Here is a 72089-nt window from a genome sequence, read left to right on the forward strand (position 1 = left end):
GGGTGCCTTTGCTCTCCCCCCGCCCCCCCCCCCCCTGCCGTGTTTAGCTTTCCAGGGGGCTGATTGCCCAGGGTGCTTTCCTCATAAAGAAGATCCTGTGCTCTGCTCGATCATCTGTGTGACGGCAAAAAGCGATTCTCCCAGCTTTGCAGTCCCCGTCCGTTGCCTTTTTTAGACTACTAAATTCAGACAAAGCCTGCTCCATCAGGGCATCATCTATGTTTAGCAGGAAGAGGTCCAGACTACTTTTGCCAGGTGTACCCCATCCTTACCCCGATAGCCTGAGACACTCACATTCATTAGACCATGTCTGATGGACCGTGAAACACGCACCTGCAAAATCTTGCCATTGTCATGTTTAAATTTGTTCTCAATTTTTCAACGGCTTTGTGCGATTCTGCACCTCTCCATTGGTATCTTGGTTACATGCATGCCCCTACTTTTTTGTTTATCCTCCAGAAAGAGGCACACATTTCTTTGAGGAGCTGTCCTCTGCCCAACTGTGCCAGGTCAACTCTGCCCACGAGATGTTATCGAATCAGAGGTTTACGATCGGCCCAACTGTGCAAAGTTGCTTAACTCCAAGTCACCCCATTTCACCTGCGGCTCTCCAGACCACTGTAGATCTGTCCCACAGAACATTGTATTGCATTTTCTCTTTTTTATATCCTACACATAGGACCTTCTAAACACCCATGCCACATTTTCACCCCGGCCCGGCGCCGGTGGTTCTGCGCAAGGTGGGAATCAGAGACAGTATGTGCCCTCCTACAATCTCCCCCTCCCCCTTATTTTATATATCTTCTGTAGCAATGTCTCCATCACCCATCTCCTGTTTACCTTGTTCACTTCCCTCTGCCACCATTGTTGCTGGGCCTGTCCAGAATGAATCCATTCCAAAATCTGCTGTATTTTTTTTCCTACCCTAGCCAATGCCATTTTCATCACTGCACGGAATTGAAATATCATCAATGGGTGTCCATCCTCTTGCCATAGGAAGCTTCTGGGACCCCCTGGCCTGAACATCAACAAATGTCTTAACAGGCAGATGGGGCAGCAGAGCTCCAGTGTAATGCATTGTAAGTGGACCCATTGCCCTCTATCTTCCTGATAAGTTTTGGATCTTCTATACTTTACTTTAAAACCTTCAAGCTCTCAACGGTATCAACGAACAAGAGGTCCCCAAAGCCATCTGCTTTTTTGCCTGACACAACCAGCTCGCTTATTGTAAAGGCCCCAAAAAATGACAATGCAAAAGCTGTCCTGAAGAGCAGACCTTCAAAACCCCTGAGCAGACAAACTGTAGTTTCTCCGTCATCCTCCCCAAATGTGAAAATAATATTGACTGTTGTACTCCATGTAGCCTGCCCCCACCCTCTATGGCTGCCCTGATTGTGTGTGCTTTGGTCAGATCCAGACCCTTCCCCAACATAGTAAAGAAGGCCACCGCTGCGAGGCACGAAGATGCCCATCCATTAGATTTCCCTGCTGTGCATGTTTTTGGTATGAATTCCCTAACATCCCTATCTTCTGTGATGCCTGCCGGCTTGACCAGAATATGAAAGTGTCATGCTGAGCCGTGTAATGCCTCATCGTACCTGCCGACAAGGAGTTCCTCAACAGCATTCCTAGTACTTCTTCGCTATCTCCCAAAACCATTCGGGGAAAGCGTTCATCTCTTCGTCCACCCGTGGGGCCAGCTCCCTGAATTTCCACCACTATCAATGCGAGTGTTGGAAATGTTGTTCTTTAAACCAGGCATTTCCCTAGCCCTAACTTTTGAGTTGTTCTTCAACCAAGTCAGAAGTAGAAATCTCAGCAAGGCCAGCACAACAGGACAACAGCCACGGTTAACCACTTTTACGACCACCTGATGGTTGCATCACTTCAATATCTTCCTATTGCTAAACCTCCCCTTCAAATCTGGAAACTCACTGCTTTTGGTAAAAAACACCAAATGAAGGCCCTGAAACCAACCCCAGTGGAGGCATCTGTGAATAGCTCTAACTGCCTGCTATACTGCCAATCCTCCCCCCATATTGACACCCAGTTGAACTGCCTTAGGAAATAGTCCCAGATAGCCAGGCCTTTTTTCACCCCCACTCCTAGCCTCACATGATGAAGCTTCAATGACAGGCCTGTCGTTTTGAGCACCAGTCTCCTCCTGAAAAACCTATCTGCTGGAATTACTCTCCCAGCGAACTTAAGATGCCCCATCAACTTTTGCAATTCTACTAGAGTTGCCTTCTCCCTCCCCTTCATTTCTGACATGGTCCCTCATAACCGTTTCCACCTTGACTATTGGCAGCCTACACGTCTCGGTTGATCCCTGGGAATATCAGGGATGTTGTGGGGCCAACCATTCTGTCTTCTGCCAATGGGATGACCTACTCCTGCATGGGTCCAAATGGCCATCCTGTTCTGAGTGCACTTTCCTTGCTAATCTTCTGCTCCACTATCTCAGGCAATTTGTTGGCTGACCTAAAGTTGTGGGACATTTTATCTGCATAAGAGCCGTGGTAAGGGATGGGAAAACCTGAAGTAAAACCGAATGATAGTATACTCGCTACATTGTGGTATGTGTTAAGCAGGGTACGCAAAACCTCTGCTTTGACCAGTATTGGCATCATGTTAAATGCCCTAGTTTCCCCATACTTCTCTCTGTTTGGTTGTCTACTTCTGTTTCAGCTCACAGTGTGTGACCATATGGTGCCCCCCACACCAGTGCAAGCGTGCTTGGATCTGAAATCCCCCCCCCCCCCAAGGGCAATTCCTTTTCTCCAAATTTCAGCAGGTTGTATTTCTTCCTGGTGCCGCCTCTCTGGGCCCCAAAAAAACCCTCTGCTACGAAAGGGCCATCTCCCTCTCTCAACATTGGCCAGGTAGCACTTCCCACAGAAGTTCTAATGTGCCCTGGTATATGGCTGTTGCTCACCCACAGCTGCTGCTCCTGAAACGGTTCTGCTGCACCGTTTTGTGTATGTACACCAAAATGTCTTTGTCATCCCAATTCATATTGAGGAACATCTGCATCCTTAGTCTGAAGTCCTCATCATACTGTAACCAGGCTTCTTCCCTGTATTGTTCCTGTACCTCATGAATTCACTGCTCGTAGGAGATTAGTTTGGCAGCCTTTCCTGGGTATGTCTTGACCATTATGGATGTGTTTCTGCAGAAGCTATGGAGCCAGTTTTTTAAATTGCTCTCCTGCCCAACCCCCCTCCTGCTCTCATACCAAACCTCATAGTTCTTGCCTTCATTGATCAAGCTTGAGCTGAACTGCTCGAGCAGGGAAACAAATCTATGAACTCCTTACTCCAAATGCGCTCCATAATTGCTAAAGGCACATGCCACACCAAGCCTGCCACCTTGTGAACATTGGTGTGGTACATGGGCTTGTAGGGTTTTTTGTCCTAGAGCTATTACCTAACTTGGCAGTATGTTAGTATCATGGTAAATTGGCAGTAAATTGGCAATATCTTAGTATGGTGGGAAATTAGTGGTGAGCATATTCATAGCACTGCCCTATATGATGAGACAAACCTTCCCCCTTTTATAATTATGCTCTATTTTAGGGTTGACCATAAGCATGTATACCTGAACCTTATACATTTATCAGGATCATAATATTACAACATATTGTGCTGATGACGTGTATACAACATCAACCAACCGTGTTGAACCGTTCTGTGCAGCTCCAAGCATGCACAGCTGAACACATTTGCACAAACACACCGGTTTTCTGGCTAGCTTTTATGATTTTTCTACTTTTGTTCTCTGCTTTACCTCCGGCAGTAAATACTTTACCACTAAAGTGTATGCACTAAAGGACTCCCTAATTACCACCCTCATCTAGAGAATACTCACGAGAGACATAAGAAAATCTTACACCAATTCCATTCTTACCATTTTTATGAAGATGTTAAAATCATGTCACTTACAATAAAAGCTTAATTCATTTCACAACAATACAGTTGCCAATTCTACCAATGCATCAACACTGCCGTGGTTACCTAGAAGAAGAAATATAAACATGCATTGCAGTACATGGAAAACATTTGTAACATTATCTTCTGTCCTTTGTCATTGAGCATGTGTAAAAGAAAACATGGAACATTTTGTTTGAAAAATAACCCCCTGTACTAACTCATGGGAAACACAGTCAATCGTCCACACTCCTCATGTTTTACAACTACTTACATTGAATTATGAGGTTTCTGCGCTTTGACTGGAAAGCTACCATTCTGTCGTGGGTTATCTGTACTGAAGTGTTACACCTTCCACACTGCTTTCTTGCACACCCGAAAAACGGCATTGTAGTCCCGGCAGTCTTCAATGCTGGGTCAGCACAGCCTTCACTCTGATCTCTCTCTTTCGGCAGCCAGCAGCAAGAAGAACCCGTGCCCTTTCTCTCACCTCTATTTATCTCCCCTGCCTGTCATTCAAGACTAAATCTGCCTCTTTCTGACATTTTCAGTAACTTCCAGAATTCTGACCTCTCTGTCCAATCCCTAATGAGAGCTTATATGTATCTCTTCTTGCTTCCTGCACGAACAAAGAACTCTCTGAATGGAGGAAAAAAACCAGCCCATTCATCATTTGCAGCACATTTCCTTCTGCACAACGAAAAGCAAGAAAAATAAAACAGAATCTTCCATCTGTGCTCACTTATATTGCATTGCAATGTTAATCAGGAGGACAAATTAGTTAATAAGGATACTTAGTTAATTAACCTGAGTTTGTTCTTCAATGCAACATTACACAGATGGCAAATCATATATAACATGAGTCATTTCATACATGTGCTCAGTGCATTTTGAATCTGCTGTCTTTTTGCAATACTTTTTTTTTACCATTGAAAGCCTAGTGCACTGCCATAATGAACTCAATGCCTTCACCTGCACTACATAATCCGCTATCCCTATTTGTATTCATTTATACTAACCCCACTGAAAGTACTGTCATGTAATCACTAATTTGCTGTTCCCATCTGTACTTATTTTACGGACTGCTTTTGAAATTACTGCCATAGCCTCTTACATTCTGCTCCTAACCCCCACTACTGATGCAAGGTTGTTAACTTGCACAATGTGCCCTGAGGACATGATGCCCCCAACCAGTCTCCATGCATTCTCGAATGCACATTATTTTGTCATTGACCCCACATTTGCATCATGTGCCTGTGCTCCCAGGCCCACCATCACACTTACCCCATCATGTTTTCCTGCATGCACTCCATATGAAATCTGAAGGTATGACCTGAAGCCCCTCCAAGCTCCTACCCACTTGAGTCCCAACATTATTTGTGCATGCATTCACATTGTGCACACTTATACTGTCACTGTTTTTATGTGAGGCATCTTTCACATATCGCATTACCAGTCTGTTAATGTGCACACCTAGATTATCAGCCACTACTGTTGAGGTCGCAGGTGACTGTTAGTCTATAGCTCTCTCAGTCGTTCTGGCAGGGTCTTCCTGTACAACATTCGTCACCTTCATGGGAACTTTCTTCTTTGACCGGTGGTGGCACTTTACTTGAAGCAACCCATTCTTTCCTTCGCGGTATAGGAGATGCTTGTTTGATAGTGGGTCCCTCCCCCAGGCTTGCTTTCCTGGCACCTGCATGCCTGGTATGTAGTCTTCCACCACTTCTTCCACCTCTATGACATCTACCGGTCCCGCTCTATTATTGGTGTCCTTGTCCTTCACCATCACCTGCTCAATTAGGCAGTCCAAGGCTTTCCTTTTTGTTGTTGCCCTGATGCTCGTTAGCGGCTCATTCATCTCTATGGACCCCTCAGACGAATCCACTATGGTGCCCTCCGGTGCTGTCCCTGTTCGCTACGTCAGGCGAGTCCCCCCGCCACTCCTCAAAGCCCCTGATGATCAGTCAATACCGCTATATATCTTCTGCTGGTGGGTGACCTCAGATCACAAGTGCCTGCTCACCTGCTGCTCCTTCTGCCATGCGCAATCTCTATGTGTAAGCCAGCTCGCCCGCCCCTCCTTCTACCATGTGTGAGCACCTTTCCTCCTTCCCTCACAGTGTGCAAGGACAGAACGTGTGAGCTGCAATCGGTGTGAATAGATACAAATGTACATCAGCTGCAGGAAAAGTGGCTGTGATCAATTGCCCTCAGACAAGGGTGTGAAAGCCCCGTTTTATTTGTTTTTTATTTAATATTAAAATTATGCAGGTAACTCCATCTCTGAAAGGGTAATCTGCTGATCAGATTCCCCTGTCATAAAATCCATGCCAAAAGCATAGTGTGTATCTGTGTCCTACTACATCAGTATCATGATTTGCAGTGCATGCTCTACCAGTGACATAGAGCAGGTTCAGGTCATCAGTGCCCTCTTGACAGCTGCAAGATCAGTCAAGTCTCTGTAGTGCAGGGGCTGCATTCAACGTTGCCTAGTTACTGAGTCAGCCCTGATTGGCTGATCGTCCCATTTCTTCGGCTACGCGAAACCAGAAGGCGTTAGCCGGCCTCCCCAACTAAGGCCACCCACATAAGGCTATCTTCTGCCTTAGCCTGCCTTCGCCGGCATGAGCCAGTGAGAATGCTCGTTTGCCCAGCCACAAACGCACCGGTAAGAAACCCCCTCCAACGTTCCATCTTGACGATGCGTCCAAACTAATAGCGCATCAACAGCCACCTGATTTCTAACTCCTGCCTGCTTACCGCATGCCTGCCTGTGTTATTGCTTTAGTCGTGCTCCCGTCCATCGTGAGCTACCTGCATGCTAGGGTAGAGGAGTATCCTCACCCGTACGCACTAGATTTGCACCTTTGACGGCACGCCCGAGTCATGTCACTACTGCCAATGCTCTACTAGTCCACATGCTCTTGCAAAGGTTTTACAGGGCCACAACCACAATCGACTGAACCCTGAATTTGACTAGCGGTGAATTGTGATTGCCTTAGACCGATCTGCAACTCAAATAGACACTTCCTGTAACTGATTGCAGTCATACAAAAGCCTGTTCCTGCCTGTACTGATGCCGTTAAACTCAGTCGGCGCCATCCAGGGATCACCATATTTAACCTATATTGATCTACCATGTACTGATGTATCTATGCTTAGTTGTGCCTAGCCCTAGGAGAGCCCTCGCTGGTCTTTTGCATTTAGCCTATGCTAACCTCCTAATTGCTGATGTATCTATGCTTAGTTGTGCCTAGCCCTAGGAGAGCCCTCGCTGGTCTATCGCATTTAGCCTACGCTACCCACCTAATTGCTGATGTATCTATGCTTAGTTGTGCCTAGCCTTAGGTGAGCCCTCGCTGGTCTATTGCATTTAGCCCACGCTAACCTCCTAATTGCTGATGTATCTATGCTTAGTTGTGCCTAGCCCTAGGTGAGCCCTCGCTGGTCTATTGCATTTAGCCTACGCTAACCTCCTAATTGCTGATGTATCTATGCTTAGTTGTGCCTAGCCCTAGGTGAGCCCTCGCTGGTCTATTGCATTCAGCCTACGCTAACCTCCTAATTGCTGATGTATCTATGCTTAGTTGTGCCTAGCCCTAGGTTAGCCCTAACTGCTGATGTATCTGTGTTTAGCTGCTCCTAGCCCTAGGTGAGCCCTCGCTGGACTACTGCATTCAGCCTACTCTAACTTCCTAATGCACCTGTGCTCAATAGTCTATTCACTGACGCACCTGTGCCTGGTCACTCCTAGCTCTGCATAGTCATTTGCTGCTACACCGCCTTTATCGCACATACTACACTCTGCCAATATCACCACACCGTGACTCGTTATGTTGCTCTATCGGCTACCTCACTGCACTCTGGACCATAGTTACTCTCCTGAGTGGTCCTGTGCTAAGTGCCTTACTACTGCCACATTTAACTTATACGACTAAGGTGGCTCACACCTCTACCATGCCTCCTGACCTGACCCCTGTTTCGGAGCCATCAGTCCATTACCCCACTACACCTACTGCACTCCCTTCACCAAGTTCTACCCAAATGCTCAACCTACTGCACGACACTAATCCCTACCTCAACTACCCCGCCTTATGGCTACAACACTTTGCCACTAAACCCACACCTAACCAACCTTGCCCGCTATATCTGAGAAATATCAGACTTAGATCCAGATTCCTGTACTTACCTAAACGTCAACTCACCACCCACACCAACCAATCCAACACCAGCCAATCCCAGCTTGCGCAGACTCCACCCGACAGACCTAAGTCACCGCCCAAAAATAAGGTGAGGGGTGCACTTATCAATGCCAGATCCCTCACCGCCCATGCCCTGGATATCGCTGATCTCATTACCACACAAAATCTCGACTTCATCGCCATTACGGAAACGTGGCTTCACGCAGCCTCTGGCCCTTTACTGGCACTTGCCATTCCTAACGGATACTCCATTATCAGAAATGACCGCAACTCCAACCTCTCCAGAGGTGGCGGAGTCGTATTCATCCACAAAGATGACATCAACATAAGACCGATCCCTAACACACAACTCTGCTCTGCGGAGTCAATTTCAGTCAAACTCTCTCTTTCCCACAACAGCACAGCTACCTTGCACCTCATTTATAGACCTCCGGGTCCACTTGGTACCTTTTCTAATGACATCTCTACCACCTTGGCAGACAATACTAAACCTAACTCCCAAGTTCTGCTCCTGGGTGACCTCAACCTCGGATTACTAGACCCTAATGATTCTCATGCTATTGAGATCGCCAGCAATATCTCAAACCTAGGTTTCTCTCATCGCATCCTCGAACCTACCCATTCCAAAAGGAGGACGCTTGATTGGATTGCTCACTTAAACTGTAACACGCACATCATCTCTAATGACCCGTGCGCCTGGTCCGACCGCCACATAATCATTTTTGACATACCTACCATAGATTCCCACATCAAACCCATCATTGTGCCATCCATTCCTACCAGAAACAAAAAGGATATCACCAAGGCCAAACTTATACCCTTGATCCTGCCCACTCTCAATAATCCTGCCCTTTCATCAGACGACCCAACGGTCATGGTGGACATCTTCAATCAAACCATGCTCAAAGCTATTAACACTATAGCACCCTTCAAAACTAGGAAACCAAAACAGCGTGCACATCTCAACTCTTGGTTCACGCCTTACCTTAGAACACTCCGCAAAGCAAAGTGGAGCGCTGAAGCACTTTGGAAAAGCCTACCTAGCGAGACAAACAAAGACAACCTCTTTTTAGCAACCCTTAATTACAAGGAGGCAATCCTACTAGCCAAAAAAGAGACCTACAATCAACGCATCTTTCAGGCGGAATCCAACACCAAAGAGCTATTCAAAATTCTTAAGGAATTAGAAAACCCTTCCTCCACCCCGGATAACTGAAATAAAGACAGCACCTGGTGCGAAAACATTAAAAAAGCCCTCCTTAATAAAATATTCACATTACAGGCCAAAATTAATATTAAACAAAACTGCCTACAAAATAGCAACTTGCCTTCCACTAAACCTAGAAACCCACCATTCACACACACCCCTTTTAGCTTCACCCCTCTCATCACCAACGAGGTGGAAAGCATCATCAGCAAAATGAAACCTTCCAATTGTCAAGGTGACTCTTGTCCCGCACCTATCATCAAGGAATCTGCACATGAGCTCGCACCTTTCATCACTGAATTTATCAATTCCTCATTCCACTCGGGCATTGTTCCCGATAATCTTAAAGACGCCTGGGTCATCCCTCTGCTGAAAAAACCTAAACTGGAACCTAGTTTCCCCACCAATTACAGACCAATCACCACGGTCCCCTTCTTGTTGAAAATTCTGGACAGGGCTGCGTACTTACAAATTCAAAAATATTTAGACAACATGGGACTGAAACAGCACTTCTAGATTTGAAAACCCAAATTGAGGACCTAAAAGATAATGGCAAATTAGCCCTACTATTACTCCTAGACCTATCAGCAGCTTTTGACCTGGTCAACCATGAAATCCTCTGTCGCCACTTGAAGTCTGCCGTCCACTTCTCCACTAAAGCTACCAAATGGATCAGCTCCTTCTTGGACAACAGACAAATGAGGGTAGTCTCCCCCACAGCGGTTGCAGAACCTTCCCCGGTCCCTTGTGGGGCACCCCAGGGCTCATGCACCTCACCTACTTTATATAATGTCTTCACTAAACCACTGTTTGATGTCCTTGATTATCTGGGTGTCACCTACACCAATTACGCCGATGACACCCAGATACTCATCCCAATCACAGGAGACTACTTAGCGGATACAAAAGCCTTGAATTACATTTATCAAGTCATCCAAGCTTGGATGGCCCAGCATGAGCCTTGTCTTAACGACGATAAGACGGAGCTCCTCATCCTGGGATCCCAACAACGACTGAACAGACGTGACACCGCTTTCAAGAAGTTCATTATTGATGGTAACACTATCAAAGTCTCATCTGACACCAAAACGTTAGGAATTTACCTTGACTCCACCCTATCCCTCAACAGACAAACCAATTCAGTTGTCTCGGCTTCTGCCCACACATGTAAGCTTATCACAGCTTGTCGCCCCTTCCTTACCACACAGAACTGTACGATCCTAGCCAGGACACTGGTTATGTCCAAACTAGATTATTGTAATGCCCTACATCTTGGGACCAGCCAACATAACCTGAACACGCTTCAGGTTACACAGAATAATGCAATCAGAGCTGCCCTCAACATCTCCAGATCCGCTCACATCTCTGAGACTAGGAGAAGTTTACACTGGCTATCAGTGACACAAAGAATTGCGCTGAAATCGCTCACGCTCACATACAAATGCCTGAGCAACCAGGCCCCTACCTACCTCGCCACGCGCTTCTCGCACTACACTCCTACCCGTCTACTCAGATCTGCTCAAGCACACGCTCTGACCATCCCCAGATACAAACTGCAGAAAGCTGGGGGAAGCAGCTTCCCGGTCCTTGCCTCCAAACTCTGGAACTCCATTCCCGCAACTATTAGATCCATACACTCCCCTACCATTTTCAAACAAAGAACCAAATTATGGTTGGTCTCTAATGTTGTCTAAACGACCAATGTATTACAGGCTCATATTCTACCTCTGCTTGTATATCTCCTCGCTACCTGTTAATATTGCAATGTGCACTTTGCATTAACAACTTATACTCTGTGACTGTAAATAATCCTGTACATTATACTGTTTCTATGCCATGTTGTAACTTGTACTGTAAATTTACACCCTGTACTGTAAATTTACACCCTGTGCCAAGATATGCGCCCGGTTGCCCTTGGGCCTGGCTGCGCTATATAAATAAATAAAATACAAATACAACTAATCCAGAATAGGGGTGCAAGACTTATCCTTGGACTCAAGCCCATGGACCACATCTCTCCAGCCCTAAAATCTCACCACTGGCTCCTGGTGACTGCAAGGATCAACAAGACCCATTGCATCATCCACAAGGCTGTCTGGGGCCTGGAACCTCTCTACATCCACAAAAAGAAGTTCAGTTCCTAAAAGGTGCCAAACACACACATGGGTATCCTGTCTGACAGTTAAGTAATACTATGATAGTCAAAAATACACATTTTATTGGTCATACAACGTCAATTATTAAAGAAATCATCATAAAAAAGATCATATCACATTAAACAATCAATCAACCTTAAAACAACACAAGTGAATCAACCTAAGTGGTTTTAATCGTACATTCAACCCTGGGTCAAACACGTGTAACCTAATCACACTGAGATCCCTTTGCCTTAGATGTTTTTTTGGCTATTTCATATTTTGAATTTGTAGATTCCCAACTTGAACAAGTTTCTGTCCCATTAGCACAAAAATGTAGGACATTCTTCAGGGGTGTGAAGTATCTTGTGTCGATTCTATTCAAGATGAAACTGTATTACCAAACCTCCGTCTTCTGGTAAAGACGATGTATCCTGTTAATAAAAAGGAGGCACTATATTACTCCCTCATATCACAATACTAGTCCATTGCTTAAACTAGCTGTGTAACCCTTATCCCCATAAGGGTGAAAACCATGCTGTTAATTACATACCTCTCTAACTCGAGGGTTCAATATCCGGGAGTCTTCTCTAACCTTGATTGGTTAGTTTAATGGCAAATTCCCATTGCTTTAGAAATTGTTGCCTTGTTTCCTCTATCTTCTGTCCAAATGTACAACACATATTGACATTAAACTCATGTTAACATGGTGTAATATATTCTCATATCCTCATTTCGTAAACAAGATCTTACCATATTGTAATAAACATATGAGCAAAATTGGCCTAAAATGTCACTCCATTAAATCATGGTATGTTCCAACTTCTCCAAAAAGCTGACTTCTCCAAGAACCTGACTGATCCCTGAAAGATACAATTGTAGAAACAACTAACCTAAACAAGTTGTACACTTATTCATTTTTAGGCTATTGTGCTGATGTATCTTAAACATCCACTTACTTGTATAACACTATTAGGGAGTCGGTCTCAAAGGCGCCCAATCTCTAGGGCTAATTTCCACTTTCAAGCCAGGCACTCCCCAAATGGAGTTGCCCTCTTCACTCTTGGTAGCTGTGAAATAACAAAACCCCCATGAAGCAACTAGTCTTTTAACCATGGGGAGTTAGGGCATGTAGATGCAATTATTATATCAAAGTACTCACTAAATAAATTCCAAAATGACTGGTAGCTCGGCCCGGGGTGTACCACTGGTCAGATCTGATTTAAAATCAGTATCCCGGGATCGCCACTCTCGCGGGAGACGTCATGATGTCATCACGCCACCTGACAACGTCTACGAATCGTCGCGCGATGACATCATCACGTGGACGCACGGGCACGGGTGAAATTGTGGGTAATGCAGTTAGGGACACAACCCGAAACAACCCATATGTGCCTCTATCTGTTATTTAGCAAGTCATCATCTTTATTGAGTGCTGTCTCCCTTCAAAGCATCACCTCCGTGTTCCAGAAACGGAGCTCCACTAATTTTAAAAGGATATCCATCTCCTTAGAGTACACTTTTTTCATAAGTGATTTTATGGACTTTATCATAGCTGGTTCGGTTTACCCATGTGTGAATATTTTCACAAGTGATTACGTAACACTATGAATACACAACAATGGTTATCACTCCTACTTCTCTAAACCAACCATTTGACAAATACCTCGTTTGTGCATATTAGAAGTAAGCCTGACATTGCATCTACATCCAGAGCATCACATAGATTTGGAAACTAAACCAAATTGGCAGACATATTAATATATTGTAAACCAAATAAGCAGACATATGGGTATATTCTCAATGCCTGCATGCATGTTGTGTTGTTAAGCAGATCTCACTCTCAGTTGCAATTCAATTGTTCCAATAAACAATCTGTAGGATATTAGTTGGGTATTCTGGCGATTACATAGTTACATTTATCCAAAGGTCCTGCTTTGCACAACTGTGATCGAGTCAAACAAGTTGCCTAGGCATTATGCCATTCCACCCCTTCATTCAAACCGTGGATATGGCTTTTAGACAAAAAAAAAATGTCTGTTCTAATTGAAGTAGCTTTTTGTTAATCAATTCCTGTGACTCCCCTTTTATTTGTTTCAGGATCACCCATTCAAATTCATTACCAGTATGTTTCTTTTCCATAAAATGTTTCACCATGGGTGCTTGTTCAATTCCATTCCTGATGCAACTTCTATGACCGATCATCCTTGTTTTACCTTTTCTGTTTGTTTTTCCTATGTAAATACGTTGACAGGGACATTTGATTAAGTAAATTACATTACTCGTTTCGCAATTTGTATGCTCTGTAATTTTCCACATTTTGCCAAAACCCAAATCTACAGTCATGGTTTTTCTAGTTTGCGTACACATTGTACAATTGCCACAGGGATAGTGTCCTGATACTGGGGGGAGACCCCGTAGATTAGTCTGTTGACATACTCTATTCCTGTTCTTCACATCATTTCACATGACTAGGTTCCGCACAGTAGTGCTCTTTTTGAAAGCTACAATAGGGCTCCCGATTTCTTTGGTCATGATTTTCTTCCAATTTTTGTGGATAATATTCTTGTTCTTATACGAGAGATTACTGAATGTGTTTACAAAAACCAATGGTGTCTCTTTTGTTTTTTCATCTCTACGTATTTGTTGATCCAAAAGAGCTTCTCGGTTATTGTTAAATGCTCTCTTAGCGGCTCTTTTGACTAGAGGGGTGGGATATCCTCTATGGACCAATTTATCAATAAGAATATTGGCTCCATTTTCATAGGAAACATTGGTACTACTATTTTTCTTCAGCCGAAGAAATTGCCCGAAGTGCAAATTGTTTTTCACTTGTTGTGCATGGTGGCTGTTATAGTGCAGTAAGGCATTTCTATCAGTTTCCTTGGTGTAAGGTTTAACCAGCAACACCCTTTTATCTTGATATACACAGATATCTAGATAATGTATCTGTTCATTACTGATATTACTCGTAAACTTTAGGTATCTGTTCTGTTGGTTCAACCATTGTACAAACCGCTGGGATTCCTCTTCACTCCCTTTCCAAATGACAAAAACGTCATCTATATAATGTAGCCAACATAAAATATTCTCTTGGAATGGATTTAGGTTAGTATACACTACTGTTTCCTCAAACATATTGGCTTACAAATTAGCCACATTTGGGGCCATTGCCGCCCCCATGGCCGTCCCCTCAATCTGTTTATAGAACTGACCCATAAACTGAAAAATGTTTTTTGTGAGGGCCATTTCTGTACACCATTTTATGAACGAGTTGGAGACTGGATGTTGATCTTCTCTGTTCAGTAAAGTCTCTTCTACCACCTTTAATGTTGCCAATTGAGGTATATTGGTGTACAGTACTTGTCTGTCCAAACACATTAACAAGTTGACCTTAGGGTCAAAATTATTGCCCTGAATCCTGTTAATGGCATCCATGGTGTCCTTTATATAACTTTTCATATTAGGAATAAAAGGTCTCAAATAGAAGTCCACAAACTTAGAGAGGGGTTCTAGGAGAGAGTTTACCCCTGACACGATGGGTCTACCCGGGGGGTTTTCCAAATTTTTGTGAATTTTAGGGAGAATGTAAAATACAGGTATTCTCCCATTTTCTCTGATTAAGTACTCACCCTCCTGTTTGCTGATCATGTCTTGTTCAACCGCTTTAGTAACCTTGTCTTTGATTTTACTAATAAGATCATTACTAGGGTATTTATCTAGCTTTTGATAGTGATTAGTATCAGAGAGAAGATTTAGACACTCCTTAATATAGTCACTTCTATTCAAAACCACTATTGCGCCCCCTTTGTCAGCTTGACGAATGACGATTTCTCATTCTCCCCCAAATTTTTCAAAACATATTGTTCTGATCTACTCAGGTTAGAATGATGTGGTATTCCTTGTGATTCTAAGATGTTAATTTCCTCCATCACTTTCTTTTCGAAGACTTTAGATTCAGGAGAGTGAGAATTAAAGGGAGCACAAAAAATGGAGGGGTTCCTAAGGCCACTGCAGTTTTCACCTTTTTCAAAGGGGGTGTCTTTAAAAAATTCTCTTAGATGTACTTGCGCATAAATTGGTTGAATTCCACCCTGAATTCAAACTCCCCATGGTTAAAAGACTAGTTGCTTCATGGGGGTTTTGTTATTTCACAGCTACCAAGAATGAAGAGGACAACTCCATTTGGGGAGTGCCTGGCTTGAAAGTGGAAATTAGCCCTAGAGATTGGGCGCCTTTGAGATCGACTCCCTAATAGTGTTATACAAGTAAGTGGATGTTTAAGATACATCAGCACAATTGCCTAAAAATGAATAAGTGTACAAATCGTTTAGGTTAGTTGTTTCTACAATTGTATTTTTCAGGGATCAGTCAGCTTCTTGGAGAAGTCAGCTTTTTGGAGAAGTTGGAACATACCATGATTTAATGGAGTGACATTTTAGGCCAATTTTGGTCATATGTTTATAACAATATGGTAAGATCTTGTTTACGAAATGAGGATATGAGACTATATTACACCATGTTAACATGAGTTTAATGCCAATATGTGTTGTACATTAGGACAGAAGATAGAGGAAACAAGGCAACAATTTCTAAAGCAATGGAAATTTGACATTAAACTGACCAATCAAGGTTAGAGAAGACTCCAGGATATTGAACCCTCGAGTTAGAGAGGTATGTAATTAACAGCATGGTTTTCACCCTTATGGGGATAAGGGTTACACAGCTAGTTTAAGCAATGGACTAGTATTGTGATATGAGGGAGTAATATAGTGCCTCCTTTTTATTAACAGGGTACATCGTCTTTACAAGAAGGCGGAGGTTTGGTAATACAGTTTCATCTTGAATAGAATCGACACAAGATACTTCACACCCCTGAAGAATGTCCTACATTTTTGTGCTAATGGGACAGAAACTTGTACAAGTTGGGAATCTACAAATTCAAAATACGAAATAGCCAAAAAAACATCTAAGGCAAAGGGATCTCAGTGTGATTAGGTTACACGTGTTTGACCCAGGATTGAATGTACAATTAAAACCCACTTAGGTTGATTCACTTGTGTTGTTTTAAGGTTGATTGATTGTTTTATGTGATATGATCTGTTTTTATGATGATTTTTTAATAATTGACGTTGTATGACTAATAAAATTTGTATTTTTGACTATCATGGTATTACTTAACTGTCAGACAGGATACCCATGTGTGTGTTTGGCACCTTTTGGGAACTGAACTTCTTTTTGTAGATATCAGACATTGCTCCACGGAGTAAGAAGTTTGTGAATCCCCACCTGTGGTTTATGGCCATTTTGAGAATAGTGACCTCTCTACATCCAGCATTCTCTCACAAAATACCACCCTGCTAAAGTTAGTTTGTCCTCTAGATCCAACTCTCTGCTGGTCAGACATTTCTCCAAGCAGGGAGTGGGAGGTAGATTCCTTTCCTCTGGAGGTTCCTCCCTCTACAATGGCCTCCCTGCACCCCTCAGAATTGAGCTGGATCATCTTAAGCTCCGGGAAACTTCTCAAGACTTTCCTTTTCTCCTCTTCCTGCCCTCTTCTCCTCCCATGCTAGCATCCCTCTGCTGCTGTGACTGGGGCCTGGTCCCTTTTGAGTCATACAGGAGGCAGACCACCCCCTACCAGTCCCCCACATCACCCCTTTCAGCACTTGCCCTTCCCTGAACTAGCCCTAACCGTGTGCACCCTGTCCATCACACTTATCTCCCTCACTTTCCCCTGGCACTTGCCTTCACCCCCAGCACTTGCTCACCCCACTTTGGGCTCCCCACTCCTGCACTTCACCCGCCTCCTCTGCACTTGTCAATTAGTCTTGCACTTGTATGGTAGGATTGTTACATGGCCAATATAACCATCGTAGTTTTTCTTTTTTCCTATGCCCCCACCTCTATTTTTTCGTGTGGCACCTGGAAACACTAGTGCATAGGCGCCATACAAATTTCCAATAATTAAATAAAAATAAGATATGCACCCATTTTCCAAAAACTGCAAAACTCTGTGGATTTTGTCTGGGTGGCACATTAAACTGTACATATAAACCCTACATGAGTTAGGGTATGGTGACCAGCATCTCTCATTGTTAGCCCAGTCACATTAAATTAATATCACATGTGTGTCAGCCCTGTGGGCCCAGTTCAGCTGTGGAAGGGTTAGGTGTATTTGTTCAAGACAAGGCTCCCCTGTCCATTGGAAGGACTGTAGCCTTGCGGTATTGCCTTTATTTGTTCCTTCGTGAGGGTGGGAAATACTGTATCCCCAGGGACAGTCACTCCACAGGAAGCTGGTCTGGGAACAGGAAGCAAAGGGCATGCCCATTAACAAAGGGCTATGCCTCACACCAGAGTGCTTCATTTCTAATGGCCTTTGATTATATTGAGAAAGGTAGGGCGTGCGGTATGTGTAGCCAGGGAGACATCTGAACAGTTGAAGAAGACTTCCAGCATCTTGTTCCTCTCAGCCCCTCTCTATCCTTCATGTCCCCTCCTCTTCCTCTAGAGAAAAGTACTTTGTGTATGATGTCAGAAGGGTAATTCCATGCCTTCCAAGAGCTGGGATTGGACCCCTAAAGCAGGCTAGCTTTAGTCCAATCAACTGTTCACTTTTGCCATTAAAAGAATGGATCTCACAGCTTTTATTTGAATTTTCATAGTATCATCTTTTGCACTCCAAACCTTCAAGAAGATTTCATTTGGACCCTACTGGGAGAGCAGTCCTTTCCAGTACCCTCCAGTTGTGAGGTGAAGGCAAGTGTTCCAAGGCAGAGGCAAGGTCTTTCCCCATTGGGGGTAAACCTGCTGCTGGAACAAGAGCTGCCTCTCGGACAGCCACGGTCATTAAGGACCCATCTTGACCCTGAGTTCCTAGCGAGGCAATCTTAGAAGTGACATGCTTCTAGAGCAAGAACTGCCGCTCTGCAAGCCACAGTGGTTCCCAGTACTTGAACGTGTTGAAGGACCCCTGCAGTTGTGTGCTAGTATCCCCGTTGTTTGGGAGCACAAGAAAAGGTCTCCTATTCCTAAACCCCTAGATTAGGACCTAAAGCACTGTGAGAGCCAAGGGAGCTGGGATCCTTGTGTTTTCACCATTGAACTCATTGTAGTCATGTTTCAAGATCCTTTTGACACATTTGAACCACCAGGACCCTCCGGTTCTGCCGTTTGCACTCTCCTGAACTTTGCCCAGCACCAAGAAATCTTGTTTGGCTCTGCCGGACTACCAAGAACTGTAAAAGGATATTTTTGACTGCTAACTGCACCTGGGTCCATTTGTGGGCCCTAGAGAATGGATACATAATTGTAATCCATTTTGCAACCTCAAGAAATATCCTTTTTGAACATTGTGGTCCTTTATTTGCCTTTTCCCCCCTTATTCATTGCCAAGAGTCCTGCATCTTTTCTATCTTATATCTTTGACGAACAATCAAACAATACAAATAAAAAAAAATCTGTGTTCTTTCTACAGGGGTGGGTTTTTAGAGTGTTTTCTAATTAGTTATTGTAAATGGTGTGTTTGATTAAAGTATTTATTTTTATAGAACCTTGATTAGATATTCCTTTATTTTGGACTGTTATACTTCACTGTTTGGGTTGCTAGTGCACTACATTCATACCCTTCTTGAGAGTATAGCCTTTCCTCAGCCCACGTTACCACAAAAGGCGAAGGAGGTATATCTCTTAACTGCACCGGGTTTAATTTTGTGATGGTGTTGCCTCTTGGTCTGTGGAAGTGTGAGGGCCGAGAGAGCTAATTAGCCTCTATTAATCAGTGTACTCCTGCAGGTCAGAAGTCAATTAGTCACACTCGTGGTTTAATCTATGGATTTGTGGCATAATCTATGGATGTGGAGTTTAATCTGTGTAGAATGGCTGCAGAAAGAGGTTGATCATCCCTCGCCTTTGCCATTTAAGATCCACCAGAGACTCCTGTAATGTCACCGCGATCCAGGTGAGGTGATCCTTACCCTTTTCACCCTGGCTAATTCTGTGGTACCTCCTTTTCACAGGCTCCCATTCCCGACTTTGTGCCTACCTCTCTTGGGCCACCCTGTGACCTTGGGACCACCAGATGTTATGCCATAATGGGGTGGTGGGCATAGGCCTCCTGCCATGTTAACCCCATGGTGTATTAACCCACCCCTTAGCATCTGCCCGATTTCCTTTTCCAAAGTTTTATTAGTTCGAGATACAATCTCCTTAGTCGGCATGCTGTATATGCTTTAAAATTAAATAATTATGATGTTTAAAAAGTATAATTGTGTTCCTGATATCAAATCAGCAGCTAAATACAAGACATGTTAGCTTTCAACCTACTTATTGAGTTAAAAACAAAAGTACTTTTGCTATATACGAGCCAAAATGGGTTTCACGGAAGATATAGGCCCTCATTACACGGTATGCGGTAACCATGGTACTTTACCGTGTCTGCCTTGGTGGATGGCGGAATTATCGCCCTACTCCAAGGTGAGCGGGGGCGGTAATTCCCCATTTACCAAGGCATTTCCCCATTCCCATTTTTGCCCCCATAGGGCTCAATGGGAATGGGGAAGGAGCTAATTACGGTACCGCAAATTGCGGTACCGTAATTAGCACCAAGGTCCCTTTGCGGGCCCATTCCTTAACGGCTGGTTAAACCAGCCGTTGAGGTCGGGTCCCGCAAAGGGACCTCGTAGTAAGGCGGTAAGGGTTTACCGGTACCGGTGCCTTACCGGGACCGGTAAACCCTTACCGCATTCCGTGTAATGAGGCCCATAGTTTTAGCAAGTTTGAAATCTTACTCACTAGTTTGTGACAAAATCCTTCACACTAGGTTTGATGTATAAACCTATTTCTTCTGGCAAGAATATCTTCTATGCCGAATTGGAACTTTGCGAAAATATAAAATACATGTCTGCTCGTAAGCAGCTTTCGTTTTTATAAACACCATATATATATTTAAAAATGAATCTTTCGTGTGTCTAATTACTGAGTACAAGTAACACAGCTATACTTATTTGACTCTTCTAAAAGGTCACCCAACGATTAATGCATATTATAAATATCATCATATTTCGAGTTGGTCATATTTAAATGAGAAGCTACACCACACAATAAATTATTTCATTTCGATTGAGTAATTTATTGGCATGATATATGATAATAAAATCTGCCAATGTCTTTCACTTCTGGAATCTCAATCAATAAAGTACATACTTTTTGTTCTTCTTCAAAGTTTGTGGAGTTGTTGAACCTGTGTGAGGAGACTGAAAAATACAGACATGTTTAATACCAAATGGAAAAGTGAGCAAGTCATTGATGTGCACATTTTGTTCAAGATTGTTCAATTGTTTTATTTCTTTATTGCTTTTCTTGGAAAAAAGCACCTCTCCCCAGACCAAGATTACGCAACTGCCAATAACCATTTAATAGGCCTGATTTATAAGGCTTGTCACTTGGACAAATTGGGAGCTGCCTTGAGCATCTCAGGTTAGCACTTGCTATCGTACACCTAATTCACAAACCCTAAAACAGTAGCAAATCTGGAGATGCATGGTAACATCCAATGATGGTGCTCCTCCATCTCCTGAAACGGATGCAATTATCATGTCAGGTAATTGAACACATACTACTAGTAACAATCCCATGTAACCACAGGGACTAATAATGATGGTGGTCCTACACATCCCGCAAGTGGCCGAAAACCCACTAGAGACATCTTGGCTGCAAACTTTATTCATGGACCTCCCCACCTTTTGTATGGTCACAAATGGCTAATTTGCATTTGGATAGTTGGCCAAGGACAATAAATCCAATAAGGGTCCAGACTGGCTATTGAAAAACAGCAAATCTTATTAATTTGGGGCAAATTTTTTATTGTTATTCACAATTGCTAACATGTGTTTCACTATGAAGGCATTGGTCAAGCAGATCGGGGCATGACAGATTCACCCGGCAGCATCTACGTTTCTGCCCAAGAAACTAAGGCAGATGATTAATATTTATATTTGCTAGGGGTCTGCCCTGCGGCTACCTGGGGTATGCCAACACAAGCAGAAAATGGTACACCCAGACCTGGTACACCCAGATAGTACATCTAGGATGCAGGGCAAGTAGTAGTCCTTAGATATGCCAAGGCCACTGTGATGCTGGAAATGAATTGGAGAGACAGGGCCTCCCTGTCCTTGTCCTGTAGTCCTTTTTCATTTGTGTTCTGTATTGTTTTCTGACCAGGAGTCCATGTGGGACTCCTGACAGTGCAGCTCTTCCTGCTTCTGGTTTGGTGTACCCTTATGGCACCCATGGGTGGGGGGTACAACCCTGTTCCCCTAGTGTATGATTTTGGGTACCTGTGTGTCGCCCACAGAGCAGGGTATGGGCTGGTGGCAGCTCCATGCTGAATTTGACAGGTGCTCTGAGTATCCTCCATTTTGGGATACCCAGGCCCTGCAATTGGAATCAGTTAATTCCTGATAGGAAACAAGATGGCCCCTGTGGCCTCTTGCTTTCTATTGCCTGTTACCTTGTTTTCCCAAAGTCCTGGGAAGCCCTGACTCTGTCCCTTCCCCCTGACTGGCTGTTGGGTGGAAGTTCCATATATGGTGTTGTTGTGAAGTACAGTCCAGACTGGCTGGAGCCTTCCCAGTGGCTGTATGTTGTGGGTGCACCCTGTGGGTGGGACCTGGGTGAATGGAGTGTGTGACCAATATGCACTTCTTGTTGTGGATGTCTGGTTTCTGGTGTTTGGTACAATGACTCAGACATCCCTGCCCGAAACTGGTATGAATGCAGTGTGTAGTGTTGAATGGCTGGGTACTTGTCCCAATACACATTCCTTGTTGTGAGTGTCTGAGAGGGAGGAGAATGGCCTGAATGCACTGTGTGCCTGATTGGCTGACTGACTGCTGAATGCCCTTCTGAGTGATTGGTTGCCTGAGTGTGACCCAACAGAATGAATGGGAGATCAACTAGTATAAGTGGGGGCCTCTCACTGCTAGAAATCGTTCAGAAGCTGGAGTTGAAACTAACATTGAAACTGAAGCTGAATCTCGAAGCCGAGCCTGAAGAAGAAGGTTGACTGCTGTCGCCCTTTGCCGAAATCCGAAAGCCGCCAAGCCGTCTAGACTGATCCAAGAGATGACCTGGTTAGGTGCCCTCTTCCCGTGCTCTGAGGGATCATCGAGCACCGCTAACCTTCGCCGAAGCTCCCTGGAAGTCAGACCCTCGACAGGCTGCCGACCGGAGACGGCGACCGCCGAGGAGAACGAAGATAAGCACTGGACATTCCGTCCACCATCGTCAACCATGGTTCGCAGGTTTGCATAATCGATGGAGGCCCGTCGAAGCCATGTTGCCCAGGAGAGGGGACCGCTTGATGCCGTGCATTCGATGAACGGAGCCCCACGCTCCTTTGCCTAAGACATTTGATTCACGGACGCGCTTGTCCACACCACTGCCCGCCTTATCCCGCTGGAGAAGGCATGGACGTTGATAAGCTGACAAGCATCTGCCGGTGGGTTTACTGCCACCCAAAGACCATAGAGATGCCGGACGACTCGACGCCCTTGTTGGGCCACAGTTCTTCACAAACTCTTGGCAGTCCTGAACTATCGACATCGAGGTGTCCCGCATGCCTCTTCCTTGCAGGACGTCTTCGACTCGTTGTTGACGAGCACCGCCAGGACCGAAGCTGCTGCCTTGACGCCGCCGAACTTCCATCGAGGATTCTCGATGCCGAGTTCACTTTCTTCAAGGCCCATCGACAATCCGTGGCTCCGGCTTTAAAGGGAGTCACTCAAGAAGGATCCCTCGACGCCTCCTCGAGGAACTCTACTATTCCAGGTACATTGGGGTGTAGAAACATTATAGAAGGAAATAAGACTTATAGAGCAATATATGGACTGGGCTTGTAGTGTATCTTTATTTTACAGGTTGCCCAGGTGGGGTGATCTCCACACAGAACTGTGTCTAGTGGTAGGGGCCAGTATTCTGCCAATTGTTCTAACCAACTACTTTCCTCCTATGTCTATTGTTGGTTACCTTTATTAAGTGATTTGTGTGACATTTGACCAGAGTACAGTTGATGCACTTTAATGAAATCTGATAATAATTGTGGTACCACTTAGAACTGTATTTATTTGCCATTATAGATTTACTCAGCACAAAGTGAGTTATTGTGGTTGGGTATATAACCTTGAACCTTAATTATAAAAAAGACTGTGTTTTAACTAATACAGTGTGTGGACATTCCTTTGTGGGTGCTTGGGGACTACACTGTACTTATAAACCAGCCTGCATCACCTCCTGAGAAGCTTGTCCATTGCTACCGTAATAGAGAATCTTGGCTGGGGTTCTCGGTGCCTCTCCTCTACCATATACAGAGAAGAGGTACAGACCCCCCCCCCTCCAGTCTTTACAGCCACACACCAGGCAAAGGGGCCCCATGGAATTTTGTGGTTAAATTTAAAAACAAAGAAACCTTTGAAATACATTTTTAAATAGAGGTTATATTTGCAGTGCAAAACAACAAAACACTGCCCATTCAACTACTATAGTCCTTCAAGCAACCATAACTCACATATCACCTTTCAAACACAACCATGAGTACACCACTGCCATCCACTGCAAATGGCAACACATGTGCCAAACAAATGACATGAACTTACTGATAATGCTTACAAGACATTACAAACAAAACAAATGGAAAAGAGTAATAACTTAAACTAATAAGGGTCACTTTAAACTTTATTTGATTCCAACCCAAACAAAGCCCACTGTGCAAACACTATTTTCAAGATCTGATTTTCCATGTCAATCGGCACAATGGGACACCGCATAGGCAGTTTTGATTTACACTGTGATGGCACTGCACAAGTTATGGTTGCTTTACGAAGAATATCTGGTGAATATCTGGGGATTAGCTATTCTCTCATAATCCAACATATAACTCTTTTTCTGGCAAAGTACTTCTAAGAACATTGGCAAAGACTTAACCGTTTACTACCAGAACTGTGCTATCCTATCCAAGACACTGAACCATTAACTTTGGCCCAGGCCTATTAAATTGAATTGCCTCTTGTAGTGAACTGAACTTATTTGCCCTGCCTCTGAAAGTAATGGTGCTTTGATTCATATAACCTTTGTCTTTCTATCCCTTTTGAAAGTTACTGAAGTGCCATTTTCCTCCCACTTTAGTGGAGCCTAACTTGTTCAGAAACATATTGGTTGTGTACTGTAGTGTATTATATTCTGATATTGAGCAGCTTCTTCTTAGTGGAATGTTTTCTAGCTAAATGTGTAAATAAATATATATTCTTTTACCAATAAACCTTGAGTAAGTGTTTATTTGGCCTACTGTGATTGCAAGTCCTTTGTGTAACATCTTGCACTGCTCAGATCCCTCTTGAGATAAGTCTGGCTGCTCACCCACTGCTACCACATAACTGTGTAGTACATGCTTGTACCAAAGGTGAGATTGTGCTTACACCTGTAGTCTTAATTGTGTGTAGTGTTCCCAAAGGGTACTGCATGTAATTCTGCCTAACACTGGTGGCAACTGGTGAGGATAAAGTATAGTTATTACACTGAGAGTGCTGCTCTTACCTTTGTTCAAATAACCCTCACAAGGCTAAGCACCACTAGAAAAGCAATTGTTTTATCATGCCTGATATGGATAGCTACAGACAGTAGACCCCAGTCATTTTAACTTGATCAACTGAGAGAAATGGGTAAAGCTTGGACCCTCACTGTTAAAGGTAAAAATAATGAATTGATAGAAAAGTTGTTGGAATTTCAAAGTCTGAGATGTAGGTCTGCTATACCTACTCCTACAGCAAATGGGAAACATGACGATGAGGATGATAATGTTTCAGAGTCCAACTCAAATGTTATTGATGAGTTAGAAGAGACAGAAGAGTCTCAGGATGAAGGCCCTACTGTACCTCTACCTGCTCTTAGGCCTCAACCTTTTACCACAGGGGCCCTACGAGGTGCAGTACTGAGTACAGAGTTTGTCTCTATTGAGAAGATGAGACTTGAGTTAGAATTCAAAAGAATCCAAGCCCAAACTGAAAGTAAACATCAAGAACTTAAACTAAGGGAAATGGAATTACAACATTCTCTTCAAGTGAAGAAATTGTCTCTTGAGAATGGTTCTCTCCCAGAGTCTTCTAGACTCCCAGTCCTAAGAGGCCTTGTATGCCCAAAGATGCAGTAAGTATATAAGCTTGATATTTTCGATTGGTGGCAACTTTTGAATATAACCATGGGATTCAGGAAATTACAGGGAATCAGCTGATTCCTTGGCTTTTGTCTAGGCTACACCCAGTTGCATCTGATGTTGTAATGGAAATGGGCACAACAGACAGGTTAGAGTATGAAAGTGTGAAACTAGCTTTCATAGCTAGGTTTGGGATAACTCCTTCCCAATATCTTAAGAGGTTTAGAGCCCTCAAAAAGCATGATGGTACCCCTTGGGATACATGGGTGTGTGAATGTTTGAAAAACTTAGATGGTTGGTTTAAGGGTTACAGAGTTGACACTTATGAAGGTATGAGAAATCTGTTTATGTTGGAGTCTATCTATGATGCCTGCTCTCCTGAGCTGAGACAGCACTTGGCTGACTCTAAGGAAATTGATCCAAAGAGGTTAGCAAGGACTGCTGACTTGTGGGTTGCCAACAGGGTTATTCACAAGGATTCTGGGGCAACTCAGAAGAAGGATGAGGGAAAGCAGCACAAGATAGATAACAAATATAATTCCAATACCTCCAATCCAAAAGAAGGCCACAAACATAAGAAGGGTAAGCACCCTGGGAAACCAAATCAGACTAGTGAAACCTCTGGTGCTAAACCAGAGGGAGGTCAGACCAAAACCTCATTCATAAAGACATTTGGTAAATGTTATGCTTGTGGGTCAACTGACCATGTGAAAGGGGATCCCAGATGTAAGAGTAAACCTTCAGGGATCCACACTGTCTCCTTAGCCTTCTGCCCAGAGGAAGAAGTACAAATGGCAAGTGGAAACTTTCACCTATTGGCTGAGGAACCCATGAAAGTCTCAGACAGTGTTTCATTAGTGCCCCTGGGTCTGTGGGAACAACAGAACTTAGATGTCTACATTTCCATCCCAAACAATACTAAATAGTATTATAAAGACAGTGTTCTGGTGAATAGTCAGGAGACCCCTGCCATCAGAGACACTGGGGCCAGCATTACTGTAGTGGATGAATCTTTTTTCAAGTAAGAGGATGTTGCTAAGGTACCCAATACCTCACTAAGCTTGCTGGGGGACCTGTCCAAATGCTTCCACAGTTACCAGCTCTCATCCAGTGCAATGACATGACTGTCAAGATACCTGTAATTGTGCAGAGTGAAGTACCTGGGAGAGTCCTGTTGGGGAATGACTTAAAAACTCTCGGAGTTGTATCAAGCCCCCCCAGGCCTCCCAGCAAAAGGAAACAGGATCAGACAAGGAAGGCCAGAGAGAGTACCTTAAGGGGCTCTCAAGGGGAACGTATAGAGGAAACTATAACCCCCAGTCCACAGGATTTACTGACTGCCATTTCTAAGAAAAAGGAGGAAAAGGGGAAACCTAAAACCTCAAGGAAGAAGCCAGCCAGCAGTCCTGTGCTACCTACAAGGACATCCCCAAGAGGACTGTCCAAAGTCACGCTTGTGACTCCTCCACCACCTGGGGCTGAGTGTGAGGAATAACCTAGTGTGGTTGAATCAGCTGCTGAGGAATTAGAGCTGGAAGAAGACCTTGCTCCTGTTGGATATTTGGATCCTGCAGACCATCCTGAGCTGCAGTCTTTACCGGGGGATGTGGACCCTGTAGGGCAGACATCAGCAGAGGTAAAAGGGGGTGTCCTACCCTTGAAAGTCCTCGCCAACAGGTGGCTTCCCAATTGGAAGGGCAAAAGCCAGGGAAGCAGAGGTTATACCGGGAAGATGGGCTCTTCTACAGTGAACCAACTGGGTCTATCCCAGGGTACTACAGAAGACTTGTAGTGCCTCTAGAAAGCAGACACCAGTTCCTCCAGTTAGCCCATGAGATTCCTTTTGCTGGTCACTTGAGTTTCAAGAAGACTAAGGAAAGGCTCTCTCTTTATTTCTACTGGCCTAAGTTGGGGTCTGATGTAGATACATTATGTAGGAGCTGTCACACTTGACAGACATCTGGCAAGAGTGAAGCCAAGAATGTGGCACCTTCGGTACCTCTGCCGGTGGTGGCAGTACCTTTGAGAGGGTAGGAATCGACATTGTTGGTCCCTTAGACTCTCCAACTTCTTCAGGCAACAGGTTTATCCTGGTTGTAGTAGACCATGCTACTAGGTATCCTGAACCAATACCTATGAGGACTGTTACGGCTCAGGCTGTTGCTAAGGCCCTACTTGGTATTTATACCTGGTTAGGTTTTCCTAAGGAAGTCATCTCTGACAGGGGATCCAATGTTATGTCCCACTACATGCAGGTCTTGTAGAAAAACTGTAGAGTGACTTACAAGTTCTCAACTGCCTACCATCCTCAGACAAATGGATTGGTAGAGAGGTTTAACCATGCAATGAAGAGCATGATAGGTGCTTTAGAAGAACCCCTTAGAAGAAAGGGGACCTTCTACTGCCATGCCTTCCCTTTGCGTATAGAGAAGTCCCTCAGGAAGGAGTTGGATTTAGTCCCTTTGAGCTTGTCTATGGCCATCCAGTTAGAGATCCATTAGCCCTAATTAAGGAGGGGGTTGAAGAATGCTCCTTCCCCCAAGCCAGTGGAATCACTGACTATGTGATAGGTCTCCGGAGGAGAATGTCACACATGATGGCAGAAGCATCAGATAATTTACAAGCAGGTCAGGCTCTGGTAAAGCATTGGCATGACCAGAAGGCCAACATGGTTGAGTTTACTCAAGATAAGTAAGTTTTAGTTATGGTACCTACAAGACAAATGGATAGGACCCTTCAATGTTGTGAGCAAACTTGGAGAGGTCAACTATCTGGTGGACTTAGGCAATACTAAGGAGGCTCACAGAGTCTTTCACACCAACTGTCTAAAATCTTATGTCTCAACACCAGAAGTGGGAGCTTTGCTTCTAGCATCAGCTCAAGAGGAGGAGGAGAGTGAACCTCTACCTGAGGTACTCAGAGGACAGCCTTTAGATGAGAAGATAGAAGGAGTCAATCTCTCTTCTAATCTGACATGGGAACAACAGGAGGAGTGCAAGTTTCTGTTAAATCAGTTTGCCTCCTTGTTTTCACTATCACCAGGCTTGGCCCCTTGGGGCCAGCATGATATTCTCACTGGTGACTGTTTACCTGTTAAAAGCAGAGGTTACACAGGATGTCAGATCATGTAAGAACCCAAATAAAGGAAGAGGTCAACAAGATACTTGATCTTGGGGTAATGGAGCCGTCTACCAGTCCATGGTCTAGTCCAGTTGTACTAGTGCCAAATGCTGGATCCAAGGAGTTGAGATTCTGTGTGGACTATAGAGCTCTTAATGCAGTCACAAAGACTGATGCCCATGCTTTACCAAGGACAGATGAACTGGGGGACAAACTTGGTTCAGCCAAGTACCTCAGTACATTTGATCTCACTTCAGGCTATTGGCACATGGCACTGACAGACCATGCCAAGGAGAAAATAGCATTCTCCACCCCAGCAGGCCTCTACCAGTTTTCTTTTGTTTTTTTTTAAATCATAAGACATTTATTAGCTCTGCAAAGAGTGTTCAGTCCTCATTGCGCACATTTAATGAGTTTATGCATGACATTGTACAAAAATCGAACACAGGTTTACAATTTCCATCCTTATGTCTGCCAAGTGTGTTCACACAATAGGGACTACATGTTCCAACAAGCATTGGGAAGCAGGAGGGCTGGAATGGGAACCATAACAGGCCATGGAATTAATTTTCAAACTAGCCTGATATTACACATTTTCAGCAAGCTCAAACCTTTTCCTATGAGGAAATTTAGAAATAAAATAGGTTACCACATAGAGGCCCACGGTGCAGAGGCCTACCCGGAAATATCCACAGAACCCAAGAACCATTGAAATAAGAACAGATACAAACAGAAAATAATCCCAGTTTCAATACCACCGTCCTTGATTTAGGACCATTACTCCCCCCCATATATATATATACAACACCACAGATTGTGTAAAGTGGGGCGCACCCCTGGGACAACCTCCCACATGCTACATATCCAAGCCCATTTCCGAATCCGTCTCACTAGCCATATACCTCCTGAAGGGGCCCCAATAGTCCTTAGGCTTGCTGGTAGTTGGAAGCAGTAAATTATACTGAGTCTCTCTGCGTTCACAGCAAGCCATAAGGTTGAGCCAGTGATGGAACGAGGGTGGTGTCGGGGAACCCCACTTCCGCGCTAGTAGTGACCTTACAACCACCAAAGCCATGCTTACAAGGCGCTTCTGACAAACGGAACCAAAATCCATCAGAGCCAACAACCAGCATTCGGGAATAAGAGGGACAGAAATATCCATCATACTTGACATAGCTTCTGCTATACTTGACCAAAGAACAAAAACCTGGGGACACACCCAAACCATGTGGAGGCAATCAGCAGGGGTTTTACATCCCCTCTTACACTCCGGGGGGTTGAAGAGGATACATCCTATGTAACCTAACAGGGGAAAGTTATACTTGGTGTAAGAATTTAAAGTGTATCAAACAGAATCTACAATTGACAGAGATGGCCTTGGTCTGAGCGAAAATCAAGTTCCATTGCCCTTCAGACAATACTTTCCCCAGGGCGTCCACCCACCTACCCCTAAAGTAAGTATGAAATGAGGAACGTCCTGCCCGAGCCAAACCATACAGGGTCGAGATTAGCTTCTTAGTGGATGCTGGCGTAACGGTGTATAACATGAGAGGGGATGAGGGTGGGGCGCTCGGAAATTCACTCCACCTGGTTTTCAGTACTTCCCTCAGCCGGAAATATAAGAGCTGTTTTATGGGGTTCCAAGAGCCCCTCACCGAGAGATCCTCCCAAGACATAAACCTACCGTCTGACGCAACATCCCCCAGAGTATGAATCTGAAGGTTAGAAAAGTGTTGTATGAACATCATCTTGTGAGTGAGCGGAATGCTCCGAACGCGGAATATGGCCATCGCAGGAGAGTACCATTGGGACACACCAACCCACTCTGCAAGCCGATGCCAGGCTCTAATAGTGAAGTCAGTAGGTTGGATTTTAGTTCTGTGATATTTCTCCCGTGGAGCCCAAAGGAGTCCTCTGAGATCATCAGGATACGCTATGGCCTTCTCCAAATGAGAATGTGGAAAATCAACCGAGGGAGACCACCACCATACAGCGTACTGCACCTGAGCTATCAGAAAATATAAATAAAGATCCGGCACATCCATTCCCCCCTGAGAGTAGGGTCGGCACATAGTTTCCAAGGAGACGTGAGGATGTTTCCCAGCCCATATCAGTTTAGTTATTATACTGTTAACTCATTGCCAAAAAGATGCTGGAGGCCAGATCAGAACATTATTGAACACATATAGCAACTTGGGCAAAACCACCATCTTAGACAATGAAATGCGAGCAGCCTGAGAGAGAGGGAGACGGACCCATGTGTCCACTTTGTGCTCCAAGAGTTTTAAGGCGGCGAGATAATTCTCCTCATAAAGCCTACCGGGGGATGTGGACACGGGTATACACAGATAGCAAATACTTAGTGGACGCCATGCAAAGGAGTCCCCAACGTCTAAAGGGGAAACACCACGGGTGAGTGGGAGCACCTCAGATTTTGCCCAATTGATACAAAGGCCAGATAAAGCCCCAAACTCCGAGACCTCATCTACCACAGGATTAAGATTAGTTTGCAGGTTTTTCATGTAGATTAACATGTCATCCGCGTATAGGGAAACAATAGACGTATGGGACCGAAGTGAAACCCCCCTGTGGGCATGATATTGCCTAAGAGCACAGGCTACTGGCTCTATGGCTAAGGCAAATAGGATAGGGAAAGGGGATATCCCAGCCTGGTGCCCCGCGATGGAGAAATGGGAACAGACTGGACACCATTAGTATATACTAAGGCCCTCGGGCTGTGTACAACAAGCAGATCCACTGTAAAAACGAGGTACCTATCCCCGCCCTCCTGAGGACCTCGAAGAGAAAGGGCCATTCGATCAAGTTGAATGCCTTTTCCGTATTGAGCGCTGCCACTGCTATAGGGACCTCAGGATTAATGTTGTGCATCAAAGGGAACAACCTACGTAAATTATTCTGCGTAGAACGGCCCGGTATGAAACCAGCCTGGTCCGGAAGGACCAGGGCTGGCATGAGAGGTAAAAGCCTATCTGCTTTCAATTTAGCAATGATCTTGTTTTCAGTATTTACCAACGATAGTGGCCTACAGGATGCACAATGTCTGGAATCCTTGGCTGGTTTAAGCAGGACAGTCACCAGAGCAGTCCTAGTAGTCTCAGTAAGAACCCTGCTCGAAGCTGATGCTTCAAACATACTAAATGAGGAATTATTAACGAAGGGAATGCCTTATACAACTCAGCCGTGATGCCATAAATTCCCAGGGCTTTCCTATTGGGAAGAGATTGGATAACTTTAAGCAATTCTTCATCCGTGGGAGGGACCTTCAGCATTGCCCCCACTGCCGGGTCTAGCCACCCCAGTGCTACCCTATCTAGGTACCTTGTAATGTCATCATGAGACGCTGTTGATTTAGAAGTATACAGCATGTCATAGCACCCACAAAACGTTTCATTAATCCTGCCACTATCCCTAATGGATTCTCCCTCTGCAGTAACGATTTCTACTATAGGTTGTTAAATGACGTTCCTGTCGAATGGCCCAAGCAAAAGTTCTGCTAGGATGGTCCCCTTCCACAAACCTGGAGGCTATAATCGGGTCTCCCAAAAATCTGTCCTCGTCGGCCAATAAAAGACGTATTTCCCTTTCCTTAACCGCAATGCTATCCTGAATTTCAGGAGAACTAGTCTTGACCAATTTCAGCTCCAACTCTTTCAATTCCTTTTTCCCTTGATACTATGGCTCTACGAATAAACCTCAGAACCCACCCCCCTCCTGATAGATACACCAGCCCCTAAAGAACACCTTAAAAGCTCCCCAAACCACCCTAGGGTCCGAAACAGAGTCTTCATTTATAAGAAAGAATTCGGATATAGCCCGGCAAATAACACTGACAGACCATGCCAAGGAGAAAACTGCATTTTCCACCCCAGCAGGCCTCTACCAGTTTAAGGTAATGCTTTTTGGACTAAAGAATGCACAAGCAACATTCCAAAGGATGGTTTATCAAGTTCTGAATGGGATGGAGGACTTCTGCATGGCATACTTGGATGACATTGCAGTGTTCAGCCCTACTTGGAAAGAACCTGTTGACTACTTAGGATATGTTTTGCAGGCTCTTGAGCAGGCCCATCTGACCATAAAGGCGAGTAAGTGTGAAATTGGTCAGAGTAAAGTGGTCTACCTTGGACATGAGGTAGGAGGAGGTGATATCAGGCCATTGCCTAGCAAGGTACAAGCTGGACAAAACTGGGCGACCCCTACTACTCAAAACCAAGTGAGAGCCTTCCTAGGCCTCACTGGTTACTACAGGAACTTCATAGAAAACTATGGGACCATAGCTTCTCCCTTGAAAGTGATCTCCTCACCCATATTTCCTAAAACGATTAGGTGGAATGAGGAGTACACTCAAACATTTGAAGGACTTAAGAAAGCCCTTTGTCAAGCTTCAGTCTTAAGAGGTCCTGACTACAACCAAACCTTCATTGTGCAAACAGATGCTTCCAATACAGGTATAGGTGCAGTTCTGAGGCAGCTGGATGAAAAAGGTTGGGAGCACCCCATTTGCTTCATCAGCAGGAAGCTGAAGAATCCTGAAACAATGTGTGCAACCACTGAAAGAGAATGTTTTGCTATTGTGTGGTCACTGAAGAGGTTTGGACCATACTTGTATGGATCTACTTTTGTGATTCAGACTGACCACCAAACCTTGACATGGTTGATGCAAATGAAAGGGGAAAACCCTAAACTACTGAGATGGTCAATCAGCCTGCAAGGGTTTGATTTTTCCATTGAACACAGATATGGATGTCACCACCAAAATGCTGATGGTCTCTCCAGGATGTTTGATTGACTGGAGCAAAGAGATTCATCCAGGAGTCGATTAAATCCTCCTGTCCCTTAGTCTTGGGGGACGAGTGTTAGGGAGAATTCTCAGAAATGTGCTAATTTCCCTTATCTTCTGAGACCCCTAGCAACTTTGCTGGATTTCTAGGATTTTAATTTTTACCTGGAAAGAGTATGAGCCTTTTTTCCCATTCTTTCATTTATTTTGATGTGTGTTTTACTTTTGTGTTCTGTGGATATGGAGCTTTAGACAACTCCATAGGCATCATCTTTTTCTTGTGTGTCCCACAGCACTTCAGGGCAGTGGCACGGGGATGTCTTTCAGACTTCCCAAGGTTTAAATATCTTCTGTGGGACTGACTACTGTCTCCCAGAGCATGTAAAGTTAAATTCACTTTGCTAATCTTTTTAAATTCATAGACCCATCACAAACTATCTTCCAATAGAGTGCTGGAGGGGTTGCCTAGCATCCCCTATGTCTAAACACTCATGTAACAGTCAAATGTTACCCTTTCCTCTTGAAATGTCTGGTGGCAGTGGTTTTAGAACAAACTACCAAGATTTTTCCCGACCGCGAATACCGATAGCTAAAAATCGGGTCAGCCATGTTTTCCAATATGGCGGCCAAGACCCGTCTGTAAAAACAGACTCCGGTCATCTTTTTTGCTGTTTCTTTTAGGAAAGCTCCTTCTAGTGTTTGTCGCTGCATGCAAAACCAGGTTTGGTCCCTTTGTTCGATAGTCTTTGGTGGGCTTCAGTGCTGAAGCCCTCCTCTGGCGCCTGAGTATCTGCGGTGGACAGGATGTGAGGGAGGTGCCCGAAAACTCCCTGTGCTTAGTCTCCTAGGAGACCTGAATTCACTCTGGCCTGATTGGCTGGCTGACTGTCCGGCAACGACAGCCACCCTGCTTGGTGGAATGAATGGGAGAAATATGTTTAAAAGCAGGTCTCTGGGACTTGGAAGGCAGAGTCGACCACTGGAGCGAAAGAACCGAAGACGAGCTGAAGGAAGACGACTGCTGAAACTCCTGGACCATTGGTTTGTCCGTTGAAGCCCTGCTGCAGGTTCGAATTGCCTGAAACTCCCTCGACAGCGAAGCCCCGTCAAGGACAACTTCTTCTCTTGAGCTTGTGGGAACAACCAACTCGCAAGCCACCTGGACACCGTCTCCATACTGATCTAATTTTCTTCAGAGTGCTGTTGAAAACCGGATAGTCAGTGAGAAGGATACCAGTTTGTGGACTTTAAGGCACTCACACCTTAAAACCGACGTCTAGCCAAGCTTGCGGCTTCTTCCCTGGGCAGTGCAGGAACCTCCCGACATCCTCCTTCTTGTCCCCACGACTGAAGCTCAGGAACAGCGAGCTCTTCAGGAACTGCCAGGAACAACTGCCTCAGCTACAGCTTTTCATCATCAACAAGGTACTGTGCAAACGCGGTGTGGAAATCCTTTCTGACGCGGTGAAAGTTTGTGAAACTTTCCCAACTTTGGAGTCTTGTTCGCCCCTAATCGGACAGATAACTCTTTTTCTGGCAAACTACTTTTAAGAACATTGGCAAAGACTTAATTGTTTACTACCACAACTGTGCTATCCTATCCAAGACACTGAACCATTGACTTTGGCCCAGGCCTATTGAATTGAATTGCCTCTTGTAGTGAACTGAACTTATATGCCCTGCCTCTGAAAGTAATTGTGTTTTGATTCATGTAACCTTTGTCTTTCTACCGCTTTTGAAAGTTACTGAAGTGCCATTTTTCTCCCACTTCAGGGGAGCCCAACTTGTTCAGAAACGTATTGGTTGTGTCCTGTGGTGTATTATAGTGCGATGTTGAGCTGCTTTTTGCTATTTGAATGTTTTCTAACTAAATGTGTAAATAAATGTATATTCTTTTTCCAAGAAACCTCGAGTAAGTGTTTGGTTGAACTACTGTGTTTGCAAGTCCTTTGTGTAACATCTTGTACCGCTCACATCCCTCTTGAGATAAGTCTGGCTGCTCAGCCACTGCTACCACATAACTGTGTAGTACGGGCTTGTACTAAAGGTGAGATTGTGCTCACACCTGTAGTCTTAATTGTGTGTAGTGTTCCCAAAGGGTACTGCATGTAATTCTGGCTAACATCCTTCCCTTTAGACTCTATTCCCTCAGAGGAAGAGTCTGACCTTTGTCTAGATTCCTTGCAAACTAGCAGTGCTGGAGCCTTGGCTCCCATCCCAGTCCTATTGCATAGTGTTAATTCTGTGGAGGATAGTGTTCAGGTAGTAGGTGTAACTACCTCTACTGTTAGGAACACTGGGCCCAGTCCTACTGATGTAGCTGCCTTCATCGTAAACCCATAGATTCTTGCCAGAGTTCCTGTGGGGGATACTCAGTTGGCTGGTAGGCCCTCTCTTAATGTTCCAGTAGCACCTGTCATTCAAGCTGTGAATAGAGAAATGGTCAGTACATCTGTCAATGTAAGGAGAGTGGTTCCTAGAAGAGTGCTGGGTGAGTTGAGTCTTCAATACGTAGGTCCTGACAGGCCCTCACCAGACCCTTCAAGCACTATGGGCCTCACTACATGGTAGGCGGTGAGCCATGGCGCTATTAGCGCCATGGCTCATGCCGGTAAAATACCGGCACCGCCTTGGTGGAAAGGGGATTTACTGCCCCATTCCAAGGTTAGAGGGGTGGTAAATCCCCCATTCCACCATTGCCCTTCCCCATTCCCATTTCTGCCCCATAGGACTCTATGGGATTGGGGAAGGCGCTAATTACGGCACCGCAATTTTGCGGTGCCATAATTAGCTCTGAGGTCCCTTTGCGGGTTGGATTTTAACGCCTGCAAAAAGCAGGCGTTAAATCCCCCAACCCGCAAAGGGACCTCGTAGTAAGGCGGTAAGGATTTACCGGTACCGGTATTTTACCGGTACCTGTAAATCCTTACCGCCATCCGTGTAATGAGGCCCTATGTCTCAAAATCAGGCTGTGCCAGCCAAGCCTAAGAGAAAGCCTAGGCCTAAGGGGAAACCAACGGCCAGTAGAGTCAGAAAAAGAGGCAGAGGAAATTAGAATATTTCTCCTGCCTTACCTACAACTGATATTGAGGTAGTTGGAAGTGTCCCCACTCCTAGTTTGGAAGAGGGACCCCCAGAAAACCTTGCATCCTATGGGCCTCCTCAGCTGCCTAGTATACAGGTAGAGGAGAGTCCTAGGAGAACATGAAGTATGGGCCAACAGAAAAGCAAACCATCATGGTTAGGCCTATGGAGGAAGGCCTGCTTCCAATTGGAAGATTATCCTCCAGTGAAGCAAAGGATTCAACAGGAAGGTGGGTTACTGCAAAGTAAGCCCACAGAGCCCACCACAGCAAACCGTGAGAGGTTGGAGGTTACTCAGGTTGTGAGGCCCTTCCTCCTACAGTTAGCGTGTGACATTCCCCTTGTGATGCATCCTAGTGTCAGGATATCACCTGTGTGGTCTAACACACATTCCTGCTGCCCCATGATGAGGGTCCCAGAGGAAAGCCACCAATGTAGGGGTATCCCTCTCTGTCACCAGGTTGACAGAAGTGAGACAGGAATTCAATTACTCCATAGTTCACTTTTAGGTGTGAAATTGATGCCACTAACAAGGCCTAATTGTATTAGCCCCTTCAGTCTAGAGACCTCAGGCAATAGGTTTCAAGTGGTGATTACTGATCATAATCCCCATGCCCTTATGTCAACCCACAGGGAATGACTGCCAAGTCAGTCATTGACACCCTACTGACTGACAGCTATGGCGGTAGCTCCCCTGCTGTTCTCAGTAGTGGCCAGACCCGGTGGAGGGATGGTGAAGTGACCTGTCAAGTGTCACTGAGCTGTCATCCACAGGATGGTCTGAGGGAGAGATCTGTCAGATCTCTCAGGAGTTTGATTGGAGATCTCTGTGAGCCCCAGAGAAGGTGGTGGGACCTTCTCCTGTCAAACCTGTTCTGCAAATCCCTGACTACCTGTCAGAGGTCTGGGCCTGGCCATGTTTCACAGCTTGGCAAGGTAAACTATTCTCAAGGCTTTGGTGAACCTGGACAGGTTGCCATACCGTTTCCTGTGAATAGTATGGTGGATTGTATCTTGAGAGATACAATTGGAGCCCTGCTTATGGCAATAGAGTGGGAGCCAGAGAAATCTGTGTGTCTCCCTACGTGTGTCAGAGCAGCCCTTCTAATGGCTTCAGTGAGGATGGCCTAGTGTCTCCTCACCTGACCCCACATCAGCAAAGTGGACTGGAGAGTTTGCTGAGGCAATCTCCCCTCTTGTTGTCACTGACACCCTTTATAACAGGATGGTGTAAACCAGACTGTATTCTGGGAATAAGTGAACCCACCAAGATTGGGTATTGTGGTGGCTCAGAACCAAGACAAAGTTCTGACAGTTGGTGTGAGTGTCTGAGCATTCTAGCTGTCAAGAGTTTAGATCGGAGGAACTGGAGGGATATACAGGTAAAGCCAGTTTTGAATTCTGTATTTATACTAGAGCTCTGTGTGGTGTCCCCAAGACACAAGCACACTCTTCACTAAAGGGTAACACCTTAGTGGATAAGCTCTGTATTGGAAAGTACAGTGGCTGTTATGATCTCTCTACAGGGTATGGCAACATATCCCTGTCAGTCTGTGTTGAGGAGGAGACAGCAGTTCCAGCCTTTTCAGAGCTCTACTTCAGTGTATGGACCTCTGGATTGGTGGCTGCAACTAACACCTGTCAACTGAGCTTAGCCCCTGTTCTGAATGGGAAAGTGGATCTCAGCAATGCATGTCTGGATGACATGGTAGATTCAACCCCCACTTGGAAGGAACTGGGTCTGACTCAAGAGACTGGGTGACAGGACCTTCATCAGGCCAACTTGTTCAGGAAGACAGCCAAGTGTCAAACTGAACAGGAGCCATTGGCCTTCCTCATGCATGAAGTTGGAATATGTGGGGACAAGAAGCAACCTCTTGTCAGTCAAGTACATCAGGTACAGATCTGGGCAACCCCCACTACCCAAGCCGAAGTGAGGACTTTCCTGGGCCTCACTTGGAAATACAGGAGTAAAGTGGCAGCCTATAGAAATATAGCTGTCCCTCTGACTGCCCTTATTACCCATAGGGGACCTAACAAGCTCTTATAAACTCCTGAGTGTGAGAAGGCCTTCACTGGCCTGAAAGAATCCCTAGGGAAGGCCCCTGGTTTAAGGGCACCTGATTGGAAGAGACCTTTCATGGTGCAGACAGATGCCTTTGACGCTGGGATAATTGGAAGACTTTCATAGCTGAATGACAAAGGTGAGGAACACCCTCTATGTCTAGTCAGCTACCAGTTTAGGAGTGAAGAACTCAGTTGGCTCCTGGTGTTGTTTTTCCATTGTATGGTGCCTTAGGAAGTTGAGGTCCTACCTCCATGGGATCCATTTCACTGTGTATGCTCCACTTCAAACCTTTAAGTGGTTGACAGATATTAAGGGAGAGAATCCAAAGTGGCTCAGATGGTTCATGAGTCTGTAGGCCTTGAACTTCACTATTGAGCATAGGCCCGATCCCAAATGTAGCAATGTTGATGGGCTGTCCAACAGGGATAACTGACTGGAACAGAGGACCCATCTAGTTCACCCTGTCCCTTAGTCCGGGGGGGAGGAGGGAACAATTTTCTTTACTGCACCTTTCCTTCCACCTTTATAGAACCCCCAAACTTTTTGCTTTTATTTTTGATCCTGACCTGTACTTTTATTGCAGTACAGTGAAGCCTTAAGCTTCACTATACTGGCCTTTGCTCACATGTTATGGGGAAACGGATATGTCCTTAAGGCTATCAGTACTGGGAAACAGTGTTTCCCTTAGTCGTGTTAATAGGATGCTACTTGTGGTTACTTTTGTATCACCTGTGGTAACTTTTTATCATTGCACAAAGCAGCTTACACTGCAGTGCAATAGGGTGCATTTTTGTTTTGCCCTAGACTAACACTATAAGGATTTTTTGGTTACTCTAGATGTGCTTAAAAGATGGGTTATGGAACATGCGGGAAATTCGTGGGCATTACCCATGCGGCTCATGTTTGGCGTGCAGACAGACGCTTAAAATAAAATCCTTCCTGATAGGAGACAAGGAATGGGAGCTTAGACAATTCACTAATTGCAAAACCACGAATGTCATCTATCTAATTGAGTGTACCTGTGGACTTAGATATGTGGGTCAAACGTCCAGACCAGTGCACAAAAGAATAAGTGAACACAAATCGAGGATAAGGTGCAGAGTACACAATGCGCCATTGGTTTCACACTTCATGGAACTACAACATGCCCATGATTCGTTCAAATGGTGGGTGATTGATAGAGTTATTGGCACCACCAACATATCCAATTCCCTTAAACACAAGGAATCCTGGTGGATATTCAAATTGCAGACCCTTACAAATGGTCTCAATGAAGCAGCCCCCTTGGATTACCAGACCACTACCTGACAGGACTCCGAATACCTTCTTAGGTGTCCTTCAGTATTTTGAACTGGCCTATATGCCAGGACCAGCAGCGAACTAATTTTCCTTGGTCATGGGGTGGGCTTAACACACTGTTCACATATACCTGTGCCTGTGACCCCCCAGTCCACATCAGTGACTTTAGCGCCGCGACACACATGCAGCCAAGTCCCCTCAATTCCATAGTACGCGCAAACATCACGCTGACACTATCCAGCCGGGTCCATCACGTGCGCGCTTACCTCTAGGCCGGCAGCGCCTTAATATTCTCGGTCAATTGGTAGGCTGCACATATTATTATTACACAGACACCTGAGCCTGTGCCCCCCTTCTCACTAAGTAGTGACTTGAGCATCACGACACATTCGGATGTCTCGTCCTCCAGTTCCTAGGTACGCATGTGCATAACGCAGACATTAGCTAATCCTGCCGCACGCATGCGCGCTTGACTTCACACTATTCAGATGCGCATGCGCTTTTAAATACAAAACGAGCAGCTTCCTTCATTCGCACTACGGCTTCCCATCGGACTACATGCACACGATGGAGGCGCCCCAGACTCATCCATTCCAACACTGATTTAGGTGAGCTCTTTTTAAGTTCGCCGGGTCCATCACGTGCGCGCTTACCTCTTGGCCGGCAGTGCCTTAATAGTCTCGGTCAACTGGTAGGCTGCACATATTATTATTACACAGACATCTGTGCCTGTGCCCCCCTTCTCGCAAAGGAGTGACTTGAGCATCACGATACACTCGGATGTCTCGTCCTCCAGTTCCTAGGTACGCATGTGCATAACGCAGACATTAGCCAGTCCTGCCGCACGCATGCGCGCTTGACTTCACACTATTCAGATGCGCATGCGCTTTTAAACACAAAACGAGCAGCTCCCTTCATTCGCACTACGGCCTTCCATCGGACTACATGCACACGATGGAGATGCCCCAGACTCATCCATTCCAATACTAATCTAGGTGAGCTCTCTTGAAGTTTGCTTCTAGTCCTTTGTCAGCCTCCTTGCAATTCCTGCTTAGGATAAGCACAGGATTTTCTTTATGTTGAGCCATAACTTAAGCCTGTGCTCTATATAGGGCTGATACATTTGCTTACACAGCGCCGCCTTTCATTTCATTTCTTCACAGGGCCGCTACATTGGACCCACACCCTCAGGCTTAGATTTTAACTTCATATCCAGCCTGCATAGACTGCGACTCCAAAGCACAGTCGAGGAATTCTGATCCCTACAGAAGTCCGAAACCACAGGAGTTTCCATGTAGCTCCTAGGAAAGGTCAGTCTCTGAACTTTGAGGGCCCTCAGCCCTTCACCGCCCCACTAATGTAATAGCAATATGTAGCATTTTAATCCTTTCACTTGCATTTTTCTATAGAAACACTTGGTATTCTCCTCTGAGTGGACACTTTTGTCTTTGTCTATCTTTAGGGAGACCTGCATATATAAGGCCCCAGAAGAAGATTGTGAATTTCAACAATCGAAACGTCAGTGATCCTGGTGGGAAATTGACTGCTCACCGCCTTTTAGGATCACACTGAACTTTCTTTATTGTTTAATAGACGTCGGACCAGTCTCTCTTGACATCCTGAGTTTCTAACTATTGCGACATGCATGAATTTGATTGCTTGTTTTTTGTGTTCTTCATACTTCACTGGTCTACTTGAACGTATTGAAAAGAATTGAATACAATACGGCATAGCATTTGAACCTATGGAATGGTGCTCTGTATGAAGTAATATCATGTACACCTCCAGCTTTATTCCAACAAACACAAATAACCACTGCATATTGTTTATATAGACCAGAGAGGAATTGCACACGTTTCGTCCTTTGCTTTATCTATTATTGTCTTTACCTCTTGTATATATGCACAGTAGTCGACCTGTTTTTGACCAAGTCATGTCAAGTTAAAACCATGGTGATTCTCTGTGCAACCTTGCTTTATTTGAACATTTGTACTGTTCTTGTTTTAAGAATATAATTTATAAAATTATATTATTTATAAAATTAGCCACGCAAATAATAAAGAGGCTACCATAAAAAACCTAACATTGTTAATGGGTGTTTCATCACCACATGATTAGAATTCAGCACTAATGCATGGGTGCCTTTGAAAGGCTTAAAGGAATACACTGCTTTAAAATACTACAGTACGAAATGAGAGAGGACAGGAACACCCCATGTGTACACATAAAAGATGGGTTGGTGGCAGCAGTGACATTTCCCCACTTTAGCTGTACCACGTTTACAGCGTTTGCCTACTGACTGTGGCTACTGGTCAAACATGGCCGTACCACAAGGTTTTACGCCCATTCTTTTTGCATCTTGTTGTTTAGCCTTCTTCCTGGCCTCAGGATCCCGGAAGATCCTTATAAGGACTTCCAGTGCCCGGGAAAGCAGCTGCTTTTGGCGGGCGGAGGGCTTTGTGTGTTTGACAGGCAGGATGTGGGCTAGGTCGTCTGACCCTAATCCACATACTGTTTTCTGTGTGTCTGAGTGGTATGCATGAGTGTTCCCGCCAGTGGTCCTGATTGGACCTCTGTGGGGGATGTGTGTGGGCTAGTTCTGCTATTGGCTAGTGGGAGTTTTGACTCCTACCTGACTTTTAGGATAAGAAGAGGACCCCTGCATGCATTTCTTAGAGAACCTGGATGAACATGAAGGAGCCAAGTATCCTGTCCAGCTAAGGAGACCCGCAAAGAAACCTGAAACCTGACTGAAGGAGGCCTAGCAACCAACTTCTGTTGCAGTCCCGGTGGAGCCCTGCCTGTCTCGTGATCTTCAGTAGGCCTGCGAAGGTGCTACGACCCCAGGAGTGGAGGGACCATCGATTCCCTAAACCTACTCGGTGCCATGCACAAAATCTGCCTTCAGAAGTGCCAGGGAATCATCCTGTGACTGACCAGCTTCATTTTTGGGCTACCGGGTTTACTTTGGTGTCCTAGAACCAAGGGGACCCAAGAAAGACTGTAAAGTCCGACCGTGGCTACTGAGTCCTGCTGCATCGATGTGCGCGGCGTGCACCGTCCGAAACCTACTTTTCTGACATGAGTCCCGTCTTGAGGGGTGCTGCATCGTTGTTTTTTTCATTTCTACTCCGAGAGTCCTTGCACTAGCCAAAGATCCCTATCGGAGAATCACTCGAACCTGCAACCACTGAAAATCAAGGGCCGCAGGTTTTGGCGGTAAAGCAAGCCAGGACACCCTTCCTTTGTTCCACAAAGACTTGGGAAGATTCGGAGTAAGGGGGGTAATTTACAGAGCTTTTAACCTACCCCTATACTCCCATTATATGTCAATGGGCTTATAATAATCCTATTTCTTATACTATTGGCTTTGCCATTACTTGCCTTGGCAACACATCTGACTGTTGGGGGTAATTTTGGGCACTTGTCTACATTGAACCCTGACTCTAAGAATCCATCACTGAACCTCAGAGACCCTATCTACATTTTTTCCTGCATCCTAAATTCTGTGCAACTGTATCCTGATTAGGGCACAAGGCACCAGACAACTTAGGGTTGGACAATTTTTGCCAGGGATCATCTCTGTGGACCTTTTTGTGTATGATACTTACCTTTTCATTCTTTTGTAGGAGTATTTTGATTTGTATTGTGCACTTGAACCTGTGACTGTATATATGTATTTTAGTTTGATGATATTGGTTGAAAAGTCTACCTGCTTGTGTTAATTTTCTTATAGTGTGTTTTGGCCATAATGAAATAACTGTATTTTTATACACCCTGTCTAAGTGCAATATGTGACTCCCATTGTGTGACCTCATTGTGGACCCTTTACACTCTCACCCCTCTGAAGAACTTAGCCTAGACCGCCTGTCACTGCTACCTTAAACTGGTTTGGCTACAGCTTCCCAGAGTTCTCCTTGTCACAATATATGTTGGCCTTCTATACATCTGTCCACCACCTTGCAAACAAGACGACAAGGAGCAACACAGGTTCGATCCCCGGGTCCGCGCTTAGAAACCTCTGGGTATTAAGCGTGTTATAAATAACCTATCATATCATATATCCTCCCTACATATGATCATATTTGGTATAGGTTTGATATCTAGTTTGTACGTTTCCTCATTAAATTTATTAGTGAGATACCTGACCCAGGTACAGCTGTCAATGGGAATCAACAGCTCCGAAATTGCCCACATTGCTGATAGATCTAAAGCTAGCCCAGAACTTCCTGGTATCACCTTCAATGAGCAGCCGCACCATATGTTGCCAGGTTGTGTTTCTATCAGAGTCCCAATATCATCTTATCTCATTATGGTGCGTATTCCTTATCATTCTCCTGGTCCTATGAAGCAGCTCTGGGCTAGCAGCACTACGGTCACATAACCGCAGCTTTCTGCTCATCACTCTTTTCATATCTCTTATAACCTTGTAAGGTCTCACGTTCCCACCAAATGGGCATAAGATCATAAAGATGTTTGGATAGCCAGCTCACTATATTATCTGCTGAAAGAGTTACCAATTGCTCTATAGCTATGTCACCACACCATTTTTTTGCCTTTGTTAAATTGGCATTGGACCATCCGATCCTGTTGCCTTTACAGAAGATATAGATTTCCCCTGTGGCATTAGTATCGGCAGTTGTGATGTCCAAAGCAACCATACATTTTAATAGAGAATGGTCACTAAATGTATTCTTCAATAGTTCAAAGCCTTTTAATTGATCAAATAACCTATCACTCAAACACATGAAATCAAGTGTTGACACATATAGACCATTAGTCCATGTACTATTAGTAGTGGGCTTATCATATATACATCCATTCACCACTGACAGTTCAGTATCCATAATGAAGGTTTTCCACCTATCTGCTTTCGTCAAAGCCCCCAGGTTAGATGATAGTATATTTGTATTAAGATCACCTCCTAATATAACATTCATTTCACCATCTATGATACATTTGGTCGCCAGGCATTCATATATGGTCTGTTGAATGGTAGAAGTATGGTCATTACCTGGAGGATCATATATATTGACCAGCATAATTCGGCTTACATTATTCAGATACACCTCCACAATCAAAACATTGGGATTTAAGGACATAGGTATACATTCCTGAGAGTTAAGTTCATTAGACACCAGAATGGTTAGTCCACCAAATGGTCTGCCCTCATCTCCTTTCTTAGCCAAATTGTGATAGGCCGTATAACCATCAAATACAGCACTTTCCATTAGCCATGTTTCTTGTAAAAACACAATTTGTGCATTATTCAGAAGATCAAATGAGCCGAATTCAGCAAAGAGATGAAAATGATCTCTAGTATTCCACAATATAATAGTGGAATCAGCTCATTTGCTATTATAAGCTGGTGGTAGGAAAGAGCACAGCCATTCCCAATGGGATTTTGTTATATCATTACCCTCCTTAGCTGTCTTTCCCATGTAGCTATTTCTGGCAGGGACATGGCTTCCCTTTGTTCCAGGCCGAGCATCAGCCTCTTCACTGAGACCAAGTAGATATCCACTTCTTTTCAGCTCATCCTTGTGATCTCTAACAAGGAATACTACTGCTTCAGAGTAACAATGTATCCGACTAAACATGCCCCCACGTGGCTCAACAAACTTAAAGTCCCAACTTTTCAATATTCTCAGTGGGAGTTGTGCATTAAGAATTTCAAGCAGTTTACTACGGTTGATAGGCTTTCAATTTTTCTTATTACTGCTTGCAATAGTGAACTGTCTCTTAGGTAGACACTCATTCCTGTTAGCCCCATGGGCAAGATTCCGAGGTGATTTCTTGGTATTCTTACCACTATTCATGGGCAATGCATGAACCACCTTCGAGAACTTGACCTTAGGCTTCGTTATATGCAGGCGGATCTCCTCAGATTCAGCCTCAATGACATTACTACATACTGAGGAACTATCAGTTGTATCCCTAGAGCTATCTCTGGACTCATCAGACCACCCCCCATTCGCAGGAGCAACCGGAGAGTTCACCACCTTAGATTTGCTCTTCTCTGAGCCAATAAGCCAGGATGTCTGATTGTCCCTTTTAAGGGCACTTTTTTTTGCTTTCCTCGCTGCTCTCTTTCTACTTCTTTTAGTGGTAGTTCTATTCTCCACATAATCTACATTTCCATCTACTTCACCACTTCTGCCTCCCCAACTTGCATAGGTTTATTCGCTTTATGCCTCCTTCGCATGGGCGTAATTTTAGGGGGGGGGGACAAGGGTATTTGTCCCCTCCAACTTTCGTGGCACACCATTTTGTCCCCATTCATTTTGCTGGGGCACCTTTTCCTTTAGATGTCATGTCCCCCCCAACATTTTCAGCAAAGTTACTCCACTGCTCCTTCTCCTGTCTCTTTTCCATAGGAGGCAGCCATCTACACTCTCACTTTCACTACCTGCCAGGATTTCAACCAATGTTGATTCTAAGTTTTCATTACATATATCAACAGTGGGTTCTTTACAAGGCAAGCCTTCAGTTCTTATATTTGGCATCCCAACATGTGCAGTCGAATCAACCTTAGACATTTCTTTCAATACTTCAGCATTATTTCTAACTTGGGAGACAATAGTATAGCATAGCCTTAATAGAATTTTTAATGCACAACTAGTTGCTGTGTTATGTGTATCTTGATCTTTGAGCTTAGATTCAATGTTACATTTATCACAGTCAAAATTGAAAGTCACTGATACATTATCTTGTGTTTCACTAGCAGCCACATTAGACCCATCTGCAAGGCCAGTGAGGCAAGGTGAATATGAGAGTCTATCCATGGCCAACGTGGGGGGGGGGGGATACTAGGTGTTATGTCCACTAGGCATGCATAAGGGGCATCTAAAATGTCCTGCTGTGTTTCAGGCCCTTGAACCATCAGCCTCTCCAGATTCGTGATTTGGCCTTCTAAACTATAACATAGGTTTAGTAAGAAGTTATTGTTATCAAATTCGGCCGAGTTGCAAGCCACATCACTTAAGATAGGGCCAACATCTGGTAGTTCTGCGTTAATCTGTAGAACTGCAGTATGTCCACCCACTGCAGTATGTTCACCAAAGAAATCAGTGGTTTTCTTATCCTTGGTTAGCACGGTCTGAGTACTTATTTCCACCGTCTCCGTGTCATTCCGCGTATTCCAGGTATTCTTATTAGCTTTGAGTTTGCTCCACAGCTTCATATTGATTGATAAACAGGGTAGTGCACCTTCTATCTGACTGAGATACTTAGATGAGGATTAAGTATCCGACAGTGCTGAGCCCACTCCTAATATCCCCAACACACAACTGGCTCAAATATCAATAGAGCCACAGTCACCAGCAGTGGAGTGGATCAGCAGCACAGGCTAAACTCAGGAGCACCACAAGAAAACAGCACCTTCATGTAGAGATTTCCCTAAGCAGCCAACTGGCTCAGAGATAGTATCCACAGTCACCAGCAGGTTCTAGCTCAGGGGCATAATACTATATATGACAATGTTGATAGGCATATATCGCTCATAGATTTCAAATCACTGATATAGGGGCTAGCTCTGATTGCACATAGAACCCAGCAGGTCTTGGGTCAAAGAGGCAAGCCAACGGAAAACCCCTGCAGTCCCTAGGAAGTGAGAAATACTCCAATACCCAGCCAAACCAGCCAACAACTAAGAGCCGCTATGAGCTGGGAGAGATAGGGAGGGTGGATAATAGCTGTGAGTAAGAATTAGAAAAGAAGTGGAGCAAATTAGCTGCTTTCTCCCAATATGGGTGGGGCTAACCACCACAGAGCTGCAAGAGCTAACGGCAGTGAATACCTCTGCAACTGCTGCTATCGAGCCAGCTTGTAGGGTCAAATCCGCTTACGCTCTGCAGTTGTAGGCAGCCCAGACAGCCCGATCTCTCGGCTCACACGGCTCACAGCCACAGATATCCATGGGTCTCCATGTAACTCCCCAGATCAAGTCACCTCAGCTGCTACGAAGATACGATTAAAGGAACTCACGTATCATAACGTAGCATAGCAGATCGTCCATCCGCACTGACACTAACTCAACGGCAGCCGCCTCCGACACTCTACACATTTGACCACATACCGTTTTGTTTTAGTTTCACTGCGTTTACCGTGTTTGCCTACTGACTGTGGCTACTGGTTAAACATGGCCGTGCCATGAGGTTTTTTGCCCATTCTTTTTGCATCTTGTTGTTTAGCCTTCTTCCTGGCCTTAGAGTCCAGGAAGATCCTTATGAGGACTTCCAGTGCCCAGGAAAGCAGAAGCTTTTGGTGGGCTACTAGAGGGCTTTGTGTGTTTGACAGGCAGGATGTGGGCTGGGTCGTCTGACCCTAATCCACATACTGGTTTCTGTGTGTCTGAGTGGTATGCATGAGTGTTGCTGCCAGTGGTCCTGATTGGAGCAATGTGGGTGTGTGTGTGGGCTAGCTCTGCTATTGGCTAGTGGGAGTTTTGACTCCTACCTGGCTTTTAGGATACGAAGAGGACTCCTGCATGCATTTTTCAGAGATCCTGGAAGAACCTGAAGGAGCCAAGTATCCTGACCAGCTGAGAAGACCCACAAAGAAACCTGAAACCTGACTGAAGGAAGCCTGGCAACCGACTTCTGCTACAGCTCTGGTGGAGCACTGTCTGTCTCGTAATCTTCAGTAGGCCTGCAAAGGTGCTACGACCCCAGGAGTGGAGGGACCATCCATTCCCGACATCTACTCAGTGCCCAGCACAAAAAACACCTTCGGAAGTGCCTGGAATTTTCCTGTGGCTGACCAGCTTTGTTTTTGGGCTACCGGGTTAACTTTGTTGCCGTTCCGCCTGAAACTTGGCACACCCTCAGCTGCCACTGTAACAACATCCTAGCACCTAGGAGACCTGAGAAAGACCGGAAAGTCCGACCGTGGCTATTGAGTCCTGCTGCATCGCTGTGAGCTACGTGCACTGTCCAAAATCTGCTTTCCCAACACAAGTCCAGTCCCGAGAGGGGTGCTGCATTGTTGGTTTTTGCATTTCTTCACTGTGAGGCCTTACACCAGCAAAAGATCCCTTCAAGATAATCACTCGAACCTGCAACCCCTGAAAATCAAGGACTGCGGATTTCAGCGGAAAAAGCAAGCCAGGTCACCCTTCCTTTTTTACACAAAGACTTAGGAGGAATCGGAGTAAGGGGGTTAAGTTACAGAGCTTTAATCAACCCCTATACTCCCATTATAGGTCAATGGGCTTATAATAATCCTATTTCTTATACTATTAGCTTTGCCATTACTTACCTTGGCAAGACTTCTGACTGTTGGGTGTAATTTTGGGCACTTGTCTACATTGAACCATGACTCTAAGAATCCATCTCTGGACCCCAGAGACCCTACCTAAATGTTTTCCTGCATTCTAAATTTTGTGGAACTGTATCCTGAACAATATGGCACAAGGCCCCAGACAACTTAGGGTTGGACAATTTTAGCGAGGGATCATCTCTGTGGACCTTTTTTGTGTATGATACTTATCTATTCATTCCTTTGCAGGAGAATTTTGATTTGTATTGTGCAATTGAGCCTGTGAATGTATGTATGCATTTAGTTTGATGGTATTGGTTGAAAAGTCTAGCTTCTTGTATTCATTTTGTTATAGTGTGTTTTGGCCATAATTAAATAACTGTATTTTTATACATCCTGTCTAAGTGCAATTGGAGACTCCCATTGTGTGACCTCATTGTGGAACCGTTACACTCTCACCCCTCTGAAGAACTTAGCCTAGAACGCCTGTCACTGCTACCTAAAGTGATTTGGCTATAGCTTCCCAGAGTTGTCCCTGTCACAATATAGGTTGGCCTTCTATACATCTGTCCACCAGGCCAGAGTATAGAAAATCAGTCCTAACACCCCCCAGGCACTCTTACATTTGTATTTGTATTTGTATTTTCTTGAATTTATATAGCACTTTAATCCAAAGTGCTTTACATAAGAACTAGAAGAAATACAACAAGCATAAAACGGTAATGGAATGACAACTAGAAAACTGTATAACAAGCAATTTACATTATTGCTGAGGTAGGGAGGGAGTGGAGAGGGACAAAGGAATAAGGAGGAGGGGAGATACAATAAACAGAAGATGATAATTGAAACACAAATCGAAAACAGTATAAGGAACAATTAACATTATTGGTGAGGAGGGATTGGAAAGGGACAAAGGAATAGGAGTGAATGGGAGGGATGAGAGGAGATGTTAGCAGAAGTAAGAAGGGAGGCAAGAGGGTGTGATGAAGAAGAGAGGGAAGTATAAGACTAAGTAGGAGCAGGAGATAGGATAAAAGGGGAGTAGAGGAGAGAGGGTGTAGAGTAGGAGAAGTAGGAGGTGAGGTATGGGCGGAGAGAAGTAGAAGAAGAAGTGAGAGGTGCTGGGGGAATGGAAAAGATTAGATTTTAGAGAAGAGCGAAAGGAAGGGTAGGAGGGAGAAGAGCGGATGGGTAGGGGGAGGCGCTTCCAGTAAAACAGAGCAAGGAGTTGGAAAGAGTGGAAGCGGGAGGAGGCGCAGTGGGGCAGAGGAAGAGAGAGTAGGAAAAGATCAGCAGAGCAAAGAGAACAAGCGGGGGAATAGAGAGTAAGAAGGGAGGAAGGTAGGAGGGGCAAGGCCATGGAGGGACTTTAAGACAAGACAGAGGAACATGAATTTAAGCTGGGAGTGAAAAGAGAGCCAGCCTAGGGAGGTGAGATAAGAAGAGATGGAGTCAAAAGGTGAGAGAAGGAAGAGGGAGCGGATGGCGGAATGGTAGATAGATTTTAGTGGGAAGAGGTGAGAGGAGGGGACTCCGAATAAAAGGAAGGAATAGTAGAAAAGTCTGGAGAAGATGAGGGAGGTGATCAGGAGTTTAATAGCATGAAAGGTTAGGAGAGTTTGTATTTTACGAATGTTGCAGAGGTGAAAGCGACAAGATTTGGCAGTGACAGAAATGTGGTGAGATAGGGAGAGCTAAGGGTCAATATGAAGACCAAGGTTACAAGCGTGGGGAGAGAAGTTGAGTTGGGGGGGAGAGAATGAAAGGGGGAGGGGAGAGAGGGGGAAGAGTGTTCGCAGGGAAGAAAAGGAGTTCAGTTTTTTCAGCGTTAAGAGTAAGGAAGTGAGAGGACATCCAGGATTTAATAGTAGAAAGGCAAGAAGAGAGTTTATCATGAATGTCAGGGGAGAAGGGGGGGAAGGAGAGGAAAATCTGGGTATCATCAGCATAGAAATGATGCGAGATACCAAATGAGGAGATGATGGGAGCTAGAAAAGAAGTGTAGAGTGAGACAAGAAAGGGACCAAGGACAGAACCTTGGGGGACTCCATGGTTGAGAGGATATGTGGGAGAGGTGGAGCCACCCCAGGAGAAAGAAAAGGTGTTGTTAGAAAGATAAGAGGAGAGCCAGTTGAGGACAGAGTCCTCTCACATGCCACACCCCCTGCAGGCAGCCCCCTCCAGATAGGACACCACCCGCCAGGCCCCATCACCTGTGACACCCCCTGCAGGCAGCACCCTTCAGAAGGGACAACCCCCTGCAGGCCATACACTGACATTGTAACACATCATCACTGCAACAATTGTGTGTTGTGCACCTGAACTTCTGTGTTGTGACATCAGCCTGAATATCATCACGAACATGTATCCTGCAAACAAAAAAATGCATTCACCGGAGCTACATCCATGTTAAAGCATCTGCTAACACACACTTCCTTGCCTTAAACATTCCCCAACATACACATGTGACAAGCGAATGTTAAAGTGAGGTCCTGCTGCCCATGCGACAATGGCATGTCATTGAGACCCAGTGACTGAATGTTTGCCAATGACAGAAGCAACAATATTAACAATGTGTGCCACATCAACAAACAAGGGCCAGGTGTGTCACGACCTGCACATGAGTGAGCATGTAGTTTAAAATAATTCTCTGAACAATCACATTACTAGTCCAGGCATGTGTGAAGGATAGGGCAGTCAGAGAGTGCACGACTCACAGACACTGGTGAATTGGGCAGCCAACGTGGAAAATAAAAAAAACTGCCACTAATGTGTCCCAGTGCAAGAGGTTGACCAACACCTGAGTGAATGAATACTGTGGAAACACATGCTGGTGAAGGTGAATGCACAACATGTACGTTACACAGCATTAACAAAGTCATGTGCCATGATGGTGAACATGTAACACCCCCACCGTCACCTCATCTCCCTCCACCCCGACCACAGTTATGGCAAACACAGAGGGATGCAGCAAATGAGAAAGGAAATACCATTTGACAGTGCACATACATTCGTCTAGTTGACTCACCACCACCAGTCAGCTGCATGTGGAAACTGCCCTCGCCAACCATCCCAACAACAATACACAAGCATGTACCCAACCACATATATGACTACCAATGGAGAGAAGCACTGCCTCTAAAAAGACTAGCAAACAGGCACACACCCAAAATAACAGCAAGAAGCGATGAATTGGAGTAAATTAAAAATATAATATAGAGAAGTATTCACATCATACAGCCTGTAAAAAAAAAGGTGTCCATGTACATCATCACAAAAATGTATATCAACATGCCTAAACTACTATGTACAAGTTAACATTGAAATCAATGTCCATAAAGTCTGGTTGTAAAAAAATGAAACCTACACCTAAAGAACTATGTACATAGAAAAAGTGGAGTAATGTCCAAATTGTCAGCTCCAAATAAAAAAAAAAGAAAATGGAAACTTACACCTACAGAACTATGTACACAGGCAGCGGGCTAGTCCATATCCTCATCTCCGATCTCACTCAAACTCTGCACCATGGCAACATCGAGCACTGTGTCCATTAGCCCCAGGCGGGCCTCTGTTGTTTCCTGGAGGGCTTGCAGGGCCTCCAGCATGTTCTTCTCCAACCCCTCCGCCTCCTTGCAAGTTGCCTCCAGGATGGCAGCCCACCTCCTTGCTCAACACAGTGCAACCTCTACCCGGACCATCGAAACTCTTGCCTCCCGAGCCCGCTACCGCTCTGCTCCGATACGCTGCATGTAGAGCATGAACATGGAAGACATTCTGCTGCGCAGTTCCACATTAGCATCCTGCCTGATGCCGTGTACCTGCCCCCTTGTGATGGTATGCCCTAAGTAAAATAGCCTCCTCCTTAGAGCCAGCTGCTGCCATAGTGCCCGGTGCCTGCTCTGTGCGTACACCCTCTGGGCTGATGACGTCAGAGGGGGTGTACGGCCCGTGCCCTGCTCGTGGGTGCTTGCTCTCCCTCCATTGCTGGTGCTCTTGATGGTGCCTGGATTGGCACGATGACCACCTCAGCCGATTGACCGTTGACTCCCAACTCAGGCAGGGATGTTGTCTCCACCAGACTGGGCAATATGGTTGGGACTGGTGCATGGGGGGCGCTGGTGGTATCTGGGCCGAAAGGCGCCCCGCAGGATGACTGGCGAACAGAGGTTGAAGACGAGGAGGGGGTTGCATTACTGGACGGCCCACACTGCACAATATGGACCAGGAATGTTGCTAGCCATGTGAGGAGTCACCATACATCATCGTGATGGCGTGCAAGCAGTCTACAGCAAGCCTGCACATCATCACGTATGACTCTGGTACGACTCCCAACACCGACCAGCAGGGGTACCACAGTGTCCCGAATGGCAACATCTGCTGGTATTGGGGTGTCGGTCTGGGTGGAAGCATCCAACACCTGGGGATGGGTCCAGGCTCAGTTGTGCGTTAGATGCATGCAGCTGCAGCCACTGGCCCAGAGATATTAATTTGCACAGCACCGCAAGCGGGTCCTGCACAGCCTCATGCCCCAGGGGCAGGACTGCAGTAGTCACACCCACCTCACCACCCCGCCTGACCCAATGGGCTGTGTTACTACAGCCGCCTCCTCCCCCTCCACTCCCGCCAACCTGGATGACTCCCGAGTGTCTTCTCACTGGATGGACCATATGTTGCCTCCCCTGTCTCCCCGCAGCTGAGGAGTCCACTACCACCTTCGCCTTCTTGGACTTACCCCCAGCAGCATTGCCCGGTGGTCCTGATGCGGCACCAGCCACCTCGCTCCCCGAAGATGTGCTGTCCAGGGGGTGTGGCTGGGCCTTGTGCCTCTGTCTGGTGGAGGCATGCCGGCTGCCTTGCTCCACAGCACTGTCTCTGCCCTCTTCTTCCAATGAAACTGTGGATAAGGAGACATAGAACACAAACATCAGGGTACTTCACCAGTGTGGGTGTGGCAACACAAACATGCACATGAAGTTCACTAGTAAAGAGAACAACCATCATCTTCCACCACGTCACACATGTGCATGCAATACAGATACATGCACATACAATACAAGCTTGTCAATCCCAACAGACATTCACATCAGGGGACATGGCACTGTCACAACCTATCAATTGTTCATTCTCCACACACATGCATCATGTGCTCATACACATGTCATGCACACACATCAACTGACAGCCCTCAAGCAGTGCGTTGAGCAATCACATCAGAGTACCATCAACTGCAATCCCGCCACATGACTATGTCACACATTGAAATACGCCTGTGTCATCCAGCCATGAGTGATGGCCACTCAAACATTCACATCTTTGACACATACACATGAACACCATGCATGCACATGAGGTGGCCAACACTACCTCATCTGTTACATTTGTCACACGGGCACGTCTCAGACACATGTAACAAAACATGTGCATGTCGTAAAAAGCAGCAGTACAACACACAATGCAAAAGAAATCTCCTTGAAATTACACATGGTTCACTTCACTGCACACATGTAGAGCACTGGCTGGGTCAGGCATGCAGACATCTGTACCAGAGGCATACTTGCTGTAAGTCCATTTCCAACATACAGGAACATACACTGTGGAGCCTAGCAACACAATGACACTCACCTGACAACTCCAGACGTTGCTGCAACTCACTGACCTGGGTGTGCAGTGCCAGGTAGAACGTTTCCAGGACCCGCATGTTGGTGGTGTTGATCTGGCACCTGTGCCCCTCTCCAGTGTCACCTGCCTGGAGGAACTGCAGGGCCTTGTTGTGGTTCCTGGATTGTATGTCCTCCCAGCGCTTGTGCACATGCTTGAAGGTGCAGGATGCCACCCCCGTTGATGGCATCCATGATCCCATCCCGGATCAGTTTACATCCTTCCTTGCCGCATTGCGTCGGTATATTTGTCATGATGCCTACCCCCGGAGCACCAGGCCAGGCCAAGCACCCCCGGAAGCAGGCATCATGCCCTCGGGTAAAAGCCCAGCGGCCCCTTATAGGGGCTCATGTTGGACATCAGTCCTGGCGCCATAGGCGCCAGGCTCATAAAGGGAGGTGTTTTGTGCACTTACCTGATGCAGACCATGCTGCACGCTTCAGGCCTCCCTGAGACCTGAAAGGGACTATTTTTTCATAGGGACTATTTTTTCACTCGGGCGTGGCCAGGGAAGGATACATACCTAGTTGGGGAAGGATACATACCTGGGACTTCTTTGGAGGCTATTTAAGCAACTCCCAGACAGCAGCTCATGCTTCGCGTTGTTCTGCTTCCTGCAGCTTAACGCTCACCATGTCTGCTCCTGCTCCTGGACTCCAGCCACGCCCGCCTCGAACCTGGAAGACCTGCAAGGAAGGAAGAGAAGAGAAAGGTGAAAACCAAGGACTATTTCAAACTTCTTACCTGCATCCGGAATCTTCTCGCCAGCATCCCTGAAGAAAGACTTCCATTTAAAAGCATCGCGTTGCTCGCTGCAGCGCCACACTTCACTCACCTGTCCTCGAGACATCTCCCGGCTCCATCGCGGCTGTCAGCATCGGACGCCACATCTCTGCACCTAGGGGAGAGAGGAAGAAACAAAAGGTGAGCAGAAGGAACACAGAAGGAAAGCCTGATTAACAGCCATAATACTTAACGGCTTTTCTTCCACATTTCGGGTCGGCGCCGCCCTGTTGGCAGGTACCGCACCCCGGCCCCTATGGGGAAAGGACAAGAGACATTTCTGGGGAATGCTAAGGACATTTAGAGGGATCGCCCTCATCACTACTCACCTCAGCAGTTTAACACCTCGACGCATCGCCTTCATTCTGCACCTGAAATAAAGGACAGATCACAGGTTAGAAAGACAACATAAAGGGGGCCTCACTTGAACTTTGAACTTTCATACTTCCGGCGCATCGCTCAGGAAAGTCAAGTGGATTTTGCCAGCGCCATTCTGAAAACCAGTGAAGTAACTGGACGAATGCGCGCCCTTGCACCAGAAGCAGGATGGAGAGTTCATCCTTCCAAACCATAAGGTGAGCTTAAACTGGGGTTGGGAGGAAGTTAGAGAGGAACGAAGGGGGAAAGGGGGGAGCTAGCACACTATTCTGCAGACTGTTAATCCCCTTTCTCATCTGCATAAGGATATTCCTACGGGCCAGGCAAGCACGATTTGGAGGTCCTGTCCAATCGGTGTTCCGGGTCCTGCGCATCACGCTAGAAGAGGCCACAGCAATCCAGACTAGACCAGCGCCCCCGTGGGAACCAGGTGAGCGTTACAGAACGCGAAGCCTTCCTACAAATTCCCACCCAGGCGCTATGGAAACTTCCGAAACTGACCAGTTGGCCCAATTACTGGGGGAATTACGGGCCGAAGTACACGCCGCTCGTCAAGAGACTAGTGCCCTCAGGAGGGAAGTGATTGTAATAAAGGATAGAGCTGATGACCTGGCTAGACAGCTTTTGCAAGGTCAAGCTGGACAAACTCCTTTACCCGGTTCCGGGGGAAACCCCGCTCCTGTGGTTTCCAGTAACCCGGTGCAGATTAATCTACCTGGAAACATGCCGCTGGCCCCACCTGAACGCTTTGCTGGGGACCCCAAACGATTCGCCCTATTCATGAATCAGTGTCGTTTGCACTTCCTATGCAGACCTGGGGCCTTCCCTAATGTTCAGACCAAGGTAGCCTTTGTGTTGTCATATCTCAGCGGCTGTGCTGCCGATTGGTCAGTCCCACTGGTAACTCAAGATGACCCGATTCTTCGTGATTTTCACGGATTTCAAACAAGCATGGAAAGGTTATTTGCTCGACACTCCCAGGGACAGGCTCTGGATGACGAACTTCTATCTCTGCGACAGGGCAAGCAAGACCTTCTATCCTACATTGCAACCTTCAATAGACTAATTGTGGAAACTGGTTGGCCAGAGGATAAAAGAATAACGTTATTCTATCGAGGTCTAAGCGGAGAACTTAAAGATGTCCTGGCACAAGTTGTAAATCCGCCCCAAGAATGCACTGAATATATAGACTTAGTGGTCCAATTGGATCACAGGCTGCAAAACAGAAAAGCAGATCGGTCAAAGTTTGAAACCCGGGTGTTGGCCAAGACCCACGCTAACCCCAAGGGGGCTGATGGCTCGGAGCCTACGCAAATCGGAGGGGTTAAAGGACCCCTAACTCAAAAAGAACGGGAAAGAAGACGACAGATGCAATTATGCCTTTATTGTGGGACCTCTGGACACTTTCTACGAGATTGCCCGGTTAAGCCGCCCAAGAAGGTGGTAGGAGCCGCTGATAAAATCCATGGAAACTCTGTATCGGGAAACGACCATGCCCGGCAAGCGTAGGGGTCCGCTTGCCGAGCTTGAAAACTAACTCTCAGACCTCGCATTTCATTGTGCCAATGGTCCTCGTAGATCCGGAACAGCCTAAACGGTTGCATGCTATAAAGGCATACATCAATAGCGGGGCTATAGGAAACTATGTGGATCGAGAATTGGTCTCTAGGATAAACCTCCCTCTGCGTCCTAAAACCAACAAAGATGTCATCACCACAGTAGATGGAACCGAAATTGCCTCTGGACCGGTAACACATTCCACAGCTGAGGTGACACTTGTAGGTCCGGATGGCCATCGGGAGGCAGTTGTGTTTGATGTAATCAAGGCTCCACAGTTTCAGCTTATTCTCGGAATCCCTTGGTTAGAGACACATAATCCTCGAATTGATTGGCGAGCGAAGAGAATAACCTTCCCGGATTGTGCACAAACCTGCTACCCAGAAAATCCAAAGATTAATCTAGCATCAGTAACCTCTGTCCCCGTGGAACTACCTCCAGAGTACCAAGACTTTCAGGACGTCTTCCAAAAGGAACAGGCCAACACGTTACCTCCCCACAGATAGTACGATTGCCAAATCGATCTGGTGCCCGGTGCACAACCCCCTTGTAGCAGGATTTACGCCCTTACTGAACCAGAGAATCTGCATTTGAGACAATATTTAGATCAATACCTCGCCAATGGTTTCATTCGCCCGTCAAAGTCCCCGGCATCCTCAGCTTTGTTCTTCGTGCCTAAAAAAGAAGGCGACCTTAGAACTTGTATCGATTACCGCGCATTGAACCAGATAACTGTTAAAAATCGTTACCCTCTGCCTCTGATCCCTGAACTCCTTGACCAGGTGAAGGACGCTTGCGTATACACCAAGTTAGATCTCCGGGGGGCTTATCATCTGGTACGAGTAAAAGAAGGCGACGAATGGAAAACGGCCTTCCGTACAAAATATGGACTATTCGAATACCAGGTGATGCCTTTCGGGTTGTGCAACGCGCCTGCAGCCTTCCAATTCTTCATGAACGATGTCCTTCGGGAACTCATCGATGTCTGTGTTGTCGTGTATATCGATGACATTCTTGTGTACTCCTCTTCGGAATCTGATCACAGAAAGCATGTCAGAGCCGTCCTAGAGAAACTGCGCCAGCACAAACTGTTTGCCAAGCTGGAAAAATGTGTTTTCGATACCACCAAGGTTGAGTTTCTCGGATTCATCCTGACACCTAAAGGGGTCCGAATGGATTCACGGAAAGTGGATGCCATCCTCAAATGGCCATCACCTAGTTCGGTGAAAGGCGTCCAAAGCATGCTTGGTTTTGCCAACTTTTATTGCAGGTTTATCCCGGAGTTTTCACGTGTGGTGCAACCCATCACTGCACTCTTGCGAAAAAATAAACGTTTTGAATGGACCGAGGAAGCCGAACAGGCCTTTCAGGAGTTGAAAGCTAAGTTCACATCCGCACCTATTTTGAAGCATCCGCGTCCCGATCTCCCATATATAGTCGAAACCGACGCGTCCAGCTTAGCCATGGGAGCTGTCCTGTCTCAGAGAGACCCTGAAACCAACCAACTGCACCCCGTAGCATTTTGGTCCAGAAAGTTCTCGCCGCCGGAGATAAATTATGCGATCACCGATAAGGAACTATTAGCCATTAAGTCCACCTTTGAGGCTTGGCGGCATTATCTCCCCGGCGCCCGGCATACCATCACCGTGATCACTGATCACCGAAATTTACAATATTTAAAAACTGCCAAGGCTCATTCGTCTCGACAGCTCCGATGGGCTTTGTTCTTTGCTGAGTTCGATTTTGTAATCACCTACCGCCCCGGCTATAAGAATGGTAAGGCGGACGCTCTATCCCGAATTGGAATGGAAGAAATAGACACAAACTCAGAACCTGTGCCGATAATTCCCGAACAAAGAATTTTGGGGATAACCACTTTACAAACCCTTGAAGACATTCAAGCACGAGTGAAACAATTCCTGGACTTCAGCCTTGCAGGATTGGATCAAAAGGGGGTCTAACTTTTCAGTCAAGGATGGCTTACCTTACTTCCAAGGACGCTTATTTTTGCCAGAAAAGGAATTGCAAGAACTGGTTATTTCCCGTCATCATGATACCCTGATGGAAGGACATCCTGGCATTGCCAAAACAGAGGAAAAGGTTAAACGACAATTCTGGTGGCCTTCCTGGCGAAAGGATATTAAATCTTTCATGATGTCCTGTGGAGTTTGTGCCCAAAACAAAGGTCAAAAGACAAGACCCGCCGGTCTTCTTCAGCCCTTAGACATTCCACCAGCACCTTGGCACACCCTGTCACTAGATTTTATCACGGACCTGCCCTCTTGTAATGGTTACAATACTATTATGGTCGTGGTGGATTTATTTTCTAAAATGGCCCACTTTATTCCGTTGAAAGGATTACCTTCAGCCTTTGTTCTTGCCAAGGAATTCCTCAAAAATATCATCCGTTTGCATGGATTCCCATCCATACTAGTCTCTGATCGGGGAAGCCAGTTTATTTCTCATTTTTGGAAAAAGTGTTGTCAACTGGCACAAATCGATGTAAGACTCTCGACCAGCCACCACCCACAGACCGATGGTCAGACGGAGAGAACGAACCAGACCCTTGAACAATATCTACGATGTATGTTGCACCAATCGGAGGGTAATTGGAAGGACATTTTATGGGTGGCTGAATATGCATACAATAACTCGATACACTCTGGAACTGGTCAGAGCCCCTTTTATACCCTATATGGACATCACCCTCGTACTTCAGACTTGGACTCACCTCTGAGCCTTGAAATGCCTGCAGTGGACCATTTGCATTCTACGATTACTCAAGCCTTCAAGGATGCAACTGCACATTTGCAACATGCGAAAGGGAAATACAAAAAGAATGCGGATCTGCATCGAAGAGAGGCGCCTCCATACCAAATAGGGGATCAAGTATGGTTGGCTACCAAACACCTATCACTCAAGGGACCTCGAACTTTTAATCCAAGGTATTTAGGCCCTTACTCGATCAAAGCTATAATCAACCCAGTGGCAGTCAAGCTTGATCTACCAGCTAACATGTGGATTCACCCTGTTTTTCATGTGTCACTTTTGAAACCAGTGCACCCAGGAACCAGATTAACAAAGCCACCAGAACCGATTCAGATAGATGGGGAGCCTGAATTCGAGGTGAATAACATTTTGGATTCTAAGATCTCAAAATCAACACTTTTCTATCTAATTGATTGGAAAGGGTACGGGCCTCAGGAAAGGTCTTGGGAACCCAGTGATCACGTACATGCACCTCGGCTGGCAAAAAGGTTCCATCGGAATTTCCCAAACAAACCGAAACCTCCAGAAGGAACGACCTTGGGAGGGGCCTTGGGGGGGGAGTGCTGTCATGATGCCTACCCCCGGAGCACCAGGCCAGGCCAAGCACCCCCGGAAGCAGGCATCATGCCCTCGGGTAAAAGCCCAGCGGCCCCTTATAGGGGCTCTTTGGACTCAGTCCTGGCGCCTTTGGTGCCAGGCTCATGTTGGACATCAGTCCTGCCGCCATAGGCGCCAGGCTCATAAAGGGAGGTGTTTTGTGCACTTACCTGATGCAGACCATGCTGCACGCTTCAGGCCACCCTGAGACCTGAAAGGGACTATTTTTTCATAGGGACTATTTTTTCACTCGGGCGTGGCCAGGGAAGGATACATACCTAGTTGGGGAAGGATACATACCTGGGACTTCTTTGGAGGCTATTTAAGCCACACCCAGACAGCAGCTCATGCTTCGCGTTGTTCTGCTTCCTGCAGCTTAACGCTCACCATGTCTGCTCCTGCTCCTGGACTCCAGCCACGCCCGCCTCGAACCTGGAAGACCTGCAAGGAAGGAAGAGAAGAGAAAGGTGAAAACCAAGGACTATTTCAAACTTCTTACCTGCATCCGGAATCTTCTCGCCAGCATCCCTGAAGAAAGACTTCCATTTAAAAGCATTGCGTTGCTCGCTGCAGCGCCACGCTTCACTCACCCCTCCTCGAGACATCTCCCGGCTCCATCGCGGCTGTCAGCATCGGACGCCACATCTCTGCACCTAGGGGAGAGAGGAAGAAACAAAAGGTGAGCAGAAGGAACACAGAAGGAAAGCCTGATTAACAGCCATAATACTTACCGGCTTTTCTTCCACATTTCGGGTCGGCGCCGCCCCGTTGGCAGGTACCGTACCCCGGCCCCTATGGGGAAAGGACAAGAGACATTTCTGGGGAATGATAAGGACATTTAGAGGGATCGCCCTCATCACTACTCACCTCAGCAGTTTAACCCCTCGACGTATCGCCTTCATTCTGCACCTGAATAAAGGACAGATCACAGGTTAGAAAGACAACATAAAGGGGGCCTCACTTGAACTTTGAACTTTCATACTTACAGCGCATTGCTCAGGAAAGTCAAGTGGATTTTGCCAGCGCCATTCTGAAAACCAGTGAAGTAACTGGACGAACGTGCGCCCCTGCACCAGAAGCAGGATGGAGAGTTCATCCTTCCAAACCATAAGGTGAGCTTAAACCGGGGTTTGGAGGAAGTTAGAGAGGAACGAAGGGGAAAGGGGGGAGCTAGCACACTATTCTGCAGACTGTTAATCCCCTTTCTCATCTGCAGAAGGATATTCCTACGGGCCAGGCAAGCACGATTTGGAGGTCCTGTCCAATCGGTTTTCCGGGTCCTGCGCATCACGCTAGAAGAGGCCACAGCAATCCAGACTAGACCAGCGCCCCCGTGGGAACCAGGTGAGCGTTACAATATTGAAGAGGGCATCATAATTCCCCAGGACCTGCTCCACCAGGATGTCAACTTCCTTGGCAATAAAGTTGACAGCCCTCTGCCTCGCTGCCATGCGGTTGCCACTTACCTCAGAAGATGATGGTTGAGACATGGCAAATCCAGAGGCAGGTGTGGGTGGGCAAGGTGGTCCTGGGGATGGGCTGTGGAACGGTGGTGATGTAATCGCATATTTGGAGTCTGGTGAATCAGCTGAGGTGGTCACAGGGCCAAGGACAGGAGCACTGGCAATGGCTAGACAGCAAGCAATCAAAATGCAGCAGGCACACACAGTGGGCAGGCAGCAGCAGATGGCTCGGTAGGAGGAAGCTTAGGGGAGTAGGAGGCAGGTAAAAAGGCTCATAGGCAGGTGCATGGGTCTTCCATGTCTATTGTGTGGGCAGACGGATACAGAGGGATGGTTACTTTGCGCGTTTGAAAAATTAGTGCGGACACGTGAAATCAGAGGAAAGGCTCTCAGTACGTAATTTACATGACACGCAATGGGCACTGGCATTCAAAATGCCAGAATTGGGATAAAAAAGTGCGTAGAAGCAAATCAGACCGTACATGAGATTGGGAGTGGATGGACGAGTACATTACTGAGAATTTTGGGGTGCCACGCTATTTGTTCACTACTGTGACAGTATGAACTTCTTATTTTGGTGGGGGATTTGCATACACAGGTCTACTTTTCATTTTTCAGAGGCTAACGGTGAGTCACGTATGCATTATTCATACTCTCGGTGCCCCTGTGTATCATGTACCTCCATTATTAGCATTCCAGTAGCTTTCAGGGGTTTGCGTATGCATTTTTTGTTGTGTTGCTGGGTGCCACAATGTATCGCGTAACGCTTTTTCTTTTTACGGTAGCTAGCGAGGAGTCGCATACACACATTTTAGATTTTTGGGGTTGTTAGGCAAAGTTTGTATGCAGTACCCTCTTGGACCACTACACACAACTAGGACAACAGGTGTAAGCAAAACAAACCGTTGGTATAAGTCTGTACAACACATTTTTTGGTAGCAAGCTGAGCAGCCAGGCTTATCTCAAGAGGGAATGTGAGCTTGTAAGGGTGTTACACACAGGTCTATAATTACAAGTACTCAGATAGACACTTACACTCAAGGTTTCTTGGTAAAACACTTATTAATTTATTACACAATAATTTATAAAGCATTCACTAGATGAGGCAACCAATATCACACAAAAGTTATACTACAGTACTGATTACTAAGCAGTTGAACTCCCTTGAAGTAGGAGCAAAATGGCATGGACGTAGGAGCAAAAAGGCATAAATTAATAAAACGAATATTACAGTTACTCTAAAACAGTGCACATAATTTGAGATCACCAGAGGAGTTGATTCAATGCAATGGATAGGCCAAAGTCAATGGGCTAGTGTCTTGTATCAGTAAAAAAGGTTCTGGTATTTAAAACGGAAAAGTCTTTGCCACGGTTCTTAGAAGTAGTTCACGGAAGAAAGGTGCATATGTCGGATCACAAACTGACTAGGTCTGAGAGTTGCCAAAGTTGTACCAACTTTGGCATTGAGAGGTAAGATCTCTCGGTCGGGTTTTCACAGTGCCTTATATTGAAGAAAAAGATGCAGCTGAAGACTTCTGTTCCTGGCAGTTCCTGCAGATCTCGCTGAACCTGAGCCTCAGTGGTGGGGACAAGAGGGAGGACGTCGCAGGACTGCTGCACTGCACGGGGATTGGTTGCAAAGCTGGAAAATTGGTAAATCTTCGATTCTGGTTGCTGTTCAAGCACACAAGCTGGTGTCCTTCCCCCGGGTTAATCTTAACCAGCTCCGAGAATGGTATCCAGGAGGCTTACGAGTTAATTGGTCCTACCAAATCAAAGGAAGAAATCGTCCTTGAAGGGCTTCTCTGTCGAGGTTAACTTGGCGATTCGGTCCTGCAGCAGGGCTCCACCGGGCAAACCAATGGTCCAGTATTTGCAGCAGCCGTCCTCTTACAGTTCGTCTTCGGTTCTTTCGTTCCAGTGGTCGACTCTGCTTTCCAGTCCAAGAGGCTCACCTTTTAAACATTTTTCTCCCATTCATTCCAGCCTAGCTGCCATTCACCCAGCAGGGTGGTAGTCTTTGCCGGACAGTCAGCCAGCCAATCACGTCAGAGTGCATTTGGGTCTCCTAGGAGACTAAGCACAAGGAGTTTCGAGCATCTCCCTCACTTCCCGCCCACTCCAGACTCTCGGGCGCTAAAGGCCTCAGTCCTGAAGCCCGCCAAAGGCGTATAAACAAAGGGACCAACAAATGGCAATAAAAGAAGACTGGGGCATATTTAAACAAAGGGGGCTCAGAGACCATGTTGAAAAACATGGCTCCTGTGATTTTCAGCTACTGGTGTTCGCAGTCGTGAAAAATTATGGTAGTTCATTGTAAAACCACTGCCACCAGCCATTTCGATAGGAAAGGGTAGCATTTGACTGCTACATGATCTTCTAGACATAGGGTATACAAGGTAACCCCTCAAGCACTCTATTGTAAGATAGTGTCTGCTGGGTCTAGGAATTTAAAAAGAGTAGTAAAGTCAATTTAACTTTACATTCTCTGGGAAACACTAGTTTTATCCCAGAGAAGGTATTTAAACCTTGGAACAGCCTAAAAGTCTTCCCTGTGTCACTGCACTGAGGGTGCTATTTGACACACATGAAAAGATGATGCCTATGGAGCTATCTAAACCCCCATAATCAAAGAACACAAGAGTAACACACACATCAAAATACATGAGAGAGTGGGGAAAAAAGGCTCACACTCTCTCCAAGTAAAAAAATTAAGTCCTCAAAATCCAGCAAAGTTGTTGGGGGTCTCTACGGTGAAGGGAATTAGCACATTTATGAGAATTCTCCCTAACACTCGTCCCCCCCCAGACTAAGGGACAGTAGGAGTTAATCCACCCCTGGATGAATCTCCTTACTCCAGTCGGTCATACATTCTGGAAAGACCATCAGTATTTTGGTGATTACACCCTGACCAGAGTTCAATGGTAAAATCAAACCCCTGTAAGGCCAGGGTCGGTCGGACTGGGACAAAAAATAGGCCCGATCAACCAAAAAAAAGTGGCCCACCCCTCTCCTCAAAAAAATGGCCCACCCCTTGCCACACGACCCATGACCTCTGATGACATCACCGGAAGTGATGTCATTTGACCCCACCCCAAAGTGACATCCCGGGAAGCAATCAAATACAACCTTTCACGCCTTGACAAAACAGGAAGTGCCATTAAATAGCATTGTTCCTAAGTACACTAAATTACTGTGAATCCAAGAAGACGTCTAAGGCCAAATGATAATGTTATTGTATAGCACTTACGCTTAAGCTCTTTTTTTATAGAACAAATATGCATACAATATCACCCAACCTGTGTTGGTACTCATTTATCGACCTAAGAAGGCTGAAAGGCTTTTTGAAAAAAAAATAAAAACATTTTGAAAAAAAGGATTTTTGTCCAGAAACCGGCCCCCGCTCCCCAGGGGCAATTTCGGCCCAGCCACGGGCTGAAAGGCCGAGGGGCCAATTCGACCCTGTGTAAGGTCTAAACTTACACAGGGTCTAAACTGTGTATGGTCTAAACTTCTTCGGAGACCAAACAATGGCAAAACACTCACGTTCTATCGTTGGCCAGCTTGTCTCAGGTTCCTTCAGATTTCTGCTGATGAAGCAGATTGGGTGTTCCCTACCTTTCTCATCCAGCTGACTCAGAACTGCACCCATACCTGTAATGGAAGCATCTGTTTGTGTTAGGGAGAATTCTCAAGAATGTGCTAATTTCCCTTAGCTTTTGAGACCCCCAGCAACTTTTCTGGATTTCTAGGATTTGATTTTTTACCTGGGAAGAGTGTGGGCCCTTTTTTCCCACTCTTCCATGTATTTTGATGTGTTTTTTGCTTTTGTGTTCTTTGGGTATGGAATTTTAAAACAACTCCATAGGCATCATCTTTTTCTGTGTGTCACACAGCACCTTCAGTGCAGTGACACAGGGATGTCTTTCAGACTTCCCAAGGTTTAAATACCTTCTCTGGGACTGACTACTGTCTCCCAGAGCATGTAAATTAAAATTGACTTTACTAGCCTTTTTAAATGTACAGACCCAGCACACACTATCTTCCTATAGAGTGCTGGAGGGGTTGCCTAGCTTCCCCTAGGTCAGAACATTCATTTAACATTCAAATGTTACCCTTTCCTACTTTAAATGGCTGGTGGCAGTGGTTTAGATCAAACTACAATGATTTTTCCTGACCGCGAATAACGGTAGCTAAAAATCGGGTCAGCCATGTTTTTAATATGGCCCCCAAGACCTATCTGTAAAAACAGACTCCGGTCAACTTTTTATGCCATTTCATTTAGGAAAAGGTCCTTCTTGTGTTTGTCTCTGCATGCAAAACAGGTTTGGTCCGTTTGTTTGTTGGCCTTTGGCGGACTTCAGTGCTGAAGCCCTTCTCTGGCGCCTGAGTGTCTGGGATGGACAGGATGTGAGGGAGGTGCCCAAAACTCCCTGTGCTTAGTCTCCTAGGAGACCAGAATGCACTCTGGTGTGATTGGCTAGCTTGCTGTCCAGCAAGGACAGCCACCCTGCTGTGTGAGTGACAGACAGCCAGGCTGGAATGAATGGGGGAAAACTGTTTAAAAGCAGGTCTCTGGCACTTTGAAAGCACAGTGGACCACTGGAACGAAAGAACCAAAGACAAGCTGAAGGAAGCAGACTGATGCAACTCCTGGATGACCGGTGAAACCCTGCTGCAGGTCCAAATTGCCTGAAACTCCCATCGACAGAGAAGCCTTTCAAGGTTAACTTCTTCCCTTGAGTTTGGTGGGAACAATTAACTCATAAGCCACCTGGACACCGTCCCCTCCTGGTCGAATTTTCTGCAGAGTGCTGTGCAAAACCAGATAGCCAGTGGGAAGGATACCAGTTTGTGGTCTTTAAGGCACTCACACCTTAAACCGATGTTTTGCCAAGCTTGTGGCCACTTCCCTGGGCAGTGCAGGAACCTCCAGACGTCCTCTTCTACTCCCCATGACTGAAGCTCAGGAACAGCGAGATCTGCTTGAACTGCCAGGTCTTCTTCAGTTTAAAGGTGCTGTGCAAAGGCGGTCAAGGAAATCTTTTCGGCCACGGGGAAAGTTTGTGAAACTTTCCCGACTTCGAAGGCTTGTCCTTGTTTTATTTTATTTATTTATTTTATTTTTGCATTTATATAGCACACATGAAGCCCAAAGGCATCACTGCACTGTTACTTGTGGCAGTCTTAGTTACAAAAAGTTACATACATGTAATGAAAAGATAGCAGGAGTACAGTCACAGGGTTTGTGGTACATTCTCTTTACATTATATACACATTCAGGTACAGATATTAGCTAAAACATGAGAATGAGTACAGGTTCTATCTTGGATGAGTTTTAGCGTCCTCCCCTAAAGATTTGTCTAACTTTTCGTCTGACCAAATTCTGAGATCCGTAACAAAGACTTAACCGTTTACTACCAGGACTGTGCTATCCTATACAAAGACTCTGAACCACTGACTTTGGCCCAGGCCTATGAACTGAATTGCTGGTTCTAGTTAACTGAAACCCTTTGCCCTGCCTATGAAGTATTTGTGCTATTGATTCTTATAACCTTTACTTTTTACCCCTTTTCAAAGTAACTGAAGTGCCATTTTGCTCCCACTTCAGGGGAGCTGAACTTGTTCAGTAACTTATTGGTTGTGTATTTGTGGTATATTGGTATATGATATTGAGCTGCTCTTGCTAGTGTAATGTTTTCAAACTGACTGTGTAAATAAATGTATATTCTTTTACCAAGAAACCTTGAGTAAGTGTTTGTTTGAACCACTGTATTTGTTGGTCCTTTGTGTAACTTGTTCTACTGCTCACTCAATTCTTGAGATAAGTCTGGCTGCTCAGCCACTGCTACCACATAACTGTGTAGTGCAGGCTTGTATCAAAGGTGAAATTGTACTGACACTTGTAGTCTTAATTGCATGTAGTGTTCCCAAAGGGTACTGCATGTGATTCTGCCTAACTTTTTGCACAATGAAGGTTTGGCTGTAGTCAGGAGCACTGCCCCCTGACACTGATTGCCCAGGACAATTGCTTGGTGTGCCTTCCAATGTACAAGTCCATCTGTACCATGAGTGGAAAGCCCCCAAGAGGGAAAGGTGGCAGAAGTGGCTGGGGTCGGGGACATGCAGCAGAAGCTGCTGCCCCCCCTCCAGGGTTAGGGGTTGTGCAGAGAGAGCTGTGGCCCCCCAAACAGGGTCAGGGACCTGCAGGTGCAGCTGTTGTCCCCACTCCCATGGTCAGGGAGCTGCAGGGGAAGCTCCTGTCCCCACCACCCAGGGTCAGGGACTGCAGCGGTAGCTGTTATCACCACCCCCAGGTAGACAGACATCCAGGGGCAGCTACTGACCGTCTCTCCAAGGGTAAGTGACATACAGGGAAAGCTCCTGTCCCCACTCCCAGGGTCAGGGACCAACGGGGGCTGCTGCTATCCCCACGCCCCAGGGTCATGGAGCTGCAGGGGAAGCTCCTGTCCCCACCACCCAGAGTCATGCACCTGCAGCGGTAGCTGTTGTCGTCCCCCGCAGGTACACGGACATGTAGGGGCTGCTACTGTCCGTCTCTCCAAGGGTAAGGGACATACAGGGAAAGCTCCTGTCCCCACCCCAGGGTCAGGGACCTGCAGGGGCAGCTGCTGTCCCTACCACCCAAGGTCAGGGACCTGCAACGGTAGCTGCTGTCATCCCCCGTTACACAGACATGCAGGGGCAGCTTCTGTCTGTCTCTCCAAGGGTAAGGGATGTGCAGGGAAAGCTGTGCCCCCCCCACCAGGGTCAGGGAGCTGCATGGGAAGCTGCTGTTCGAGCATCAGTGGGTGATGCCATGGCCCAGGCCACTAGTGGTCCAGCATCTGGTGCCCTGGGTTGTCCCCCACACACACACAGGTTCTGCACCACCTGCCAAGAAGGCAAAGCGTGCACAGCAGGTAAAGGCTCAACCCCATGGCACACCACAGGACACCGCCACGTAGAGGAAGAGGAGCTTCAGTGATAAACTCAAAATCCTCGTGGACTATGTGGGCGCAGACCACCGCGATATGTGCACGCAGCCCGGGAACACACGAACACCTGCTCAGCATATGGTGCATGGCATTGTGTCACGGATGAGATCAATGCCTTAGGGAAAGAGAGGCACACGGCTTCTCAGGTCATGAAGCGCTGAAATGACCTCAACCGTTACACCAAACACAAGCTGGGTGCCAACCTCGCCTCTGCTCTGGCAACTGGAAAGGGTCACCAGAGGAGCAGGAGCTCACCCCGCATGAAGAGGCTATGATGCACTTCATTCCTGTGGATCAGATGCAAGGCTTGGGAGGTCTGCCATATTACGAGGATACGTCCGTTGAGTGACCAAGCATGTGCATCCTCAGTATGTGTATGTAGATAAAACAAACAAGTATGACTGAATTGCACTTGAATGGCATACCAGGGTGAACCATGTCATGGTGTACTGACTTGTGCACAGTGTACTCTGGAGTGCATTCAACGCATGTGCCATACATACGTTGCACATGGCATTGTGACAGTAGTCATCACCCACCAGCATACACAAAGAACATTTTCTACATGATCCCACAACGTGGCATCTGGTTAGTAGCATCAGTGATGTCAGTGACTGTGCTCTGCTAGACAAGTGCTTCTGTCTGAAGCACGTGTTACACATCATGCACTGCATGGTATATATAGTCCATCCACACATGTACTTAGGTGGTTCCATGCTACAGATAACTTCCATGAAGAATACCAGCTGGCCTCACGGGCACTGTGAATATCCCCAGTGCAGCTATGGCACTGACCCCGTATTCAAATATTTCTCAGGATTCATCCCTGTTAGCCTCCCACACTCAGCACACACTCTATGGGCCCATGCCTCTGTCCCTCTTCCTATTTCACAGTGCATGTAATTACTCTCTCCACATCACACACCTGGGACTCCACACTCAGGCCATGTCCACATTGTGTGCACTCCCTGTGCCAGTTGTACACTGCTGTGGCATCTAATAGATGTGCACTTGGCTGTGAATACGTGCATACGTGTACACATGTAATATAATAGCATGTTAAATAGCCACATGACGATGCCCATTTAGTATGTATTTGTCGATAGTTTGCTGTGCCATGGGCCAGAATGTGGTTTCAGAGAACCATGTCTCATGTCAATGTGTCCACTGGCTAAATGGTCAGGAACATGGGATGTTGTTGCAAGTCTGCATACGCCATGATCAGATGGCTTCTTGTACATAGTGTGTGTATGCGGTTTCTGGCATGGTAACATGCACAGCAATGTGTTGCAGGACAGCATTGTCATATCGATGTATATTGTCGATACAAATAACATCAATTTTCATGTCTTTATATGTCCTCGTGCAGGTGTTGAGGCACTAGATGCAGGGTAGGAGGTAGAGGAGGAACGGGAGTCTGAGCCGGAACAGACCACCAGAGGAGGATGTGGTGTGGCAGCCCATGAGAATCCACTGGTGCTACAGTCCATCCGCGGAATGTCTCGGTTCGACACTGACTCCGATGAATCCAGTAGCTCTGGTGCTGAACCGGATGTCCAATCCTCAATGCTGTTGGAGGTGAGGGCAATAAGTGTTGGAGCTGTTGTTGCTCATGAGTCTGCAGGGGGGTCAGGTGCCCTCACAGGTCCAGTCAGTGGTGTCACATCTGTCTGTGGTGGTTACGGCTGCAAGGCCATGCTCCACAGTATTGGTTTCTGGTCCTGGGCCAGATGTCCAAGGGAGGGATACAGTCCTGCAGCCACAGACAGTGGCATCACAGCAAGGGCCATGCTCCCTTGGGTCAGCAGGTATGGGTCCCGCATACATGGTTGACGTGTGCAGGCTGTGGAGACGGTGTGGGCGCTGTCGATGTTGCGTAACAACAGGGTGCTGCCTATGAGATTTTGGCCGAGGCCAGGGATAGGGTGGCCAGTTCAATGATCCCACCATAAACATAGGTATACCATGAGCTGCAGGCATTGTGGTCCACATGCCACTCACACAGGCTGCACATGGAGGCCAAAAGCAGGAGCCGACGGGCCAATCTGAAGTCTCTGCAGGCATCCCTGCTTGCAGAGGGTTGGGCCCACAGGGAACCCCTGAGACGAGAGTTGTTGGCGCACAGAGCATCAGTTGAAGTGGAAGAGGGAGCCCGCAGGACACAGTACCAACATGAGATGCAACTATTGAGGCAGACCATCTCGGAGGAATCTGTGCATCCCATGAGGTGATGCATGATGACCTCTGAAGCTTCATGTTGCAGATGCATTCATCAATGTCCCGCCTGGCCGCTGCCAGTGAGGACCAGGCCAGGGCACTATGTGGTCAACCTCCCTTACCACTACCACCTTCTGATTCTACCCAGGAAGATGGTCACAGCAGTGACATGCCTCACTGGCCAAGATAGCCATGCGGTCCATGAGCCAATGGAGGGAATTGTTTTTTTCAACGCCCACCCATGTGGGAGTTGACGTGCACACTGCCCCTTCCCCCTAATGGGTCCCTCTTCCCCCGGTCCATGATGGACATTTTTCTTCTTGTTATCTTTTTTATTTATATATTTTATTTTTTACA

Source organism: Ambystoma mexicanum, chromosome 5q (genome assembly GCF_040938575.1).
Source record: "Ambystoma mexicanum isolate Mex_15411 chromosome 5q, UKY_AmexF1_1, whole genome shotgun sequence".
Taxonomy (NCBI): domain Eukaryota; kingdom Metazoa; phylum Chordata; class Amphibia; order Caudata; family Ambystomatidae; genus Ambystoma; species Ambystoma mexicanum.